Here is a 72,089-nt window from a genome sequence, read left to right as displayed (position 1 = left end):
TGTTGCTCAAATTGCTCTCCTCTTAATGGACTTATTAAAAACAAAAGGGAAAGGACTGCAAGGGGAAAAGCCCAGTGCCAGATTGAACTGGACTTGAGAATGCCAGGAGGCTTTTGAAAACCTTAAAAAGCCGTTTATTTCTGAACCAGTTCTCCAGCACCCTGATGAGAACAAAAAAATTGTGGTCCAAGTTGATGCTAGCGACACCGCCGTGGGGGGGGCGGGGGGGCGGTGCTCTTAAAACTCTATCAGGGGGAATTGCACCCCTGTGCATACATTTCTAAAAAGTTCTCTGAAACTGAATGCAATTGGAGCGTTATGGGGAAAAGAATCTTTTAGTGAAATTAGCACTTACCACCTGACGACATTGGCTAGAAGGGGCTAAGGTGCCTTTTGAAGTATGGACTGATCACAAAAACTTAGAGGCACTACTCATCCTCCGTAGACTGAATGCTAAACAGTTAAGGTGGGCGGAATTCTTCTCTAAATTCAACTTCACGTTGAAGTACCTCCCAGGCCGATCAAATTTCCTGGCAGATGCCCTTTCACGCATGCCCCAACACGACAGCCAGAAGGAGGAGGTAATCGATGCAGTCTTCTCACCAGCCCAATTAGGAGGAGCAGTCACGACACGCAGCCAAACTGCAAAAACACAAGGCAGCACGAAACCTGATCTCTCGGAATGGGGAGAGGGGGTAAAAGCAGAAACCGAAAAGGAGGGGGGAAATATGCCCAAAGCCGAGCTGAAACAGGAGGAAGATGGCCACTGGTACAGGAGGAACAAACTCTACATCCCAATCAGTTTAAGAAAAGAAATCTTACAACGTCATGATTCAAAACTGGCCAGTCATTTTGGGTATCTGAAGACTCTTCATTTAGTGCAAAGGCAATTTTGGTGGCCAAATTTTAGAAAGGATATCTCTCAATATGTATCTTCCTGTCCAGTATGTATAATGGGGAAAACTTGGAGGGGGAAACCCCCTGGACTATTGCAACCTTTAGAAACCCCTCCTAGACCATGGGCTGTAATCTCAATGGATTTTATCACTGACCTTCTCTCCTCAAAAGGATATACAGTCATTTTAGTGGTTGCGGACCTATTTTCTAAGCAAGCCCATTTCGTTCCATGTATTACTATCCCCACAGCTAAAAAATTAGCCAGCCTGTTCAAGAAATGTGGTCAGATTGCATTCATTTCCTACCAAGGCGATCTTGGATCGAGGAGTACAGTTCGTTGCCAACTTCTGGTAGGAGCTTCTCAAAGTTGCTGGGATTGAACAAGGTTTAAGCTCCACCCATCATCCTCAGACTGATGGACAAACTGAATGCACAAATCAGGTGTTAGAACAATTTTTAAGATGCTACATTAACTATCAACAAGATAACTGGATTAATTTCATTTATTTTGCCAAATATGCATACAACAATTCGATCCACAGCTCTACAGGAGTTTCTCCTTTCAAGATAGCCCAAGGATATGAGGGGAACGTTGTGCCTTTTGCTACAACCCCTGGTTCCCAAAAATCTGGAGATTTGGGAGAATGGTGGACCAACTTAATTTCCCAATGGGAAGTGATACAAGAGACTTTAAAGAAAGCTAAAGATGACTATAAAAATTTTGCTGATAGGAAATGTTCTCAGCAATGGAAACTGCAACCAGGAGATTTTGTGTACATCTCCACAAAAAACATTAAGGGAGAACAGCCCAGTAAGAAACTAGGATTAAAATACCTAGGACCTTTTCTTGTAAAAAGAGTAATAAATGATGTGACTCTAGAAATAGAACTGCCAAGAACTTAAAACAAATTCACTCAACATTTCACTTCAGCCTTTTGAAAAAAGCTCCTCCACCGGATGCATGGCATCCAGGAAAAGGAGCTCCTCATCCAACACTGGTGGATGGTCAGATCCACTACGAAGTGGAAGAGATTCTAGACTCTAAAATCAAACACAATGAACTTTTTTACCTAATCATGTGGAAAGACTTTGATGAATCTTTCAGAGAATCGGTAGAGCAACCTCATGTAAATGCTCGAAGACTCATTTCAATGTTTCATAAGCATTATCCTGACAAACCTGGCCCCTGAAGAGGAAGGAAATTTTTAGAGAGGCAGAAATGTCATGTTTGTACCCCTACATCCATGCCATTGTTCTATGTGTTCTAGGTGTTGAACCATTGCTAAGACTGTATCTTGATTTCATTTTGCAAATGCTCTAATCATCACTTTCATTTCTCCCTCTAGCAGCCTTGGAATGCAGCTGTCTTATCTGTTCTTTCTTTGAAGCTCATGGAAGTGACCTTGCACTGTCTGAAATGGTACACTTTACTCTCATGCATCCCCAGACCCTTTCCCACGCAAACCTGTGGTCTAGCTGGGAGGGGGGAAATGAGTGGGTATTTAGAGTTGTACTTTCCTCAAGTCTTTTTTTTTTAAGAATTTTTATTGGATGGGTCAAAATACCCCAATCATAATACATAACTTCAATATCCATCACATTATAATAATCCCACCCATTCCCCCCTTTTCAGTTGACTTCCAACAGTTTTCCATTCCCCTTATATATACTACTTCCCTATCTCCTATTTTATTAACACCTATTTCTACATTGTAATATATGGTATACATCTACATCTACTAATTTTGAAATACATCTCTTATTTAGATTTCCACATTACTATAAAATATACTATATCACTCTTAACTATACAATATCATAATTCAATCTCTAACTAATATCAAGTAAAGATCTATCTTCCCCTCTTAACAGCTATCCAAAGACCACATTAAGTTTCTCCCAACTCAAAGCATATTCCAATGTATCTTGTTCTTTCAATTTCCTCGTTAGCTTGTCCATTTCTGCCATGTTCAATATTTTCAAAATCCAATCTTCCACTGATGGTATCTCTTGAGTCTTCCATAGTTGAGCATAACACATTCTAGCCGCAGTAATCATATAAAACACCATTACTTTATCCATTTTGTCAAACACTTCTAGGTTCATACATAATAACAACAATTCTGGGGTTCTAATCACATTTTTCTGTAAAACATCTGACATAAGCTCTATAATTTCCCCCCAGAACTGTTTAGCTTTTTCACATATCCACCACATATGATAAAATGAACCTTCATGTTTCTTGCATTTCCAACATTTATCTGACATTTGGCTATTACCGTTGGCTAATTTCTTTGGCATTAGATACCATCTATACATCATTTTATATACATTCTCTCTCACAGTGGTACATGCTGAAATCTTAATTGTATTTTTCCACAACTTTTCCCAAGCTTCCATCTGTATATCTCTATTACAATTTATTGCCCATTTAACCATTTGAACTTTCACAACTTCCTCTTCTGTGAACCATTTCAACAAAATCTTATATACTTTAGAAATCATCTTTTCCCCCCCTTGGAGTAAACATTCTTCTAATTCTGAGTTTACCATCCTAAAACCTACTTTTCTACGATCCACGTCATACAAGTCTTTTGTCTATTTTGGAACCAACTATATTGAAATGGCAATTAGTCATTCTTTTTAAGAGCATACACATTCTGACTAATTTCAAGAATTTCTTTATACATCAGCCACTCTTCCCCCTCATATTCCGTTTTTGGATTCACGACTTCTGCAGGTATAATCCACATTGGGGTTTTCTCCTCCAAATATTTCTTATATTTTGTCCATACCGCAAATAAGCTTCTTCTTACAAAATGATGTAAAAACATACCATCTGCTTTCACCTTATCATACCATAAGTATGCAAGCCATCCAAAGAGTTTATTATATCCTTCTAAAGCCAAGAGTTTATGATTTTTCAACACCATCCATTCCCTCAACCAGACCAAACATATAGCTTCATGGTATAGTTTTCAGTTCGGTAACTGCAGTCCACCTCTTTCTCTAGCATCGTACATTACCTTCATTTTCACTCTAGGTTTTTTCCCAGCTATTTTTCAAATTGCTTGTTGTCTTTAACAATTGGTATTGTTTGTAGTAGAAACATTATCCTTGGAAGTACGTTCATCTTAATCACGGCAATACGCCCCAACCATGACAGATTCATCTTATTCCATTTCACCATATCCTTGTATATTTGTTGCCATAATTTATCATAGTTATTCTTTAGCAAATCAGTATTTTTAGCTGTCATCTCTATACCTAAATATTTAACTTTATGAACTACTTCACATTCTATACAATCCACCAATTCTTGCTGCTGTTGTCTGGTCATATTTTTACATAATATTTTGGATTTTTCTTTATTTATATAAAATCCTGCTAGGACTCCAAACTCTTTTATTCGTTCCATTAGTCTTGGCATATTCTGAATAGGGTCTTCTACTATAACCATAACATCATCTGCAAAGGCTCGAACTTTATATGAGAACCCTTTCGTCCTCAGACCTTTTATCATTTCATCTTCTCGTATTTGTCTAAGCAGAACTTCCAGTACCATCACAAACAATAGTGGGGATAGTGGACATCCTTGTCTTGTTCCTTTTCTTATTTCCAATTTTTTTGTTGTTTTGTTGTTGTTAACCATTATATTAGCAGTTTGGTTTTTATAGATTGCTTTTATTGCTTGTATAAATTTCTCTCCCATCTTCATTTTTTCCATCATTGCAAACATAAAATCCCAATTCAAATTATCAAATGCTTTTTCCGCATGCACAAATAAAAAGCCAACTTGTTCCACTGGATTTTTATCATAATATTCAATAGCATTCACTACTACTCTCAAATTGTCTTTAATTTGTCGATCAGGCAAGAACCCAGCTTGTTCCTCTGCTATAAATTCCACCAACCATAATTTAAGTCTTTCCGCCAATATCTTTGCAAAAATCTTGTAATCATTATTAGTTAATGATATCGGTCTGTAATTTTTAAAATTACTTAAATCCAAAGTTTCTTTTGGTATCAATGTAATATTAGCATCATTCCATGTATCTGGTATCTCTTGTCCTTCCAGTATTGCATTCATTACTTTCTGCATCAACTGCTTTAAGTCTTCAGCCATTACCTTATAAAATTTTGCTGTAAGTCCATCCGGTCCTGGTGCCTTGCCCACTTTAGTAGCTTGTATTGCTTCCAAAATTTCCATTGTTGTAATTTCAGCATTCAATTTCTCTTTCAATTTCAAAGACACATTTGGTATATTCAATTTATCAAAATACTCCTTTATTTTTTTACAATCCACTGGCTTTTTCTGATATAGTTTCGCATAATATTTATAAAATGCTCTTTCAATTAAACTTTGGTCATATAACTCTTTTCCATCCTCATTTATTTTGCGTATTGTTCTTTTCTCTCTTTTCTTTTTCTTTTTTCTTTAAAAATTTTTTTTATTGGATTAGAAATCAATCTATATTATACTCATTACAATCAATTTCCTTTAGATATTCCAATTCTAACCCCCTCCCTTTCCCCCCCTTTTGTTGACTTCCAACAGTTTTCCAACCCCTTATCCATTTTCCCCCCTACTCCTTTCAAACTTATATTATTCTATTAAACATATACATTCACTCTCTTCTAAGCTTATCTATTATAACACAGTGCTATCTCTGTTCCCTTTCCCACTTAACTTATCTACTAAATATTACATTCCTGGCATATATCCTTTAATAGTAATAATCATTTATCTAATTTTTGTACTCTATACTCTATCTTACACATTCTAATCTCATCAATATGGGACAAACAATTTGTCTCTCATTCTACATAACTTTAAGTACTTCTATAATCATTATATATATTCAATATAAGTCAATCAATTTAACTCATACGCTATATGTTACTATTTACTTCCTTCTACATGTCTTATATTCATTCTATTTTAATTATATAATTTCTCCATTATACAGTTGTCTGCCTATAATAATCAATCAATTTAACCCATACTCTGCATATTTCTAAGTACTTCTATAAACACGATATACATTCGGCATAAGTCAAACAATTTAACTTATATTCTATATGTTACTATACATTTCTTTCCCAATTATCTGCCAGAAATAAAACTAGTTAATCTCTATCCTTATAGTCCTTATAATAACACCTCTATTACTTAATACTATATGTAATAGTCAAATAAAATAATTGCTTAGAATTTCTCCTTTAACTTTCCTCCCCCCGGTAAAGTCACTTCCCTCTTCTTTTGTTATGTTTCAGTAATTTTCAAACTCTCTCTTTTCTTTTTCAATTGCCATGCTAAATATTTTCCTGGTTTATTAGCTCCTTCAAGTGACTTTTGTTTCAATCTTTTCAATTCCCATTCTACCTCTTTATTTTCCATTATTTTTATCTGTTCCTGTAATATTTTGATCTCATATAGCAATTTCTTTTTACCTGGTCTTTTCTTCAATTGCTGTTCTATTTGCAGTATTTTCCCCTTGAATTTCTTTAAATTTCATCTCTTTATTTTTCTTGTCTCTCCCATTTAAATCCATCAAAACTCCTCGAATTACTGCTTTATACGCATCCCAGACTTTATATATCGAGACTCCTTTATCCGCATTATCTTGTATAAAACCTTTCGTCTCTCTTTTAAGTATATCAACATTTTTTAAATCTCCCAAAAGATCTTCATTAATTCTCCACCTCCATTTTTTTACTTTTCATTCCAAATCTCCACATCATAGGATTATGGTCTGAACTAATTCTTGGCAAAATTTCTATTTCCTTTGTACATACCAACAGTTCTTTAGATGCCCAGACCATATTAATTCTTGAAAACGATTGGTGGCTTGCTGAGAAAAAAGGTATACTGTTTAGTTTGGGGGTTATATTTCTTCCAAACAGCTTCCAGATTTTCTTGCTTTTGTATTTCAAAAAAAGACTTTGGCAATTTTCCCATTTTAGTTTTAGTCATAACCGTTCTTTTGTCCATTTGTAAATCCACAACGCCATTCAAGTCCCCTGTTAGAATTATTTGTTTGTAAGTCCATTGTTCCATTTGACACATTAAATCCTTAAAAAATTGCTCTTTTGATCCATTTGGTGCATAAATTCCCAGTATCATCGCCCTCTTAGCATTACACTGAAATCCTACCGCCAGGTATCTACCTTCTTGATCACAGGCTATAACTTAGGTTGCAATTCTTCTTTAATGTAAATCACAATTCCCCTCTTTTTTTGCTTTGTTGCTGAAATAAACTGTTTTCCCAATTTCTTATTAAATTAATATTTCGCATCCTGATCTCTTATTTGGGTTTCTTGTAAACAAATCAAATTACATTTTTGTTTGGCCAACCAATGATGTATTGCTTTTCGTTTAGAGGGAGAATTAAGTCCATTAACATTCCACGATAATAATTTGTACTCCATATTTAAGATTTACTTGTACTGGGAAAGTCCTTTTCATTGTCCTTCAAAAACACATCCATTGCATATTTTGTCTTGATCACGTGTCTCGCAGATTGAAATTCAAAACTCAAACCTTCAGGTAGCTCCAATCTATACCTAATATCTGCTGTCTTCAATTTCTGCATCAAATCTCTATATTTTTTCCGCTCCTGTAACACTTTCCTCGGTACTTCTTTCATTATCCGGATCCGTGTCCCATCAATCTCCAGTGGGGACTCAAAATGCTTTCTAATAATTTCTTCTTTCATTCTCTTTGTAGTTAACTGGACAATTATATCCCTCGGCAAATCCTTTTGCTGCGCATACTTTGAATTAACTGTATACACTATATCCAAATGCACCAACACCTCTTCTTCCTTTTGGTCCAGGAATTCTGCTATTATTTCTGTAATTTGCTTCAGGGCTGATCCACCCATTTTCTCCTGAATGCCCCTAAAACGCAGTTGTTTTTCCATTGCTTTACATTCCATCATCACCATTTTATCACAAACGCCCGTCATATCTGTTTTTAGTCCCTCTGTCTTCTTTTCTACATCTTGCACCTTGTGTTGTGTAACTTGTTGCTCCATTCTTAACTCATCCATTTCTTTCCTCATCTCCGCCACTTCTGCTTTAATAGCTTCTCTAATTTCCTTCATTAAATTCTGTTGTAATTGCTTAACCATTTCTTGAGTCTCTTTATTGCCTTCTGTTACTTTTTTATCAAGATTCTCAATGGCAATTTGCCAGTCCTTATCCTTATCTTTTTTCGAAGTCATTGGGATTACCTTTGCACCCCACGAGTCTGCTCTCTTTCTTAACTCTGTTTTCACTTTGTTACTCTTAGCTCACTTATTTAGCTTAAGTCCAATCGGTTCCAAAAGGTACAAATGAAATAAAAAAGTTTTTTCCCTTTTCCAAAATGTCGGGCGTCTTTTCTTTATAGTATAGTCAATGAGTCTGCTCCCATTCAAAATGGCGACTTACGCTTCTTTCTAGCTTCAAAATGTCAGGCGATCTTTCTCTATGGTAGTGACATCATATCTTCTCCTCTCTATGATCTAAATGGCGGGCTTTCCACTTTCTCTTCTCCACATTGTTTTCCTTCTGCCTCTTCCTGACCTGCCTCTTGCCGCTCTATCTGTTCCTCACTGTTATTGTAGACAGATCTCTTCTCGCGAGCTTTCCACTGCTTCCCACGATCCTCCCCTTCGCATTGCTATCTCCCCGACCACAGGTATGCAAAACAAATCTTCCTTCTCACTCTTTTTAGCTCTTTCCCAATTTAAAAGCCACACTTTAACACTCCACTTTGTTGTAACCACTCTCCGCTTTAGGTCTTTGTCTTTTAAACTCTTAAATTTCCGGCCTTTGCATAACAATTGAGTCTGTTAGGGGAGATAGTAATCTCTACTTCTCAAACTCCTCTTGGGTTGTACTCACTGTTTTCTTTGTTCAGCTCTACTTAAGTCCGTTGCTAGAACTTGAGGCACAGCGATCCTATGCCAATTAAATGGCTCCAAAAGCTGCTGCAGAGATATTAGCCACCCTTCAACGAGGAGATCTCAAGGCTGGGGGGAGAGTCCTTAATTCAGAACCCCCCACCCACCGAGATCAATCCCTCTTAGGGCCACAAGCGTTCCTGCCTGATTTCCGACTGAAATCAGGGGGCTGTGGGTGGTTGAGGCACCTCACCAGCCAAAAAACAGCACCTCGGATGATCCAGCTCCCTGAGTCATGTCAGACCGCCATAATCCCCAAGCGGAAGTCGTACTTTCCTCAAGTCTTTATTCCTATCAAGGAAGCGTGTACTACTGAGATGCTTTTTTGCCTCTGAGTAACTCTATGGAAATATATATGGAAAAGATTGGATTTCTGAATAAAACCATTTAACCAAGAGCTTGGACTTTTTTGTTGCAATGTTAGAGGGACCTGTCTACCATATCCTGTCATCCATAGCCTGACACATATGTTTCAACACAGCTCAGTCATGTAGGCGTTTAAAAGCCAACATCTTCAACCTGGAATTTAATCTGGAAAGAGATTGAGATCAAGTGCAACTCTCTCAGCACTGGCATAATGTGACCCACATAGCTACCACAAGTTAGTAGCCATGCAGCCACATTTGGGATGAATCAGTTTCTGTGCTGTGTTCAAGAGCAGTTCCACATAGACTGCATTGCAATAATCTAATCAGTATATTTCTCAAGAGTATAAAATAGATCAAGCTGTACTGTTGCTGACTTTGAGAAGGAGAAACATATAATTATAAAAGAAATCAACCACACCTTTTCTTTCAAGGTCTCTCACCTCCTGAAATCAGTAATAAATGTGCAATTGCCATCTTATTCTGTAATATGTTTTTCTGATTGAAAATTGAGCAAACAATATCAGTTACATTGGAATATGCCTCTCACATAAACTCCCACATATTCAGAGGAAGCCATACATTAAATGGTAGCACCCTCTGCAATTGGCAGAAGACAAGGCCAGGCTTACCAGTTTCCAGTGGTGGGGTGGCAGGACAACCCTGCCCGTGGCTCCAGTTTTCCACCACTGATCCTGAGGCCAGTGAGAGAAAACTAATATTAAAAAATTGCTGTTGGATGAAGGTGTGACATCAGTTCTGGGGAAAATCCAGAAGTGACATGAGTCCCCTTTAGGAATTTCCAGTGATTCTTAGAGGGGTGTGATATTACTTCTGGGTTTTCCCTGAAAGTGACATCACACCATCATCCAACAGCGTTGTCCCCCTCCCCATGTCCCTGCCCTCCCAGATTCCTGCCAGTTGCCAGCAACCCCAGTGAAGGCGATGCTCCTTAGAAATACTCTATGACACCTCTCTAAATCCTCAGCTTCCTTCTTTAAAAAGCTACGTTTCTAGCTTTTTTTTCATTACAGATACATAAAGGCAAATGTGCAAGCAGTTTCCACTGTACTGCCTAGAAAAGAATAAGGGGAGAGAAAGTTGAAAAATGGATTGAAAGCTGAGTCTGTTCCAAACATTTTCCTCTCTGTACTCTTTGCTTCATTTCTGTATCTCTACTCTTTAATGTCAGGAGTGACGAAACAACATCGGGCAGAAAATGTGAGTGATGTATATACCATTTGGGGCTGCTGACTCTGTTTACAGTGGACAATTTGTCTGAGGTTTGGGAGGGGAGTAAACAAATGACCACTTTCAAGATGCCTGTTACCTGCTTTTAATTATTAGTTGCAATTGCAAGCCACTTTGATGCAGCTGTTCTGCTTGACAGAATTATGCCTCTGAGGATATGCAGAATGCCTGTTACTCCCTGTTAAAGTAACTTTATTGAAGAGACATATCAGTATCAAGGTACTCAGACAGGAGCATTGGCAGAAGTGACGCAAGGTGGGTGAACGGTGTTAATTATAGGGGAATGTTCCCGCCCCTGGGAATGGGAGACCATTAGGGTTTGGGCACGAAAGGTCTAGGCCTGGGGGAGATGGGAATGGGGAGGAATTAGTTCACCACAGTTCTCAGGGAGGACTGGATCTGGCAGGCGCTCCAAGGCCACATTCTCAAGCCAGCTGGGAAACTGAAAGCAAAACACCTTCAAGATAAGTAGCTAACAGCCAAGTAGCAATTAAGTTCCCTTTACACATTCTCAGAGGATCATAGCATTATGCATAGAAACAAACATGGCAGATATACTGGGGTGTATCAGACAAGGTGTCCACGAGGATCTTGATGAATCTGAACCAAGTGTAATCTTTGATCTGAATGTCAAGATTACAAACACTGCATGTGCCCACAGTACTCTCTTCAGGTCTTACTACATGGTAACACATGCTTTTTCTCTCTGAAATTAGCATTTAATTGCAAAGTTAGATTTAATTTAATTTATTATATTTATATTCCGCCCTCCCCGCTTTCGCAGGCTCAGGGTGGATAACAAATACAAACATCATTAAAAACATTTTAAAACATTAAATAATACATTTAAAAACATTAAATATTACAATTCATGCTGCATAGTGGTTCATACATAGTGATAGTGTTTTAGCAATCTCCCATTATAGTAATTGAAATACTGATAGCCATCGCCATACTCCTCCCCTGCCTTTTCCAAGAATCCACCCTTATAGAGTTGTGCATCATCAGTTGAGAGAGACAAATAGGCACACAAATTAAATGATCAAATGGCTCATAGTATAATTATCAGCAAATAATTTCCCTGGAAAGCTGATGGTATACAATACAATAAATATAACATATAGGGCTTTTTTGTGGTGGTACTCACCATTATTGAGTGCTGGCACCTTTGGGGGGGGAGCTCTCCCAAATCCTGTTGTTTTGCCCCCCCCCCTCCAGTGCAGACCTCTGCTTCCCAGCTCTGGGTCAGCCTGTGCGGACTCTCTACTTTGGATTGGGCGGGAGGGGTCATAAATTCTAAACAAAAATGTCTATTCGGAGCATGGCTGTCCTGTATCAGGGATTTCTTTTTTAAAACCAAGAACAATGAGTTATAATATTATAACATCATGATGTTATAATGTTATTACACTTCGGCTGCTTCCATCATCCTAAATGGGATGGCCTGCCAATGGAACTCTGGCAGGTTATCTCACGCATTACACACGTCATCGTTTCCCATGCCCAAGTGGGTCATGATGATCCCGGTTTTTAAGCATTTTTTGTGAGACCTGTTTTGGTCCATGTTTATTTTTTATGCAGGTTTTCCACATGATTATCCTACCATATCAATGCATGCAGAGGCTTTTTTGCTCTTTAGAAGAACCCTCCCACAAATCTCCAACCCCTCCTCTCACCATTACCCCTCCTTTAAACATCTCACATGCATCTGGTTCGCATGCACAATTGTATATCCCCCCCCCTTTTAAAACTTTTTTGAAAGGTCCTTGCACTATTACGATATCTACGTATACAAAGGGAATCATATTGCAGTGCTTGCTACATTGGATCACTCAGCAATCAGACTATCAGTCTAGGAACAACACTGAGAACGGAATGCCATTTCTAATTTTATTTTAAATATGGAATCATGCAATTGCACTACTGTTCGAATATTTATTAAACTCTTTTGGAACAACACTGAGAACGGAATGCCATTTCTAATTTTATTTTAAATATGGAATCGTGCAATCGCACTACTGTTCGAATATTTATTAAACTCTTTTGCATTTAAAACTTTGAGCAGGAAATCAACAGTAGAGAATGGCATACTACACATGTGCAGTTTCTACAGAAGCTGAAAGACAGGAAAATGATATAGCGCAATCCTGCATGCACTCAAAAAAAAAAAAGGAAAGTCAGGCAGGAATGTGCCAACATTTGTGACGAGACGCAGATAAAGAACGTGTTTTCAGTTTTGGGACTTTTTTTCCCATGACAAACACCCACAAAACATTCATGAGGACGATGTATGTGAAAGGTGAGTTCTCAAAACGGATTGGAAAGATGTGGCTTTAGGACAGGGAAAACCCCGAAAAAATGAAACCTATGGAAGTGACCTTGGTTTAAAAGAAAAATCCCCAATATGCAACAGCCATGCTCTGAGTAGACATTTTTGTTTAGGATTTATGACTCCCCCCCCCGCCTCCCCGGTTGTCCAAATTGGAGAGCCCCACACAGGCTGATCCAGAGCTAAAGAAGCAGAGGCTGGCACCAGGGGGCAAACCAACACAATGAGATGACGACATAATGATGTTATAACATCATAAAGTTTTTTTCATAAAAAGGTAGTACCTCATTTTAATTAATTTGTGTTGTGGTTATGTGGCTCTCTTTTAGATTTTTATGCTTTTTGATTTAAAAATTCTGTGTTTGGGGTGACTGTGTCAACACTGCAGGCACACCATGTTGGGTTTCTTTTCGCTTTCATTTCTCTTTTGTTATTTTTTCTTACTACTAACACCTTAGTGCTAGGTGCATTTGGTCATCATAATGTCATGCCATCATAAAGTAATAATGCAATTGAACATATACAAAAATGTTAAGAGGGAGTGGTGGTGATGTGATGGCACCAGTAATGCCAACAGTGACGCCAGTGATGATGTTCACATCTTACCACATAAACCTCTTTATTTCATGGTGATGTCAACCAAAGAAGATGGCACCCACATCAGGATTAAAAGTAGTGTGCGGAAAGGTTGTTTGCCAAAATGAATCTGATCCTTAAGGAGTGAATACTCAAAAAGAGAGTAAATCACCAAAGCAGAAAAGGTCTGTTTTACTCACTTCTTTTATAGTCTGTCTTTCTTGCTGCGACTCAAGGTTGATTGCATCTAAAATAATGCTGTGAGAACTGTATAATACATACAGCCAACAAAATTAGAGAACAAACTGAAAACACAATAAGGACTGGAGGACAAAGACCTCAGCCTTCCCAATCAGCTTCATCTCTGTCTTGTCAGGATCCAGTTTCAAAATGGCAACATGGTGAGATTAGATGCGTCAGGGCAGGAAGCCAACTTCTGGCTAAATACAGATGGCAGCAACATTTTTTGCAGATGAATTGCTTCTCCAGCAACAATACTGAGTATAACCGCCAGACTCTTAACCGAGACAGCAGGATCAGTTGAACCCCATCAAATACAATATCTCCCAAGGCCTCTGCCTACAGCAGCACCAGCCAGTGTAGACAAAGAATTACAGAGCTGGGTGTTGTCAACGTACTGAAGACACCCAGTGTTATCTTAGTTTTAAAAAACAGGTGTGAAAAGGAAAAGAAAGGTGGAAAGTGCCAGTACTCATATATAAAGTTGCGTTAATTTCCACCAGTTCCTCCCCTCTTCCTCTGCAGATCCCCACTAGGCTGTTTTTGAGGGTCCACTAACCCACAGAAACAATATTTTGGAGGACTCAGTAGGCAGCAGCAGAAGAGGGGGATCACTGCTGCCTTAGCTTAAGAAAAAGGTCCTTAATTTTTCAAATTGGCATGGTTGGATACAGGCCATTATCTAGTAATTCTTGCAACAACCTTGTAAAGTAGATCACCATTAATATCTGCAGAGCAAACTGCCCTTAAAGATGAAGGAGCAGGGGCTGGTTGAACAGTTAGCAGCCCTATTTGTGAAAAGTTCTTGAGAAGGAGCTCAAAACAGAGTTGCCATCTCTAGGTGATGGCTGGAGATCTCGTAGAATTACAATTTGCCTTCAAATGACAGAGATTAGTTCCTCTGGAGAAAATGGCTCTTTTAGAGGGTGGACTCTAAACCTGGATGAGGTTCCTTTTCTCCTAAATCCCACCCTCCCTAGGCTCCACCCTCAAAATCTCCAGGAGTTTCACAACGTGGAGCTGAAAGCCCTAGCTCAAAAATTTAACTTCATCATTAATCTTTTACATTAGGAGCAAATAATCTCATTTCTCCTTTCCCACAAGTAGGGAAGTGAGGGAGGGAGAGAGAGCAGGAGACCAGCTGCCATCTTTGCCTGCCCCCAGCCTCTTCTCCTGCCAGCACCTTCTTCAGGCACTGTGCCTGTTAAATTGTGGGTTCAGACTCCACGTAGTTCAACAGCTCTTTATTCAGCAGGAACAACAGACAACTTTTAGGCAGCAACACACCCATATATATCCACAACTTCAAACTCCAACCACTCCCCAATATCTCAACACCCAATAGGAATGTACAGAATAGGAACCCTTCATTTGCATTTAACTATGTACATTATAACTTATTTACAGCTCAGTGATTGGTCTTTATCTTGCCACCCTGATTGGCTGCTATTCGCAATTAGCAGCCAATGATAGTGTAGGCTTCAGTTCCCTTGCTTAAGTTAGAGTTCGACCAATACACTACAGTGCCCACACAGTTTGTGGAGCAACAGTGTCTCCTTGCCTGCCTGGGACTGCAGTACCTCACCTTGTGGCCTGGACCACTTCCCCCTGCTCCTCCTCTTTGCCTTCCTGCCCTTTTCCTTCCATGCCTCCACAAGAGAGGGAGAAAGATCAGGAGAACATCAGCTACTTCTCTGTTGCTGACACCTCCTCATCTGGCCTTCACTACTGCTGTGTTCCATGCTCACTCAGCTCATGGGGCAATTGTAGTTCCTTGATTGCCTGCCCCCCCCCCGGCAACTCACCCCCTTGCCTGGCCTCCCATCATCCTGCCATAAAGGAAGAAAGAAGAAAGCAGGCACCCAGGAACTACAATGCCAAGACCATGGCAGTACAGCCCGGAAAACCCACAACAACCATCGTTCTCCAGCCATGAAAGCCTTCGACAATACATTGTATGTTATTTAGTTCTTGTTAAATTTGCTAAACCTGTCATTCACACCCAGGTCCATGTCTACCACCTGCAGCTGCTCAACTAGTTGGCACCTCCAGGTCTGTATGCTTAATATAGTAAGACCCCCAAGTCTATCTTACTATATTATCATATCCCATATAATGATAAGGCCTGACCTGGATAGCCCAGGCATGCCCAATCTTGTCAGATCTTGGAAGCTAAGCAAGGTTGGCTGTGGTTAGTAATTGGATGGGTGACCTCCAACAAAGTCCAGGGTTGCAGAGGCAGGCAATGGCAAATCACCTGTCGGTCTCTTGCCATGAAAACCCCAGCTGGGGTAACCATAAGTCAGCTATGACATGATAACACTCTCCACCACCATATAATGACAAAGGGGTATAATTATCTTTTGTCCATCTGTATTGAAGTATGTCTTTTAAAAAATCTACATTAACTTTTTTAAAAGTAGAACACGATTGTGGCCATGATGGTGAATAATGAAGTATGTTATTTTCCTCATGGAAATTTTCCTGTTTATGGAGGATATTCAAGCAAATGATAAGTATATGAAGCAAGCAGTACAGAAAAACACATCCAATAAATAAGAAATATATATTTAAATCTACCACTAGAGGTCACTTTTCTTTCTACTTTTTGCATTAAATAACGGCAGTTAAAGAGATGTTCTGCATATAGGTTGAATTTAGATGAAGGTGGAATGAAAATTGGTGGAACACTAACAATTTGAGATATGTAGCTAATTCCACATTATTGACAGAAAATAGCGAAGACTTGAAATAACTAAGGGTAAAGGAGAAAATGCACAGGCAGGATTATAGCTGAACTTTTAAAAAGGCACAAGTAAAAACTACCAAGGACTTACACAATTTTAAGGCTGACAATGAAGAAAGTGAATTTGTTAAATATTTTCTATTAATTGGCTCAATCATCAACCAAAACGGAAACTGCAACCAAAAAATCAGAAAGAAATTGAGACGTGGAAGGGCAGCCATGAAGGAACTAGTAAAGTTCCTTAAGAATAAGGATAAGGGACAGAGGGAACCAGGCAGGGACAAGGGGTAGGCGGCGGAGGAGGAGGAGGACGAGGAGGAGGAAAAGGAGGAGAGGGAGGAAATGGGAAGAGAGCCATGCCAGGACAGACTCACCCAAATGGCCCCACTTGATCTCTGGGCCTCATCAGTGGGCTGTGTGGTTGGCCGCAGCACAGTGGGTGTCTCTCTCATAGTGGAGAATTCAGCAGGGGCTATAGTGCAAGAACACCTTGTGGAGCCCACCGAGCCCCCCCCCCCCATTCCAACCCGTTGGGAGTATTGGGTGAGTAAATCTTCCGTATCACCAGACCTGTCCATTGTAGCAACCAACATCCTGTTCTGCCCTCCCACCAGCGTGCAGAGCGAGCAGGTGTTCTCCCACCTGGGAGACCTCCTCCATCTCCACCGCACACGTCTGCACCCGGTCCTGGTGGACATGTTGACCTTCGTCAAGGTCAACCTCAACCTACTTAGGTATCCCTCTGTGGACCTGGACCTACCTAGGCTCTGAGCCACCCCAAGTCTACTGTGGTTCTAGGCCAAGCTCCTCTGCAGTGGGTTCTAGCCCCCCTCAGTCCTCAGGGCTGCTTCCATGGCTGGTAACCCTTTGTCCTCCTCTCCCAGACAAGTTCCCATTCCCTCTTTCAACCTCTCCCTCTCTGGATGGCACCAATATGAGCCCTCCCCACAACTTGTCCTGCACATCGCATCCTCTCCCTGACAAATTCCCAGTCCCTCTTTCAACCTCTCCCTCTCTGGATGGCACCAATATGAGCCCTCCCCACAACTTGTCCTGCACATCGCATCCTCTCCCTGACAAATTCCCAGTCCCTCTTTCAACCATGCCCCCTCTTGATGGAACTACTATGACCCTTCCCAATGACCTCTCCTGTCCTGCCCAACCAGTTCTTTCCGTGAAGGCAGGAAGGTGGGCGATGTCAGCTGCCGCCGCTTTTGAACACAAGGGACTACCAAGGCACTGCCGCCGCTTTGGGGGCTTCCCGGTCCAGCTCTGCAATGTGGCTGGTAACAACCCTTTGTCCTCCTCTCCCTGACAAGGTCCTGGACATTCCCTCTTTCAACCTCTCCCTCTCTGGATAGAACCAATACGACCCTTCCCAATGACCTCTCCTGTCCTGCCCATCCCGTCCTTTCCGCAAAGGCAGGAAGGTGGGTGCTGTCAGCTGCCGCCGCTTTTGGCCACAAGGGACAGCTCAGCTGCTGTTGCGCATGTGGTTGTATGGTACCACATGGTGCCTTCTATACATGGTGCCTTCTGTCCCCTCTGAGCAGGGGGTAATGGGTCCCACACCACGACTCACATCCTTTCCGTGAAGGCAGGATGGTGGGTCATGTTGTCTGCCGCTGATATCCTGTGAATCAGTGGGTTTCTTGGCTCATGGCTCGCATATGAAGGTCCCTTCCCAGTCCTGCTCCGCGATGCAGCTGGAAACCCTTTGTCCCCGTCTCCCTGACAAGTTCCCTGATGGCCCCTCTTTCAACCTCTCCCTCTCCGGAACCATTCAGATGCTTCCCAACCTCTCCTGTCCTGCCCATCCCATCCTTTCTGCAAAGGCAGGAAGCTGGGTCATGTCAGCTGCTGCCACCGCCCCGCAACTCAGTGGGTTTCTCGGCTCATGGCTCACCAATGAAGGGGTCTTCCCAGTCCTGCTCCTTGATGCAGCTGGTAACCCTTTGTCCCCCTCTCCCTGACAAGGTCCCAGTCCCTCTTTCAACCTCTCCCTCTCTGGATGGTGCCCAAATGACCCCCACAACTTGTCCTGCCCATCGGATCCTCTCCCTGACAAGTTCCCGGATGGTCCCTCTTTCAACCTCACCCTCTGTGGATGGAACCAATACGACCCTTCCCAAAGACCTCTCCCATCCTGCCCTTCCCATCCTTTCTGCAAAGGCAGGAAGGAGGGTTGTCAGCTGCCGCCACTGCCCCACAACTCAGTGGGTTTCTTGGCTCATGGCTCACCAATGAAGGGGTCTTCCCAGTCCTGCTCCTTGATGCAGCCGGTAACCCTTTGTCCCCCTCTCCTTGACAAAGGCCCAGTCCCTCTTTCAACCTCTCCCTCTCTGGATGGTGCCCAAATGACCCCCACAACTTGTCCTGCCCATCGGATCCTCTCCCTGACAAGTTCCCGGATGGTCCCTCTTTCAACCTCACCCTCTGTGGATGGAACCAATACGACCCTTCCCAAAGACCTCTCCTGCCCTGCCCATCCCATCCTTTCTGCAAAGGCAGGAAGGAGGGTCATGTCAGCTGCCGCCACTGTCCCACAACTCAGTGGGTATCTCGGCTCACAGTTCGCAAATGAAGGTGCCTTCCTGGTCCTGCTCCTTGATGCAGCTGGTAAACCCTTTGTCCTCTTCTCCCTGACAAGTTCCTGGATGGTCCCTCTTTCAACCTCTCCCTCTCTGGATGGTGCCCAAATGACCCTTCCCCATGACTTGTCCTGCCCATCACATCCTCTCCCTGACAAGTTCCCGGTCCCTCTTTCAACCTTGCCCTCTCTGGATGGAACCACTACAACCCTTCCCCACAACTTCTCCTGCCCATCCCGCCCTTTCCACGAAGGTTGCAAGGTGGGTTATGTCAGCTACCACCGCTTTTGAAAACGAGGGGCAGCTCAGGAGCTGTTGCATATATGGTTGCACAGCACGGTGCCCCCTATCCATGGCATCTGCTTTCCCCTCTGAGCAGGGGGGAATGGGTCCCGCAACTCCCATCCTTTCCGCGAAGGCAGGAAGGTGATGCTGGCAGCAGCCTGCCTGTACTGCCTGCACAGGTAAGCTGTCTCTGAGTGGTGTGGATTCTGTGGAACTTCCATCTTCTGAATAGACTACCATGTCTGTGACAGCAGGCCGGTGGGTGATGCAGGGGGGCAGCCCACAGCTCCCCACGTGGGCACCTACATGTCTGCCCACAATCCCCTTTCCTAGGGGAACCGATGCCTCCCCCATGATGGGGAGAAAGGCATCCTCCACCACCTCGACGGCCAGCACGTGAGCCTCCGCTTCTACAAGTTAGGGGCGGGCCTCACCTCCCAGCCTTGGTTCTTTCCTTTCAACTTTCTAATGACAGGATAACGCAGATATTTGTGCAATCCACATGTCTCCCCAAGATCCCTGTACACGGTATCTGTCTCTCCTGTCAATCCAATACAGGTATTCAATGTATCCATGCATTGCTCTATCCTATACACCTATCCCATACAGCTATGCACCTGTCTATCGAGAAACCTATCTATCTCATGTACCTAAACGTCCAAAGCTCCATGTCCAGCCAGTGTGTTTGGGTGGCAACAGCCTCTGCACCACGCAAGGTGTGGAGAACAGCATTGGTCCCAATGCCATGATGTCCCCATCTGGTGTACATATGTTGGTGTCTCTAACCCACCAGAGTGTGTGTGTGTGCAAGGCCTCTGCGTACGCCATCATGTCTTGCTGGAGGATTTTCTTTGCAGACTGTTGCTGGATCATTTGGTTATGCAGCAGCCGCCAACATGACCCACCTTCCAGCCTTGGCGGAAAGTAGCCTTTGGGAGGCCTGGCAGGCAGGCACATAGGGGGTGCTGCCGGCGAGCAGCCATACACCCCGCCCCTAGAGTGGAGGCGGCCTGCCACCGCCTCCCTCAGCCCACCAGGTCCGGCAGCCACCGACCTGACCCACCTTCCGGCCTTGGCGGAAAGTAGCCTCTGAGAGGCCTGGTGGGTGGCCACATGGGGGTCCTGCTGGTAAGTGGCCACACACCCTGCCCCATAGAGGGGAGGAGGCCTGCCTCCACCTTCCCCATCCCGCCAGGCCTAGCAGCCGCCAATATATTCCACATTAATGCCTTGGTGGAGAGTAGCCTCTGGGAGGCCTCTGGGATGAAAGTAGCCTCTGGGAGGCACATGGGGGGTGCCACCGGTGAGCTGCCAACCCCCCCCCACCCCCTATAGGGAAGGTGGCCTGCCTTCAAGTCCACCACTTGTACACAGGGCCAAAGTCAACTGGTGGCTCCAATTGTATCAAATGGGAATTTCCTGGTGGTGTCAGATTTGGGAATGTATAACTCCAAGATCCATATTGCAATCTTGACCAAACTTGGCTGATGGCTGGAGGAGAGCCTGCTGAACACTCCCTGTGAATATGGGCTCTCTAAGTCCACCGGGGGCTGTTCTGGCACCCACAAACTATGAACAACGAAGCTGTTCGTTAACGGGACATGTTTGTTACTGTTCGTCTGTTCGTGTTCATCAATGGCAACGAACAGTGTGTTCAGGGTTTTTTTCCCATTTGTGCCCATGTCTAATCTCTAGTAACCAAAATCAAGATAATTCATGCTATGGTATGTATTCCCCATTATTATGTATGGGTGTGAAAAGTGGTCAATGAAGAAAGCTGATAGAAAGAAAGTTGATTTATTTGAAATACGCTGCTGGAGGAGAGTTGTACTGATACCATGGGTTTCCAAAAAGAGAAATAAGTGGGCTCATGATCTAATCAAGCATTAATTCTCCCTTGAAGCTCAAATGACAAAACTGAAGTGTGACAGACAGGACTAGTTCCAGCTCCAAGTCTTCCAGGGAACAGCCAATTCAAACTAGATGATTGCTAAGGCTGGGAACAGATGGAATCCATTAAGGCAGTAAGTAAGAAGGGGAGAAGGATTTTGGGGTTGCTGGAGGTTCACAGCAAAGACAATAGCTGACTGCTGACACCTGTTAATTTATATTATAATCATTCCATGTTGAATGAAGGATATAGGTGCATCTCTTAACAAGATATCTATTTGTTTAATTCACTCCTGTGTTATACATCTTGGCTGGCTTGAAGTTGTTGGCTGAGGGGAAATAACACGTGTTACATGAGCATTCTGTCCAGGGTCAGATATCACCTATCCTCTGCTCACCTATGTAAGCACTTTATGATTGATTTTAAGTTGTATTTTAATCAATGTTGTACCTCGCCCTAAGCCCGCTTGCAGGGAGGGTGGGTTAAAAATAAATAAATAAATAAATTTTCTCTTATGCCTATATTAGCAAACATTTTCCTGATTTCCACATGAAGTTTAAGCTATTTCTCCTTTGCAATATTCATCTGGAAATCGCTTTCACAATTATCTTTAACATCCTTTTCTCTAAATTGGACAATATTGCATAAGTAGAAACTATCAATTGTTTCTGGTCACTTGGTTTATGTTGCACTCAAATTGATGCAAGGGATTGAAAATATCTATCTGGGATTGTATATTTTGTAAGAAATTTTTAATCTTGAAACATTTCTGACCCTTTTTTCCACCACACAAACTGAAATGATTTGTTATTAAGAAATACAGTTTCCTGAGAAAAAATGCCCCTTCCTATCCCTTTAATAGAAGTTTTATGGAATGTTATTTACCTGGTTGCAATTTGACCTCCATGCCATGAAAAGCTTCAGCAGTCCATTTCCATATATTAGATCTCTATTAAAGGGATGAGACATTTTTCTCCAGGCCCATTTGCAAGCCTACTGAGAAAATGTGGTGTTATGTATGATCATTGATAGGTCTATCGCCATTTATGGCAGGGAATTATAGGACTGCATTTACTGAGTAAGAGCTTTTTGCATAAGCCCAGTGGCTTACGTTTTTGAAAGTTCAATTCCCAGAGTGCTTTGCCATGATGCTTTTCATTTAAACAAAAGTGTGAAGTCCCCTTACAGCCCGGGAAATCTACAACAACTAACTCCCCTTGGGTGGATGGAATTCGCTTCTTGCACTGAACTTCTGCACTTGTCTGAGATAAGAGATAAACAGAACCATGAAAATGGTCCTATGAACTATCGAAATGGCCCAATAGCAAGTGTGGAAAGATTGCTGTGCCTTAGACAGAACAAAGTCCTTAAACCTAATCTCACATAATTGTGGAAATCCAGCCTGTGAAGTAGGTGAAAGTGCAAAAATGTTGAAAAGGTAACTTTGAAACTGTCTGATCAGCCATTCTTTGGGGATGCATTCCTTCAGGCAGAAGTAGGCATTAGAAGTAGAACAAAGAATTCCTCAATCTGTAGTTTCTTAATAATGCAGGGGAATACTTCCAGGGGAGAATCACCTGGCAGAAGTGGTGCTTGACCTCTGCAATGGCTGCAAACTACACACAGCAAATGCCTCTTTCTCTTTTTTTAAAAACAAGGGCTTTTGATTTATTCATTTTCTTAGTAGTCAATCCCCAAGCATTGGAATCAACTTGGGTACAGTTCTTTACACATCTGCCCTCTCTTTGCATTTTTACAATTGTGAGGTTGATTTATTTCATTCTGTGTGCCTTAAATAATCAGAATTTTCAAGTGAGGTTGCTGTCATCATCAGTGGCATCACCAGTGATGTCACAGCACTCCCCCTTCTTATATTTTACATATGCTTATATCAATATATCAATATAAGGGGTAATTTTTTAAAAAAAAGATTGAGAATGAACACATGGGGAAGACTGTGCATGGGGAAGCCTAAAAGAGGAGCAGCTCCACCATCCATACCTAAGTTTCCCCGCATCCAAACCAGAGATCCCTGTCTGGGCTGAGAGCCTGGAGGCAGAGGCAACACCAACAGGACAAACCAACCTCTGTTGTGAAAGAGCTCAGAGAAGCAGCTGCTGCTTTTTTGGCCCCAGAAGTAGTCTCCCCTTCCCCCAGGCCACCAAGGCTTTTGGGCCTGGGAGCCCTGCAGCATATTTCATATCAATAAGATTGACCTAACATTGAAATAAAAGGAATAGCTTTCCCAGCTTTCTTAAAAAAAAAAAAGCAACACTCTAGAAACATCCCTTGAGGAGATATAAGGGGAAAGGTATAACTTTACAAGGGAAGGGGCTAGAGACTTCCTTTTTAAAAAAATGAAAACATGGAATTCAAATAACCTGCAGCATTTATCATTACAATGGTAGGATAATCTATAAATAATGGAACTGATGGTTTTAAAAAGATCAAGACAAAACCAGGAAGGGGGAAAGGAAGGCAGGTGGAGGAGTGGTTTAACAGTCAGTCCACAAAAACTGAGTTGGAGGTGGGTGTAAATGGGTGGAACAGACAAAACCAAAACAAACATTATGCACAATGAAGAGACTGGCTCAAAATCAGCTTCCAGAAAAAGATCGAGGTAAAAGTGGTCTACAAAGAACTGGGGGGGAAATGAGGGGAAACCAAAAAACATATGGCAAAAACTAATGGCAAAAGAATGCATGTGGAACTCAGGGAATAAATCAAAGCAGTATGAGACCAAAACCAACAGAAAAAACTCATGCAGATGTCCGGGGACGGGCCTCCCCCCCACCCGGAGGAAGCCCCCCGGACTCCATGACGTGACCCCCAGCCGCCAACGCCAACACCAGCACTCACCTGGGAAAGGGGCCTCTGCCCGCCAGTACAACGGAAGGGGGAGAAGAAGCAGCCGCAGCCCAGGCGGCCAAGCGGCCCGACACGCCAGTGGGGAAGGCCTGAAGACACCAAGGCAAGGTTCGGGCAGACAAGCGGCCCACCGTGCTGGCGGAGGAGGCCCGGTGGTGGCACAGCAGGAGAGACCAGCCCTGCTGCCCCAGAGAAGCAGCGCGCTGCGGAGCCAGCCCAGGGCCGCCCTGCCGCCCACCGCACAGCCTCCGGGCCAGCGGAGGGCAGCCGAAGCCGGCGCCTGGTAGAGCAGCATGCTGCGGCTCACCCGAGCTGGGGGAGAGGGCAGAGCCGGGCAGAGCCGCGACAGCCCAGAGCAGCCAAGGCGGGGCCACCCGCGGGACACGGGGAGGGATAGGCCGGGAGGTCTGCCCAACATGCTCGCCCCTGCCTGCACCTCTACTGGGAATGGGGGGAGGGGGCAGGGAGGGCTCACACCTGGGTGCAGGTGGAGTCGACTGCTGGCCCTCGCCCTAGCCCAGGTGATCGGCCTTGCACTGGGGGCTGGGTGAGGGGGCAGGGAGGAGCTAATGGGGGGAGAGGGTATAAAAGGAAGGTGTGGCTCCTGGCCGAGGAGGAAGGAACATGCTGGTCACCCTGCTGCTAAGGGGGACCACCTGCTGGGGGAAATAGCTGTCCCAAGGTGAAGCAACCTGGGTGGCTCATCCCCTTCTGAGGCCTAGCCAAACAGGAGCCCATAGCCCGGGGGGTCAGCGTCCACGGGAGCCCGCCCACCGGCAGCCAGCACCACACCTGCCAGCCGCCCGGTCGGGCCCGTAGCACGGTGGACCCGTAAGGGACCGGCCCACCACACGGGCCACTTCACAGCAGAAAACCCTAGAATTTTAATAGTTTAACCAGTTAGGCTCTGAAACCACAAGTAAGCTCAGTTGGAGGAAATACACTGGGGACGAAATTGAAGAGTGGGCAGAGCCCCGCAAATTCATCAACAAGAACCTGAAGAGGGGCTTCATTCAACCTGCTAGCTCCCCCACGCTGCCCCAGTATTCTTTTGCAAAAAGAAAGACCGAGGCTTACAGCTGTGCACTGATTATAGAGGAATTAATGCAGTTTCCATGTCAAATGCTTACCACTCCCCCTCACTAGAGACTTACTTGGAGTGGTAGCCAAGGGGAATATCTTTACCGAACTTGATCTAAGGGATGCTTACTTTCGAGTGAGCATCAGGGAGGAGTATGAGTGGAAAACAGCCTTCAACACCAACTTGGGACAGTTTGAGTACCTAGTCATGCTGTTCAGACCGCAAGGCACACCTGGAGTCTTCATGAATCTGATTAATGAGGTTTTATACAAATACTTATACAAAGGAATGGTTGTTTATCTGGATGATGTGCTACTGTATTCTGATTATTATGACACTCGCGTGAAATTAGTAAGAGAGGTATTGAGTACTCTATACAAGAACAAGCTGTACAACAAATTATCTAAGTGTGAGTTCCAAAAGGAGGAGTTAGACTCCCTTGGCTACTGAGTCTCTAGGCAAGGACTTGTAACAGACCCCATCAGAGTCCAAGACATACTGGGGTGGGAGGTCCCTAGAATGAGTTACAGTCATTTCTGGGCTTTGCAAACTTTTACAGACCACTCATTAAGAAATTTGCCCAGGTGACCCATTTGTTTGCAAAACAACCTCACTTTGTACCCTGTTCTAAACTCCCTACAGCAAAAAAGCTAGCTACCTTGTTCATGCAGAATGTGGTGCGTTTACAGTCTTTTCCCAGCAAGGTGATCTCTGAGCAGGGAAGCCAGTTCGTTGCCAAATTCTGGCGGGAGCTAATGAAAGTAGCAGGAAATGAGCAGGGGCTTAGCTCACCGCATCACCCCAAAACTGATGGACAAATGGAATAGACTAATCAAATACTAGTACAGTTTCTGAGGTGTTATATTAATTATCAACAAGATGATTGGGTTGATTTCCTGCCCTATGCAGAATACTGCTACAACAACAGTGTACATAGCTCCATTGGAGCTTCCCCCTTTCAAGTTACCCAGGGGATCGAAAGGAAGCCGATACCCTTGCAGGAAATCGATGTAAAGGGACATGGGGGAGACCTCCTGGTAGAGTAAAATAACCCAGTGGAACCTGGTAAAGCAAACTTGATTACAAAACACAGGCGGATAAAAAATGCTCCCTACCCCAATAGGACTTAAAGCCAGGAGATGCAATGTGTGTGCGCAGCCAAGCAAAAAACTAGGCTGGAAGTACTTGGGACTCTTCAAAGTGACTCGTTTAATTAATGAAGTGACAGTTGAACTTGAGTTGCCCAAAAATCTGAGACATGTGCACCATGTCCATTTTAGCCTCCTCAAAAAAGACCCTGGACCAGACAGATGGCATCCAGAGCCAGCAGCACCACCTCCTATAATGATAGACAAGCAGCCACACCAGGAGGTTGAATAAATCTTGGACTTGTGGAAGAGCGGGGTGTTGTAATACTTGGTCCAATGGAAACATTTTTCAAAGGGCCAAGCTGAATGGGTTAAAGCAACTGATGTTAGAGCTAATAAATTGGTGCAGGCCGTTCATTAAAAATATCCAGAAAAGCTGGGGGTGAATTGAGCTTGAGAGGGGGCAGAATGTCAGGTGTTCACCTACCATACTCAACAAAAGTAATGTTTGTTTGTGCTCTGATGCTATGGGTATAACCAGGGGTTTTTTTCTGGAAAAAGACATGGCAGAATCTCAAGAGGGAAATGAGGAAGAAATACACGGTATTCTTTGAAATAATATTATTTTCAAGCACTATTACCAAGTATTTTCAAGAAATTCCGGAACCCCATTCCACCGTGTTCCCCCTGAAAAAAAGCCTGGGTATAACTAAAGGCTGAAGCTATTGCTTGACTGTGATGTGAAAGTGCGCAAAGGAGGGGCTGACTCAAACGGAAGCCAATGCCCTACACTCCTCTTGCCTGAGCCTGGGAAGAAGTGCTGGCATGGACACTCACGACCTTGAGACTTTTGCTACACTGACTCAGCTCTTTCCAACCTAGAGGCTTCCTCTTAGCTGACCATTACCTAAAGGAGGTGGGGATTTGGGAATTTGCCCACACTTAGTAACCTGCATATGCTTTGTGCTTGTAGAGAAACTCCATTCCTGTCAAGGATGGAGTAAGCACTGAACTGGTAGCTTATCAATAAAGTTCTTTAACTCAAGCAGTGAAGTCTTTTTAAGAGTTACCTGGCAAACCTTTACACTAGACGTGGGCATGAACCGAGGGGAAAACAAACCACGTGATTCGTGGTTCGTCGCATTCCACAAAACAGAAACCACAAACTTCCACGACCTTTTCCCAGGTCATGAATCGGTTTGTGGTTCGTGGAATTTCAAATGCCTGGCACGGCTGCTGAAGCTGGCATTGGGTGTTTGAAGCAGACAGCCCCCTTCTCCTGCTGCTCGCGGCAGCAGGAGAACGGGGCTGTCACTATCACTATCACTTGCAATAAGCAATCCTAAAACTAAGATCATATTTGTGTTTAATGATTATCATCCCTTTTATTGTCATTGTTATTGAAAATATTGAAATTAAAAAAGGCATATAGAGAGGCCTGTTTAAAAGTGAACAGCTCACTCTACGGTCAGTGTCTCCATCAAAGTCAGTATTGCTGGCAGTGGCTATCCGGGATCTCATCAAACATCTTTCACATCACCTATTCCCTGAGCCTTTTAACTGGAAATGCTGGGGATTGGACCTGGGACCTTCTGCATACCAAGCAGATGCTCCTCTACTGAGCCGTGATGACCCTTCCACTTTACTAACTCGAGTGGCAGGACACAGGCCGCCAATACAAAGATATGTCTGACATCAAAGACAAAGATACAGAAGTGATTCTCAAAAATGATCATACAGGAGATAACAGTTAATTACACCCCCTCGGAAAATTCTTCAATACTATCTGCATAATTCACATATAGTCAGTGCCCTTTCTCAGACTAAAGTACATACAGCACATTCATAAAGTACATACAGCACCATCAACATCATGGTCAACACTGTTAACAGTTTTACAATAGGCACATAGCATACATTTTACTATACTAGGCCGTAAGAGGGAAACTGTCCTAATCCTTAGATTAGGCTACAAAAAAAGTGAGTGGACCTTAACTATGTTGTACTTTGACCAGATGCACGGCATATAAGCAATTACAATGTGGAGTTGCATAATGCATTTATGAAAAAAAAGTGAGAATGATTCTGCACAGTTTGAAAGTGATTTGTACAGGCAAAGAAACAATGGATGCAGATTTGATGATCATTCAAACTCTGTTCATTCTGAACCTGGCTGTATTTACTGCACCTTTGGGGTGGGGAAGGTTCTCCCCACCACTGCACCTTGTTAATTTGTTTTATTATTTGTATATTGATTTTAGTTTTTGTTTTTATCGATTTTAACTGTTCACCGCCCAGAGCCCCTGGGGATGGGCGGTATATAAATTGAATAAATAAATAAATAAGATATAAAATACAGTATCCAAGAAGCCTACTAGCAGTATCTACTGAAAGAGGGGGATTGTCTGAAGGGTGCTCATAAGCAATGTCTACAAATACTTTAGTTACATGATATATTCATGCACTCAAATAATATTTTTACCTATAAGCACCACTATGAATGCACAATACCACTATATCTGGCGGAGATGCAGAGTATAGCACTGTCAAGTTAAGTACTTGCCATGTTTTCTTGAGATAATTGGTTGGTAACAAAAACATTGCACTGGCAGATTATACTCTGGGACATGTTAAGCAAAGCATGCGAGTAAGAAGTGGTCTAATAGGTCTTTCAAGATTGCCTCACCCTGACTGCATCTGTTCTGGTATTCTAGCTGAACACTAAAGGAATGTCAGGCACTGTTTGCACAAAGAAGTATGGAAATCATGAAGTTCCTAAGGCCTTTTTACATACCAGAAAGGCCACCCTCCAAAGCAGCCATTTTCTCCAGGGGAACTGATCTCTGTTGTTGAAGATCAGTTTTAATGATGGGAAATCTCCAGGCTCCAACTTGATACTGGCAACCTTAAGCTTAAAAAAAAAGATTTTGAATTATTTGTGCAGCTACTGTTGATTGCAAACTATAGACCAAGAGCCTATTTGAAGAATGCTTTTGGTAATTATGAGTTTGTTGTGGTTCCATGCGCTCTCTTCACAGCTGTTATGCTTACCTACAAAAAGAGTGACCTTCTTTCCAGACAGAAATGTTAGATGGGCCAGAGCTTGTGATGGCATACTTGATCATCTCTCCTCCATGTTTAAGCTTCACTCTATGACTAACAGAAAATCAACAATGTTTTTAGAAGTGGGATAAAAAAATGTAGCTTTTACTGGTATAATCAGCCTTTATTATTACAACTCATTTAGAGCTGTTATACTGCTTTTCTCAAAAACAGCGACCTAAAGTAGAGTACAAGAAATTGTGTCATCCATTTAAACAAATAAAATACAATGTACACAAAGCAAAATAGAAGATACACCAAACATCCAGGTCTAAGATCCACCGCAGCATTCTATCAAGACCACAAACTGCAAGCCATCTGCTTCTGGCCACACTCAGGCTTTAAGTACCCATGTGGGAGACAAAGGCCAAATCCACACCCACTCACCATCTGCTTATCTTGCGCAGTCATGGCAGTTGGGTTCATTATGCTACCATGCTGTGCATCATCACATTCACCCTCCCAGTGTGTCTTCGTGGCACAATCAGTTCTCCACATGCCATTGAGTACAGCATTATAGTGGGCGGTTCCCTCCTCCGTCGTCAGCGATGACAGCGCACATCACTTCCCTTTTTAAAAAAAAAAAAAAGTTAATTTTGCACTATACCAATATTCTGACTCTTATGTAGGCGGAGCCAGGGAAAAGCCAGAGTATTTATAGGGGGGAACCAGGTTCCATTCAAAGCCGAGAGCAGAAAGTAACTGATGGTAAGATAAAGGACCATCAGGAGCCAGTTTGGTGTAGTGGTTAAGAGCACGGGACTCTAATCTGGAGAGCCGGGTTTGATTCCCCACTCCTCCACAAAGCCAGCTGGGTGACCTTGGGCGAGTCACAGTTCTCTTGAGCTCTCTTAGCCCCACCCACCTCACAGGATGATTGTTGTGGGGTAATAATAACACTTTGTAAACCGCTCTGAGTGGGCATTAAGTTGTCCTGAAGGGCGGTATATAAATCGAATGTTATTATTATTATTATTATTATCTGTTTCTTTTCCCGCGCAAACTGCTGCTCACTAAAGTAGGTTTTGCGGTATACCGACCTTTCTTTATTGTGTAAATGTGCTATGAAAGCCCTTTAAAAAAGGGGGGGGCGGTCAAAAACAGATTTCCGCCATTATCACGTGGTACGGAAAGGAGGTGCAATTGTGGCGCGGTGATGGCACGGAACACACGGAATGGGAAAGCATATGAGTATCTGCTTGAACAGCGCCGTGGTTGCGAAAAAGGCGCGGAAACAAAAAGGAAGTGTGGATTCGGACAAAAGCTCAGCCTGGCTCTTAATACAAGGGGCAGTCATCTTGCCACAATTCCCCCTTCCCTCAGTTGAAATCAAGGTATTTATACTTGATTTAGCTCAGACAAGTTTTAACGAAAATAAATTTCCCACACAAATTTCACTTCTAAATCGCACGCTATGGAAATTCCTATACAGAGTAAATTGTATTGTTTTTTAAAAGCCATATTTTCTTCCTTTATGTATCTTCACATAATTTCATAACATCTAATCTATAAATGCAGGGAAGAGAATCATATGGTTGCTTGAAAATGATAGATAATAAGGCAGAATTAAACTGAAACTTTTAGAAATGGTGCCCAGGGTCCAGGCCAATTTGAATTTTCTCTTAAGTTTTGATTCAAATGGTTTGCTATAGTTCAACATCAATTTTTACTGGGAAGTAAACAAATCTTTTGAAATAGAAAGGTCTATGAAAATTTTCCTGAAAAAAAAACACACTGATGGACATTTGTTAATATTCTTGGGGTCTGGAAAGGTGTCAACTGACTTGTGATGTGTGCACTGTGCATCAAGTCTCTCCTATCACACAGGGGGAAACTAAGCGGGCTTTTTAGCACTGCAGCTTGTCAGTTGACAGAATCATGTGTTTAGTTGCATAAGGTGAAAGAAAGGAACCTAGAGAAGACACACTTTTGTGGTTGTTTGTAGTGGAGGAGGGAGTAGAAGAGGGGGAGTAGAAGAGATGTTCTGGTAAAGAACTATCTGCTTGGAGCAATGAAAGAAGGCAGGAACAGTAACATTTGACTTCAGACCCTAAGGACCAAGTTAAATGAGACATTGAGAATTAGCTTGTTCAAGCCCGGAAGATTTCGCAGCATGCCTGAGTAAGAGAGACGGGGTGTGGTCAAAATCATTCCCACCGCCCGTGATTTCTCTCCAGAGTGTCTGCTTCTAAAGAAGGCACCTTAAAGTAACAACAACTCTGTACTTTGGGTTTATTGGATATCGTGTTTTCACACTGGAGGCTAGGGCAACACTGAAAACTTACCGGGCAAGGCCAGTTCGTCGCCCCGCAGAAAGTCAGAAGAAATCGCAGAGGATTCACACCGGGAGGTAACAGTGACTTCACAGATCTGTCACTCTGAGTTCAGGTCCCAACTAAGAAGGCGTGCGTTGGGTTGCCAGACCCGAGTTGGAAAATTCCTGGAGATTTGAGGTGGAGCGCGGGGAGGGACCCCAGCAGGGTGTAATGCCATACAGCCCATCCTCTAAAGCAGCCGTTTTCTCCAGGGGAACTGATTCTTGTCGTCTGGAGATCAGTTGTAAGTCTAGACCTGCAAGCCCCACCTCGAGATTGGCAACCGTAGGAGTGCACCTGTCTCGCCTTTGCGCCACTGCCGCTATCCGCAAGACGAGCAGCAAAGCGGCCATATCCATGCTCCAGATTAGCTGGCGGTTCAAGAGCTCTGCTCGACTTGCCCGCCCTCGTCCAGGCGGGCCATGCGCTCTCAGGAACTCCTCGTTACTAGCGCGCAGCGTCTCTTGGTGCTGGCGCACGCACAGGAAGCAGAGGCCAGTGCGGGGGTAGCGCCTTCTTGGCAACGTCCTCCGAGGAGCCTCTTCTTTCCGCGCTGAGGCGGGAATCGTGCCTTTGCTGAGCTTCGGGAGCCTGCCAGTGTCGAGGACCGGTGAGTGCGGGGAGCGGGCCGGTGTTAACTGTTTCGGGTGGAAGGGCGGGTGTTGGAGAGCCGCGGTGACCTTTCCGAAGGGGCCGGCTCCTGGTGAGTTAACGTGGCTCTGTCTCCAGCCTGAAAGCGCCTGTTGTGACTACAGTAAGTTCCTGTCTGCTGAGCGTGCCCTCTCAAGCTTTTGATGGCGAAGAATGAGAAGCTGCCGTTCCGTGTTTGTATTGTAGTTTGTATTATGTGTGTTTTAAACGGAATTGTGAGCCGCCTTGGAGGCTAATCCTAGTAGAAGAATGGCAGAGGATTCTGAAAGAAGGAAAAGATTCTGAAAGAAGGAAAAGAGGCAATAGTGGAGAGATCGGTTCGGAAGAATTGGGCTGGAATCCAAAATAATGGACATTGTGCCGATTGAAATGGCTTCTGAATGGTAACGTGCGCACCTTTCGAAGCAGCTATTCTGGTCGAGCCACCAGTGGATTCCAAGGGATTTTTAAAAATTAAGATGCAAAGTTAGTTGGACATAGATGTCCAATAAATTTTCTTTTTATTTGCTTAATTTTTAAAACTTATTTATACCCTGTTTTTGCCTCCTATGGGTACTCCTGGCAGTTTATAACATTGTTTGTTTTCCTCTCCCCTATATTTTTTCGTGGCAACAATCTTGTAAAGTAAATTAGGCTGAGATTATTTGACTGGCGACAGGGTGACCTTGGGTCTTCCATGGTGGAGTGGGGATTCAAACTTGGGTCTCTCCCATATCCAAGTATGATACTCTAACTACTATGCTGTACAATTACAGTCTAATCACTTCACAGTGTCATTGCGCTTTTAGTAAAATGAATTTGTGGACTAGATCAGTTCATCTTAGTTGGAGCCATATGCCTCCTCAGGAGGATCTATAAATGGGGGGCATTCAGGGGGGAAATGGAGGACGTGGGATTTTAAACAACCTCTTTTCCCCATGTATGTTTGTTTAGAGAAATTTTATATGCTGCCTTTCCAGAGACAGTGGCAGCACAGGAGAGTAACTTTATACTACTTAATCTGCCCGAAGGTAAAATCCCAGATCCCTACCCCCCATCTTAAAAAGTGCACAGGGCAAAGAAATCAAACTAACATTGATACAGCTCACTGCCCTCTCTTTGAATGAATGTCCAGAATCTGGCCCTTGGATGTATGCACCACAAATATAAATTTGCCTTTATGTCTTCATTTTTTACTTGTGGCTTGGGGGGCATTGGGTGACAATACTGAGTATTTCTAAGTATTTATGGACTAGATCTATGCAGTCCATTAGAAATCACTTTGAATACATAGCTTCTCTGCTAATGTATATCCAGCCAGGTCTGGAGAGCTAAAGCAATTTATGTGCTTATTAAGTTTAATTGGATTAAATTGGAAAGAACTAAACAGTATAACAATGATCCTTGACATGTTCCTACTAAAATTAAGAACTGTTTTAGTGTCAGTGACTAATGCAGAAGCATCATACCGGCATCATGTAATTGCATGGCAGTAATATCAGTGAGACTTAAGCTGCCACATTGTTTTTAGGTAACTGTTAATGATTTTAATGTAAAATGTTCCTGTTGATAGCCGCCCTGAACCCGTTCACGGGGAGGGTGGGGTATAAATATGATAAATAAAATAAATAAAAACGTTGACTGAGTGGAACCACTTAGGCTGTTCCCTTAATGTGCTTGTCTAGCTGCAGAATATCCGTTCTTTTAAAATGAGAACTGACATAAAGGCAAAACAGTCTTTATGGTCTCTTCCAGTTCCACAGCAATTAATATTGAGTGCTAAGTAGGCAGTCTAAAAAATAATCAGACATACCAAGGAGTATATTCTGAAGAGAAAGTGAACTGTCACTGGAAGATTATTTATCTAGGCATAGGGATCAATCAGTTTATCAATCGCTGATAATATTTCACAGCAATGCAAGAAATAAAAAAAATTGAGTCAAGACAGATCCTGAAACAATGCATGCGGTAATCTACTTGGTACTACATGTAATTATAAGAGCCCCTGCAGAGTGGTAAGTGGCAGTACTGCAGCCCAAGCTCTGCTCACAACCTGAGTTCGATCCTGGCGGAAGCTGGGTTCAGGTAGCCGGCTCAAGGTTGACTCAGCCTTCCATCCTTCCGAGGATGGTAAAATGAATACCCAGTTTCCTGGGGGTAAAGTGTAGATGACTGGGGAGGGCAATGGCAAACCATCCCATAATAAAAGGCTGCCAAGAAAATGTCATGATGCAACATGAGTCAGTAATGACTCGGTGCTTGCCTTTACTTTTTACTACATGTAAATTAGTAAGTTAGGAAACATTATGGATGTGAAGTTGAGTGATGCTGATGAAATAAAATTAACTGCCCAGGTGTATGTTATATACTGTACTAAAGTCAATTAACTAAGTTGTATTAAATAATATCATACTGTCATATCAAAAATACTAATTTTAGTAACATAAAAATGAATACATTTCCATAGTGACCTGACATATTCAGTGCTTCCCAGTGGTGCCAGAGTTCCTGCAAATGCAATTCTATAGTCAATACTTCGCCATTTTCACAGGGGCTTCCCACTGCTGTTCAGTAACCAGAAAATGTACTTTACATTTCTGATGGTAAAGTGAATTTAAAAAGTAGCTGAGGTGATAGAGCCAGCATGATGAAGTGATTAAAAACTCAGACCCAGGTTTGAATCCACACAAGTTGGTTCTGAAGATACATTTGAGGAGAAGAGAATGATGTTGTAAGCCAGATGGTATCACCACTGGGGAGAAAGATGGGGTATAAATATCTAACTAAATCAATAAGATGTAGCTGAGCTTCAGTTAGGAAAAAGCGTTTAATAAGGCCGTGCTGGATATGATGCCAGGAGGCCTGTGAATGGATCTTCTGTGTTATTTTCAGACTGAATATGATGGTTCAAGGAGGAAGTCCAGTTCAGAGCCAAGTGGAGAAAGAACAGCGTCCCCTTCCATGCAGTTCTCCTGACCTGAAATGTGCACACACATTCCTGCTGTTTTCCTAACAGGAAGGTTACAGGCACCTTATGTGGCATGTTAAAGGAGGGTGGGGAGCACTGAGTTAAAAAAAATACCTGGCATAATCTATCCATAAATATGCATTTCTAAATCTCAACATAGAGAGACTGATTCTTAGGTAGCTTCTGTAGGTGTGGTGTTCCTCACATGGATGTCTAATTACTGAGCCCTGTTATGCTATTAAACAGTTATAGTGAGTAAGGAAACCTGAGCCTCTGTTTTGGCCAGGCTGAGATACAGACTATAATTCTAAAAACACTTTCCTGTGAGCAGATTCAGATCAATTTAAAATCACAATTTAAATCTTGATTTAAATCACTACTCATGAAGACTCAGTTTAATCATGGCTTTCTACATTAAGGCTCATTCCTGCTGGTTCTTATAATCCTAATATTTACACCCCCAGGTGAAGGTTTCATTTTTAGACCATAACTTCTCAGGTTAGTTTTAAAGTTATACCAGAAAACTAACGGTTGTTGGTTATTTACCGTTTGAAAGAGATAATTATGAAATCATTGTGAGGTGAACGATCTCCAGTTTAGTAGCCTACTCATTCATATTTGGACAACCTTTCTGCTGTACTTTGTTGGAAGGAGAAAAATAATCATGAACAATAACTATTAAATTGTTTTATTTAACTGATACAATAACATTATATAGCATATGCATTCTTGATTTTGCTTAAACATCCATGTTCGTTAACGTTGTTAAACAAAAATATTCTCGAACTGGGCCTCTTTTATGGCCTGCTGCCATTACAGGGTTTCTCTTCAAAAGAGAGACTAATAAGAAATCTCAGGCTACACTCACAAAGATCTCAAAATGTCTGTAGTATTCTGATCAAAAAGTTTCATTTTCATTAGTACTGCTTGCCCCTCCTTTCTCACGCTTAATTCTTAACATCTCCTCCTCATCCATATCTATTCCATCCCAAACAATCTTCTATTCATTAGGCTTTTTGAAACTTAGCATTAAGAGATAAGGAGTTGAGTCTGTGTACATAGATTTGTAGAAGAACAATAGGATTCATGTTTCTTTCTCAACTCTGCATGTTTATTTAAAAACATTTTTGAAGTTAAGAAGAGGCATGTTATCTAAAATGGGATTTACTTCAAAGCAGACCTGATTAGGATTGCTCCCATAGCATTTAATTTCTCAACTAACTCTAATTCACCAAGTCCGTTTCTCTGCCATTAGAGGGACTAAAGATCCAGCCTTGGTTATTCTATATCCTGAGGTTCCTTATTTTGCACTTCTTATGTTCATGGAATTGCTTCTAAGTAAATGTATTAAGCATTGAAGAACTTGAGAGGAACAAACCGGTAGTACAAATGCATACAGGTGCACTCAGCTGATTTTAGGGAAAGATTTTTTGACATTTTGGCAGAGTTCTCTGAGGGATGGTGTAAAAGCCAGAACGGACATTAAACAAATAGTGGTACCGCAAAAAAAAAACAGTGAGATGCATTAAAGACACTGAAGAACAAGATTTTAGAAATAAAAACACTGAACTGGAACACTTTTATTAACCCTTCACCTGCCAAAATGCTCCTGGAACACCATGGAACAGGCCAGAACAGGCACTAAATAAATGCTAGAACTGCAAAAACAATTGGATGTATTAAAGACAATAAAGAACAACATTTTAGAATTGAAAACACTGAAATATCATTAGTTTATTAACCCTTTCCCTGCCTAAAAGCTCCTAGAATACTATGCAACAGGCATCAAATAAATACTTGGCTGTGAAGGGTTTAAGAAAAGCATGATATTTGCATGTTTTCATTTCTGAAATACAGTTCTCCTGTGCCTATGCTTCCCACTGTTGTTTGTTGTACTAGCATTTGTTTAGTCCCTGTTCTGGCCTGTTCTGTTGTGTTTGGGGAACATTTTGATTCATGTTTAATAAAAACATGATATTTCCATGTTTTCATTTCTAAAATATTATTCTCCAGTGTCTTTAATGGATGCCACTGTTTTTTGCAGTACCACTATTTGTTTAATGCCCATTCTGGCCTGTTCCAGCTTTTACCCTGTCTTGGTTTTTGGGCTGGGTTGTCTTAGTGGTATGCTTACCACTTTGATTAAATCAAAAGAGGAGCTGAAATAAAAAAATAGGATAAAGGAAAACTGGTAAGGTTGGGTGTGAAGCAGTTGTATGGCTAAGGAACTGCAGTGGGAATAAACTGCAGCTCATATAGAATTAGAATTTATTTATTTATTTAGAATTCTAATTTAGAATTAGAATTAATTAGACAAATTCTTAAATTTTAAATGTGTGTACCTTAAGTGGTGTGTACCTTGAGTGGGTGCGTACCTCCTCCTGGGGCTCAGCTTGCTCCCAGAATATCTGGCTGAATGTCTCCCCACTTAGTCCCCACCTTTTTACTAGCACACACCAATATCTTCATAGGTAGACTGCTGCAATTTATTTATTTATTGGCACTTGGGCGCAAAGAGGTTATCCATTCCTCATATAGAATACAGACCTTCCCAAACATCAGTTGGGTCAAAACTGCAGCCAACGCATCTTTAGCATATTTTATTCTAGATTCCAAAATGATATGAGTTGCTTATTTAATACTGGGTTTTGTTAGCTGACACTGTGTGTGATTTGTATTTTATTTAGCCTGGCTGCTAGCATGCCTGGAGTGCTGGACGACAAGCTTCATGTTCATTGTTGCTAATTGAGTCTCTCTTTGTTACTCCTTTGAACAGCTGTTTGGAAAAATCCTCTGTAAGATGAACTTCTTTCTGGAAACACTTATTTTCCTTGGGAAGTTACTGTATCTGATGCTGGAGTCTTTCCTTTTATTATTTATCCCTGTGCGGAAAAAAAGTGTTGCTGGTGAAATAGTGCTTATAACTGGATCTGGAAGTGGAATTGGAAGGCTTATGGCTTTAAAATTTGCCAAGCTTGGAGCCACTTTGGTTCTATGGGATATTAATCAAGAAGGGAACAAAGAGACAGCCAGATTGGCGCGAGAAAACGGAGGTGTGAGAGTGCATGACTACACATGTGACTGTAGCAAGAAGCAGGAAATCTATCGAGTGGCAGATCAGGTAATTCTTGATTACAAGTTATCTTTCACATTGCTCATCTGTTTTGCCTAGTTACTATCACTTTCAGGTATGTTCCTGCACCATTTTAATAGCTCTGGAGGTAATAACTACAATTTCCTACAATGTTTTACTTTGCTGCAGATGTAAGAAGCCATCAGGTCAGTTCAATGCTGTCGGCTCTTTACTGTGTCAAACATGAAAAAATGTCTCTTGTATCTGAGGTCTTTTATGTGGCATGACATTACTTGAATTGCACAATACTTCCTATCACTTCTGGTTTGCTGTCATTTGTTTTTGGCAACATGTGGTTGCCTCCCTAAAATTCACCAGACATGTGTCAATACTGGAAGTGAAGACATTATAAAATACAAGTGCAACTACAGCTTCCTTCTGGGTTGTGTTCAGTAGGCTTTTGAGATAGGGAATGGGCTTGTCCATCTGATATCAGTGTTTTGAATGGAATGTTTTTAGCCATCTGTGTGATGATGATCTTTTTCAAATAAAAACTCACACCATAAGCCCTCCCTAATCCCCATTATGAACTGTATGGAACTGTTTGTCATGGTGCTTGTTGGCAACATCAGGTCAGGAATTTCTATCTCCTTGTCAGAAACATGAATTGGGCATGTTGAGAAACATAGTGAAATGGTATTTACAGGTCAGGAATGGGGTCACATGTTGCAGGAGGTTGTTCTGGGCAGTGTCCCTGTATCAAGCATAACCAGTTTTGGCTTTATTTACTCACATTGTTTGTCACTCTTGTCACATGTAGTTTTCCATTAAGCGCCTTATTTCTGAACCTATTCAATATGGACAATATGGTAACAGCTAAGGAGCATACCAAACATACTGTAAAATGAAATTATTCAATAAAACTCAATAGAATATCCTTTCTTTGCCCTTTATGAGGTAGTAATTCAGATGTTGTGACCCGCAGTTTGTGCAAATCTGTGTATTAAAAAGGGCTAATTTGAAGAAATGTGAAAATCTTATTATTTGCAAAGTCCAGTTATGGAGATAACTGCTGCACTTCTTAACTGTAGAATTGTGGTAAGCAAGCACACGTGTCATAGCTCAGAATATACTAACCGCTGCTTGTTTTTGTTACAGGTTAAAAAGGAAGTTGGTGATGTTAGTATCCTAATTAACAATGCTGGAATTGTAACTGGGAAGAAATTCCTTGACTGTCCAGACTCACTGATAGAGAAAACTATGGAAGTTAACACAATGGCAAACATTTGGGTAACAAACTTATGATAATATTTGAGTCTAGGTTGGTTTTTCAGTAGTAGAGAACAGCCTCAGAGAAGGTTAATTTCATATTTATTTACTTGTTTTAGTATTTTGTGTGTGCCATTTCACAATCAGTTCAAAGGTCTTCCAGGAGAGAAATGTCTTTTACTTTGTAAGATTTATAGAGACAGCATACAAGGGGAGGGAATTCCACAATCTAGGGGCAACCATGGATCCCCAAGATCAGACAATTTGAATCTAGGAATGCTTGAACACCTACTGGTTCACCTCACAATCTGTTTGCCGCTTTTGATCAGTCAGCCAATTGATTAATCGAATTCATGTTCACAACCTGTTCATGCTGTTTAGCACCAACAGTCTAGCTACAGACTCTCAGCTGATTCCTCCATTATCTAGGATCCATTATCTGGGATTCAGGTTTTGAACTTCTGCTGGGGAAACACTGCTGAGTCCAGGGTTCATTTCGAGGGGGAACGCACTGGAACACCATTCCAGTAGTTCCCCCAAGTCAAGTGGCTTTGCCCACCTGACTTTAAAACATTTTGGCCTGTCTAGGCCTCAATTGGGGCCAAAACGGCCACAAACGGCCGTTTCGGCCCTGATCTGGGGCACAACGGGCATAAAACAGCCATTTTTGGCCCATTTTGGCCAGGATCAGGTCGATGCCAGGCGGGGGATGCAGATCCAGTGGTTTCAGCCCCGATCCGGGACCAAAAATGGCGATTGTCGGTCATTTGGGGCCGTTTTGGCTTCGATTGGGGCCAAAACGTCCTGGATTGGGATCAAAACAGGCTCGATCAGGTCAGTGCTGGGTGGGAGGAGCCTCCCTGCCCAGGACCAACCCAGTACCGGCCATTTCGGCTCTGATCCTGGCCGAAACGGTCCCCAAATGGCCATTTGGGGCCCGTTTCAGCCAGGATCGAGGCTGGAATGGCCACAATCAGTCCGTTTTTGACCATTTGGGGCCCATTTCAGCCAGGATTGGGCCCAAAACAGCACCAACGCTGTCCCAGCCATTTCAGCCTTGATCCTGGCCGAAATGGGCCCAAAATTGCCATTTTGGGCCCGGATCTGGGCTGAAAGAGCCTGGACCAGGTCAGTGTTGGGCAGGGGAGGGTTTCCCCACTCAGCTCTGACCAGATCCAGTCCTTTTTGGCCCCAATCCTGGTCCAAAATGGCCACTTTTGGCCATTTGGGCCATTTTCTGCTGGGATCAGGGCCAGAACTGCCGGGATCTGGTTGGTGACAGGTGGAGGAACCCTCCCCTGCCGAGCACTGATCTGGTCCAGGCTGTTTCAGCCATGATCCTGGCCCAAATGAGGCCCAAATGGCCATTTGTGGCCCTTTTTGGCCAGGATCAGGACCAAAACTGTCAGGATTGGGTCAGTGCCTGGCAGGGGACCTCTCCTTCAACAAATCATTACAGCTACTGTATATGTGGTATCAGTGGAGTCTCGGAGAAAGTGATTTGCTTGTTGCCTGGTGCAGTCATAGCTGAGATGTGATTTCATAGGGGACTTTATTTATCTATTAATTCATTTATACCATGCTTTTATATCCAGTGGGGATTCTAACAAGCTTACATCATTCTTCTTTCCTCCATTTATCCTCACAACAACCCTGTGAGGTAGGTTAGGCTGAGAGAATATGACTGCCCCAAATTATCCAGTGAGCTTCCATGGCAGAGTAGGGATTTGAACCTGGGTCTTCGAGATCCAGTACTTTAAACTACTACACCACACTGACTTTCATATCACCTTGACCATTGCAGTAGTGTGCACCCCTCACATGTTTATTTGCAATAGTGTTCATGTATGTTTTGTGTTTTCTTTATAGACTTGCAAAGCGTTTCTTCCAGCGATGATGGCCGCTAATCATGGGCACTTAGTAACTATTGCGAGCTCAGCTGGTTTGATTGGAGTCACTGGACTGATGGGTTAGTACACAGAAGATATTGTTCTGGGTTGCTTGCAACCAGAACAAATCAAGTCCTTTAAATTATTTTAACAATGTTTTATGTAATCTTTGGTTCAGAAAGGGTATATTGGGGCCCTTTGGACAGGAGCTCACCAGATAGCAGATCTCTGGCTCTTACATGAAGTGTCAAAAGTCCTTTTTTAAACTACCACAGTCACCGAGGGGCAAAAACTTGCATCTGATTGTAAGGAGACCAAATAAACTCTTCTGTGAGATGATTCTTCCCATTCTATAGCTCTGAATGTAGATTTTTCACAGAATTTTTGGCCTTTCAGGCTGATTTTGAAGAGGATTTCTGGGACAAAATAAAGGAATACATGTACCTCTAACTTTGTTTTGTTGGGGATAGACTTTTGGGATTAAGCTGAAGACTGTGGGGAAATGTGGTTTTTTGAGGAGATATTTGAAGGAGGTGGTGCCAATAGGGGCTTTGGGGAAATATTTTTTACAGCAGTAACATCAGTGGTACCCACTCAAGTACAGAGAGCTCTGCAAAGGTTGTAGTCTACATGATGCAGGTAGGATCCTTCTCATTACCTGCATAGCTTCCAGAGAGGGTAATAGCATTACATCATACAGGAGCAGCATTTGTAAAAGCTTTGGATGTTCTCATATATACATGGTGTACTCAGGAGTATGCCAGGTGTTGAAATTGTTTTTACTAAGATGTTGCAGGAGCATTCTGAACCTTTATACTGGCAAGGTTTGCTCCTGAGGTTCTGAACCTTTATCCTTGCACTACTAAGATGGGTTTCCTTTCCCATGCACTACAATGGAGTCTGCAGGTCAGCAGGGAAGATCCAATCCAAGCAATGTAAATTGCATCAGGTAAAGATGCCTCTAAACCTTGGTGCGAACCTTTGATGATATTTGTCTTCACCAGGGCCTAGATACCTCTGAAAACATCTCGCAGTGCTGGAAATTCTGTTAAACATTTCTTATTTGAAGTTAATACTTAATAACCCACTTCATAGTTTATCTTCAGAATTCCATAACAAGATTTGCTTACTGAAAATCCTTATTTTACCATCACAAACTATTTCTCTTGTGCTTCCCACAAGAAGATTTTCAGTAAGTTGAAAAGGAGAACAAAATAGAACTTTGTTACCAGGATTGTATTCTGCTGCATTTGATAGTCCTATATATAATATGTACAACCATCAGATATATGGTGCAATAATAACTTCCTAGTTTTATGTACCGTAGGGAATCCTATGTGGTTATAATAATAATCTGTTAAATAAATTTCTGAAGGCATGTTTAGATGCTGCTCAAGAACTAAATGTTTCCTTCAGCTTTATAGAAGTATGCAATATAACTAGGAAAAACATAACAAATTAATCTAGTAGCTACATTTTAAGTGGACAGAGTGAAATGGAGAGTATCCAGGTATTGGTGCAAATGGTTTCACTATATTAACATGACTAACTAGTATGCTACATGCACACACTGAACAAGGCATTTGAAGGCTGCTCTTGATTCAGTGTTGTACTCTGGTGTTTTGATTTGGCAAAAATAGAAAATGGGAGAAGGATAGGTTTAATCTGGGAAAGACTACAGAAGACATGTAGGCTGTGAGGCAAAATCCAATTGACAAGATGGAATAAAACAGGTTTGTTTGTAGAATAACAGAAATTTGCTCTTTTGTTTTAGAGAAAATAAACTATGAAGTTGGTTAAAATGGCTTGAACACAGAGCTGTCTTTTAGAAGGAAGTCTGCACCTGTTTTAAATAAAACAGGTAGTCCAGTTTAAAGTCTACTTTTCTTCTATTTAGCAAGCAGTAAAACAAAGTCTAGAGCTTAGACCAAGAAGACCTTGGGCCCGGCCTGTATTGAGTCACAAACTTTATTGCGTGATCTTGGGTCAAGTAACGCTCTGTCTTACTTTCCAGTCTGTAAAAAGCTCTGATCGCACAGCTCCATTGAAAAGATTAAACAAACAAGGATTGTTAAGGCACTGTGTGAATGCAGAGTCCTTATAAGCAAACAACAATGAACTTGACATCCAGTCTCTAATATCCTGCTTTATGGGAGTATTCTACTGCTAAGATGCTTCCTTCTCATTTTACAGATTACTGTGCAAGTAAATTCGCAGCTGTTGGCTTTCTTGAGTCTTTAGAAGCAGAAATGAGGGGCTTGAGGAAGACTGGCATCAGGACCACAGTTGTCTGCCCGTTTTTCATTAACACAGGGATGTTTGAGGGCTGTAAAACAAAGTGAGTTAACTATTTGCATGCATGTATGTATATGACGTTAAAATGTTTGTATATATGTATAAGTATATATTTTTGAAGTCATGACATTCTCAGTGGTTAATCAGAATAACTGAGTGCTGGTATAAATCTAGTTAATCTGAAAAAAAAACTACCACAAAAGTCCAGAACTTGCATTTTTCTTGTTTCTAGTGCCCTGTAGTGCATGGTTATTAAAAAGCATTTACTAATTAATGAGCAGAATCAAGGAAGCTATTAAGAGTTTCCTTTTTAAAAGTGCAAGGCTTTCCAAAATGAAGAAAACAGAAGGACCATTGTGGCAAGTCATGTACCAGTCTGTATCACTGAAATTTGAATGTGCAGAGCCTTATAAACATCCATTGGGTGGGAGAGAAAGTTAGAATGCTGAGCAGGGGGGTTGGAATTGAGGGTCACCTGAAAACTCCAGTGGTTGTTCTGGGGAGAAAGAATCCGACCATTGAGGGGATCAGTGACTAGAAGTATGGCCCAGATAGACTCAGTCTGGATTGAGATCACTTTTCCTCATTATTATTAATCAAATAACCAGCCTGCTCTGTCTTCTGAGGGAAGTAGACTGCGTAAACGTGTAGTGCTGCAACAGTAGCATCAGGCCAATTAAACCATTTCTAAACTCAGAGCTATCATACGTTAGTTAACTGAAACAGTTGTCAGTCAGGCTTGAAAGTACATTTCAGTTCTGAAGGCAATTTGTATTTAAGCCCCCTTATAACTAGTTCTCTGAAAAAGAAAAGGGTTGCCTCAGCAGAAAGCAGCAAGACTACACTGTTGCTGTAACATCCAAACAGCCAATACCGTAAAACATGCTGTGACGGAATTGGCATGAAAATGTCACGATTGCCGAATATTACAGTCAGCAAGAGGCCGGTAAAGGCTTGAAACAGCAGCAAGAAGGGTGAATGATTGACAGTTCCCTTCTCCCTTTTAGGCTAGCCTAAAAGAGAATGGCAATTGGTGTTAGAATGGTGAGCTGACAGTTGGTGCTAACAGAAAGAGGGGTTGACTGTTGGAGTTAACTGAAGAGATAGAGAGTTGGAGCCTGGCATCTGACAAGAGAAGGGCAGCTAGAGAGTCCTCTGTGTGAGGAAGAAAGGGAAAAGTGTACCCTTAGAGAGAACTAAAGTTTATGAAGAACTTTTAGTCCTTGTACTAAAGTGGGACAGACAGCACTAAACTTTACTGAGAAACAAGAAATCTGGGAACTTGCAGTGGGCCAAGGAAGTGAGCAGAAAGGAATCTCCACTTCGGCCAAAGGAGAAGGGTTATAGCTTTGGTATAACTATAACTCCTGCCCAGTATCTGGAGAGGGTTTTAACTCAGTGGAGTACACTGGGATCTGCAGTAAAAGGCAAGGTGTGCTGTGTATGTGCATAAATCGGAGCACCTAACCTGTGAATGGGTGTCCAACAAAGAAATAACTTTACTTTAAGGAGTTCAAGTCTGATAACACCAACCTCTCTCTCTCATCTAAGTCAGCAACCTAAAAAACTGAACCATTCCAAGTGGAGCCTCACTCCAGAGAAGTAATCTGTGCAAAAACCTCCTACTTGCTTCACCTTTTAAGTACCTGCCTACATTCCTACCTATCCAACCTACTTGTAAATAAACCTTCTGTTTCCTTTTAAAACTCCATAAGCCTTGTGTGCCAGTTTCATTTCTAAGCAAAACACAAACCCCTGATCTTCCCTCTATGTAAACTTGGCTGGGTAACTGCTCTACCTATACGTTCCTTAAAGGTGGCACAATAAAGAAAGTTGAAGCTACAAACACAACCATTCTACTCAAAGCTTCCCAGCCCAGTAAATAGCTTCATACACTTTGGGAGCAAATTATTACCTCAGTAGGGGAAAGTCATCCCAAGTTTGAGTGAGCCAAGAGTCTGTGACACATGCTAAGGAAGTCAATAAACCCATTTGTTATTTTGTATTCCTGTGCCTCAGTCAGATTTACAAATAATTCATCATTTCTCACAATAGCAATATCCCATTAATATAGCCATTAAAATCAAGACTGGGGCATTTTCATTTAAAACACATTGAGTGGGATTTCTGTCGCAAATAACCCCAGTTAATGAAATCACTGCACACTTAGTAAAATAAGACAAGTGTTTGGGTCCAAGTCTCCTGTCCCGCATTCACTGGAAGGCCAGAGGGTCTTGTCAAGATGGCTGAAAATACCCAAAGAGAATGGAGTTGACCCCCTGGAGGGCCGGGGACCGCATCAGCTGGCCATGCCTGCAAGGAGGCAGCAGGAGAGCAAGCAGCCTCTCCCAGAGGCTCAGCTGCCTGCAGAGGAGGCAAGGGCAAGCCAGCAGCAACAATGCCACCACTGCACCCGAAAGAAGGCAACGAGCAGCAGTAAACAGGAATCCTGGGAGGTTTGTGGCCTGTCTTCCTAGGGCTAGCTAGAGAGGAGACATTGCCAGGGGGCAAGGCCACAGGAGGCAGAGGCAGCAGTGGAGGGTAACAAGCCACAACTCTGCCGCAAGATCTGTAAGGAAGGCCTGTTGAGTGGCACAGAAGGTGGGGTGAACAGGACACCCCAAATTGTCTCCTGGCCCTGTCTCTTCCCTAGAGGCCACCCTAGGAGGATGTAGGCAGAGTCCAGGGAGGACCTCCCCCTGGGGAATTCTTCAAAAGACTAGGCAGGGAAGGCCAGGGAGGGAGGATGAGACCATTCCCTTAACATCAAAGGGAGGGTGCAGTGCTGGCGAAAGTGAGGAACAAGGGTGCTGCAGACCTCTCCATTTCTGAGGTCCATTCTTCACCCAAAGCTGGAGAAGTCACCCAGAGCTGGAGGGGGCCATAGCAGCAGACTCCAACTCCAGTCTGAAGGAGTCTGACAACAAGCAGAAAAGAATTTGAGGATCATATTGCTAAAACATTTAGAGATGATAAAAATGTCTTTAAATCCATTAGTATCCTGAAACCAGTCAAGGAAGCATTGATGATTTAGGAAATAGTGCAAGGAGGGTAATGCAGATCTATTTGCTTGTATCTTTTCTGGCATATCTAACAAGTCCCTTGCAGTTGTGCTTTTCTTGGAAGAGAAGGGGTTCGTCCTTCCAATTTCTACTTATTGTGGCTTTATTCTTATTTTTTCTAGGTGGCCACACTTGTTGCCAATACTAGAGCAAGAATATGCAGCTCAGAGAATTGTGACTGGTGTTCTGCGGGAGGAACTCTCTGTGATCATGCCACGAGTCCTATATTTTGCAGTTGCATTGAAAAAGTAGGAGTAACTTTCTCTGCTTTACATCCATCTCCTGTGCTGCTGTGTTGCTTCAAGCCTAAGCTCTAAAAGTCCTAATGGCACAAGCAACCTGAGCAATATGTTTAGAGATACCTATGTTGCAGAATATAATCAAGATATGAACCCTAAGATTTTCTGTGACATTGCAAGGGTTCCTGGCGTGCATCTGTTGCTGCAAACAGTTGCATAATATCGTGCAGCAAAGTGATTTGGATGGGACCTGATAAATTGTTGACATTTTACTTTACATAAAACTTTGTCTGCAAGATAATGTTTGGTACCTTCAGAGTACCAAACATTACATTATTCTTATCCCTCCCTCTAAGGAGCTCTGTTGACAGTCACACCAGCCTTCCCTTTCCCATTTTTCTTCAGAACAGTTTTATGAAGTAGAATGAACTGAAAGAGAATGACTGGCCCAAAATTACTGAATGAGTTTTTTGGCTCCCAGGGATTTTGATCTGGATCTTCTCAGTTTTCATTTGATATTCTAACGCTACACTATGCTGATTTTAAAGTTCGAAGGAAACCTGTGTACCATTCTAAGGAGAAACCAGTTCATAAATCTGAATTCTTGTCTTATTTTATGTGATGGCAGTTAAGTCCTTAAAAACTTGGTATGATCATCTTCCTTGCATGGCTCTGCCCACAGATCCCAGAGAACATAGGAGCTGCAACTTAATATGCAAAAAACAGCTGATAGGATGTCAAGATTATATTGAATCAGCAGCAGACAAGAAAGTGGCCAAAACAGTGCAAAGACAAAATGTGTAGCAGTACAACTTTTGGAAATCCTAGGTTGTGTGCCTACCTTTATAGATGTTAATCTATGATCTCTCTTTTTTTCCTTTCCTCCCTCTAGTGTGCTGCCTACAAAGATCTTTTTTCTCATCGCAGACTATGTTGGAGTTTTCACTTTTATGGATACTTTTATAGGTCGGGGAAAGAAGAAATGAATCCCAAAAATTTCTGAAATCTACAACAAAAAATCCAAGTGTTTCTTCAAGAATATTTATCTATGTTTAAGTACCTGTATGGAACTCCACATTGCCAGACTTATTCCTTAATGCACCTGTAAGCATAACAAAATGAGAGGTGAAAATGGATTATGTTCAGTCTTACTAGTCAGGTTTGGTAATGAATTACACTGGTGGAGGTATATGACTGACCTTACTTACAACTGTCTTCAGAATATCATGACTTTTAGCTTGTATACATTGTATATACATATATTGTATACATAGACACTTCATTGCACTAAAATCATTGACTTCTTGGGAACAAATGTCTCTTGGATGTTTGTAGACGTTGCTAGCTGTAACTTTTACATATAATTTAAACAATTACAATAAATGAATGGGTTTTTTCCTTAAAAATGCATATGACTTCAGGCAGAAGGCTAACTCACAACATAGTTGATAGTGTTGACCAGTGCCACTATGGAAGACTGCCCTTTCCACACCACCACCCACCTTAAACCTCTCTTTACAGGTTTGGGATTTTTTTGAGCCGTGGAGGTTACCACATACCACCTGTCTAAAACCTCTATTATCAAGCAGAGATCCCAGACCCAAAATCTTCACAAGGTCACCTCTTTCCTATTCCCAGAGGTTCGACTAGACAGGCAGCCTGTTCCCCTATATTTACTTCCCTTTACTCAGCTACTGCCCAGAGCTATTGAGGAAAGCGAACTTAAAGTTTACTTTCCCTATAAACGCTGCAACCATTTGGCTCATTTAATGTGAACAGAATGTTTGAGGTCTCTATGTGTGATATTTTCTGTCAGTCAACAACTCCAAGCCAGCCAATGTTAAAATAGAAACAAAACAGAACTTTTATTTACAAAATAGAACATAGGAGCAAATGTTTTTAAAACTCATAAATATACTGAGGTTAAACAGGAATGTTTCAATGTAGCAGAACAGATTTGTAATCAGCCAGCTATCTTTCTGCTGCCTCCTTTAGCAGCATCCAAAAGCCTTTCCTCTAACTCTCTCCAGAGGATTCCAACTGTCATCCTCCCACTCTCATTGGTGGTTTCTCAGGAGAGGCAGAGCTGGAGCCAGTCCTGTCCATCACTGCCACGTAAAAGATTTCATGGCAGAACGAGATTTTGTCCATCCACATTCAAACCAGCTCTCTGGCCCTTGCTGTTTAAGCAGTGGATGGAATATGTGTAATATCTGAATAAACAATGCAAAACAGTGAACCCACAACTTGTTGAGCTTAGTTATGAAATTTTGAGAACTGGAAGCAGGGGTGGGGCATGGCTTTGGCATCAGAGAAGATGGATGCTTGAGAACTGAGCTTCTTCCCACCCTGCTCCAAAAACCTCCAAAACCCTCAAATTATTAAATTAAAAATCAATCCTAGATATGGGAAAACATGATGCAAACTCTAAGAAACAAACTGTCAAAGTAGCAAAACAGTTGCAAGATTTTTTTCCCTGCAACCCAAGCCTCGACACCAGAGATAGAAGCAGCAAATGACGCAAACATAATGGTGATGAGAATGCAGTAGGAGTTCCTTTGAATACCCCTCCAGACCCAGTGCTTGCAACCTTACTTGCAATTATGGAACTTAATATCCTAGACAAAATAGCAAACCTTATAAAACCACTCTCTGACCAATTTGCAGCTCTCCAAATCACCTTAAATGACATACAAAATCTAGAGATACCTAGATATCTCTATTGCTTTCAAAATTAGATCTGTATTCTACAAGAGAATGAGGCATGAAAGAATCCTGAATCTGGAACTAACAACACATCAACAGAACCTAAAATTTAGGGGGTTTGACAAACAATCAACAGTAAAACAAGATCTCTATATTTCTAGCCAACTGGCTTGCCAAATCTTTACATTTAGAAAAAGACATTGCTCCAGTAATCTGTAAAGCCTACAGAGTTGGTCCCCTAAACTCAGCTAGAAAAGTCTCAAGAGACATCATTGCCACTTTCCCAGATTGGAGAACAAGGGAAAGAATTCTGGAAGCTGCTAGAAAACAAAAAACGCTCCATCATAATGACTCCTAGATTCTAGTCTTTGCTGACTTACCTAAATAAATATTAAACAGAAGAAGAGAACTTAAATCAACCACTGAAGCACTTCGTGAAGCAAAAATTGAATACCTGTGGATCAAGCACTCCAAACTACACATCCAACTTAAAGACAAACAACTTTATGCAACGGACCAAGAATCAGGACTAGCCCTTCTGCAAAAAGTGGACATTTCTACTCCCATGAATTCAGAAAAACCATCACAAAAGAGAAAACTAAATCAACCACCTCCCCCTTACAAAGGTAGCAAAATCCCAGTTTGAAATGACTGAAAAGAAGTCTATTCTCATTTAGACATCAGAACATATGCCTAGTAATCACAAATCTGATAGTTCTTCTTGGGGGAGGGGCAGGATAAAAATAATAATACATTTTTTAAAGAAAGCAATACATGAGTGGGGAAAATGTAAAAGGTGGGGGGGGGGTGAAAATCAAGGCTTAAGAACCATGCTAATATGGAGGATTTATGGGGGGGAGCTAGTTTCTTGTTTTGCTCCCCTTAATGACAGCCCTTTGATACTGTATATTTGTACAATAAACCGAAGAAGGCCTTTCCTTGGAGGGTTATTGAGGGCTGCACAATTATTGAGTCTTGACAGTATTTTGTTTGTGAATCTCTTAAAGTTAATAATTGAAGTATTACTCTCTACTTCTCTAGAAAGAAAAGGAAAAAATTCTTCTCTCATTGATCCATCTTATAAAAAAATATAAAACATTTATATATTCCTCAAATTTTTAGAGAGAAAACCTTTCCTGACAGCTCTCAATGTGGAAATCTAAGTCATTTCATTGAAGTATAACTCAAATGAGTTGTAACATTCTGCGATCAGTAGAAAAGAGCAAGAGTCCAATAGCACCTATCAAACTAACAAAATTTGTCGTAGGATATGAGCTTTCGTGAGCCACAGCTCACTTCTTCTGAGATCAGTTAGCAAATACGCTTTTTAAGGAAGGTCAGACAAGTTTTCTTTGCTTAACATGTTGGAACCCATGAGCCATCAACAGAAAGCTCAAATGGCCACAGGTCTTCCCAGGTTCTCCCGACCACACACACAGGCAGCTGTGGGAGTGGGGGAGGTAGAGATCTATTGATGGGAAATGGAAGAAGGCAGTGGTCTTTCCCCCTTGCCCCTCTCTACTGGCTGTAGTCCCATGTGGGTCTTGTGACCCCAGAAATAAACTTTCCCAGGATTCAAAATAGCAGAGGGGGGGAGGCAAAGTAAGTGTTCCTTGCACAGGTCTTGCAATGTCCTTGTGCTGGATTGAATCCAATATCTAATAGAAAAAAATGATACTTACCTAATAATGTGATTAGGGTATGAATTTAGATTCTCAGTTTCTACTTTACCACTGAGACAACTTGGCCAACATACAGGGTATTAGCAAGTTTCAAGTGAGTATCTGTGTTGCTCTGCAGTAGAAGAGCAAGATTTCAGCCTAGTAGTACCACAAAGACCAACTAGGATGTGAGCTTTTGAGAGTCAAAACTCCCTTCTTTAGATACATTTAGAAATTGAAGCATGTAGGATTTTAACCAGCCAGAAGGTGGGAGTGGTGTCTAAAGAGTGTAAGATATAATAATACAGTTATTAGCTTAATAGGGTTGGGGTGTAAAAAACAGAAAATCAGCATCCCTATTGAAGTAAAATCAAAAAGAGTCCAGTAGCACCTTTAAGACTAACCAATTTTATTGTAGCATAAGCTTTCGAGAATCACAGTTCTCTTCATCAGATGCTTGGAGGGCAAAAAGAAACTGGTCAGATATAGAGGAGGAGAGGGGAGGGCGGAGTAGATGCAAACAGCTCCTGATACGGAGATGCAAACAGCTCCTTCTGATATGGAGATCAGTTTGCTTCTGTAAAGGAAATCAGTTACTTTTGATAATGAGATAACCATTCATAGTCCCTATTCAGTCCCAGCTTGACAGAGTCAAATTTACATATGAATTCCAATTCAGCAGCTTCCCGTTGGATTTTGTCCAGGACAAACCCAAAGGAACTAACAACAGAACACCACTGGTTGTCACCTATAGTTCCCAGCTCAAATCCATCCAAGGTATCATCAGTGAGCTACAACCCATCCTGGAAAATGATACCTCTCTCTAAGAAGCCCTGGGTGAAAGACCTCTCCTTGCCTACAGACAGCCCCCCAACCTTAAACAACTTCTCACAATCATGAATCGGCTAGCAGAGTCACCAGCACAGGTACCAGGCCCTGCAACAGACCCAGATGCCAGCTCTGCCCTTAGATCTACCCAGGGAATACTACACTGTCTCTGGCTCTTACAGCTGCTCATCCTCCAATGTGATATATGCCCTCATGTGCCAAAAATGTCCATTTGCTCTGTACATTGGACAAACCAGCCAACCTCTACGCAAAAGAATAAATGGACACAAATCTGACATTAGAAATGGCAATGTCCAGAAACCAGTGGGAGAACACTTCAATCTACCAGGACATTCCATCAAAGACTTAAAGGTCACTGTAGTTCAACAGAAACCTTTCAAAAATTCAAAATCCAAAATCCAGTTTCTTTTTGCCCTCCATGCATCTGATGAAGAGAACTGTGATTCTCGAAAGCTTATGCTACAATAAAATTGGTTAGTCTTAAAGGTGCTACTGGACTCTTTTTGATTTTGCTGCTACAGACTAACACGGCTAACTCCTCTGGATCTATTAAAGGAAGTGAAGACTTCCATTCAAGCCAAGTGACAAAGGGTTATATCTTCTTAGGTGAAGAAGAATAATTCTTGCCCGATGTCTAAAGCGAATTTGGCTTTGAGGAGGACCCCAGGTCTATTGTAAAGGGGAAACAGTTTTGAACTAACAGAAAACCTGAGTTGTAAAAGGGAACTCTGTGAAGAAACATTATTTAAACAAAAACACCTCTCACTATTAAGGATTAAGATAATAAAAACTAAGCTCCAAGAAAAACTATTTTGCTTGTGATTTAAAGAATATTCCATGCTACCCATAAATTTTACCTCAGCTCTTTCATTCCCTGACTTACGTTATTCCATCCCTGCCTGTTCAATAAAGTTGTCGTTTATTTTGAACGTTACACAGTCTCCATTGCCATTTCCCACACAGAAGAAGAGGGTTCCTGTGTTTCCACCATCAAGTTTCTGAACTCGACTAAAACCCCAAAAATCCCAAAATATAACTGCTTATCAGAGTAGGACACAAACGAATTTTAAAACTACAAATGGAAACATGCTACTTGGGGTTACTCAGCCAAAGCAGACAAACTAGGATTTTGTCAGGAAAATCTGCCTCAGAGCGGGGGAGTGAAGGGGGGGGGTCCATCATACCAGGCTTAACCTACCAACTCTAGGGTGTTGCTTCTCTAAGATCACCAGAAACATAATACTTATTTACCTCTATAGAGCTCCCAGAAGTGCAAAACCATCACTACAGCTTGTTCAGTTTTCAGTTTGAGAGCCACTATGATATAATGGTTTGAATATCTGTTTGAGAGACCCATGTTGTAATTCCCACTTCTATGTGGCTCATGGGGTGACCTTGTGCCACTCTCTTTTAGCCTAGTTTGCCTCACAGGGCTGCTATGGGGGCAAAGCAGGCATGAACAATCATGTCTACCACCCTAGAGTCCTTGGAGGAAGAGTGAAGGAAGACACAATTTGACCAGCTGGATGTGATTTTCCAGCCTCCAGAGCAAGAGTACAGAATCCATCCCTCCTCCAATAAACTTGTTCATAATTATAAAAATTAATTCACCACCAAGGAGAAGAAATGAAACAAACTATGAGCTGCTGTAATGCTGTGGTTGTCTTCACAGTCCACCCAATATGACCAGTGCGAACATAGGTAGGAGAGATTCACGCTATAACTGTGACAAAGTAGAGCCCTCTACAGGCTTGGTATAGAACATGTTCAAATATACATGTTCCAAAGGTGAAAATAGATGATGCTTTTTATAAGAAGAGTTGCAATAGTTTAACACCAAACTTTAGAAGGAAACACTGAAAGCAACTCAGGTTCATGTGCTCCTGAACTTAGTAACATCCAAAGTTGGGAGTGAGAGACATAGTATAGTGAGATGATGCTACGGCAAGTGAGCCTGTCAGTGATGCTGTGCCTGAAACTACCATTCTGCTGGCTAACTGGAAACTTGGCCAACTCTCAGTTCAGCCCAATGCTGCTAGGTTATTTATAATGTAGCCAAGATAGGTGTGCTTGCTGTTTCCCATACTACTGGGTGCCTCAGAGATGTTTCAGACCCATTCAATTAGATAATTCTTTTAAAAGCAGTTTAATAATATGATATACAGCTCTCTGCTAGATAAGCAATAGCTTTTTGTATCCATTTAGGCCTGTATTAGGAGGAGGAGACCCGAGGCTTAATAGGATCTCCTGGTAACAGTGGATAATAATAACAACATTTGATTTATATACCACCCTTAAGGACAACTTAACACCCACTCAGAGCGGTTTACAAAGTATGTCATTATTATCTACACAACAGCAATCACCCTGTGAGGTGGGTGGGGCTGAAAGAGGTCCTAGAAGCTGTGACTGACCCAAGGTCACCTAGCTGGCTTCAGGCAAAGAAGTGGGGAATCAAACCTGGTTCTCCAGATTAGAGTCCCGCCACTCTTAACCACTTCCCCAAACTGGTTTGGCTCATGCATGGAGCCATCCTTGTGGACGGCCTCTTCAAACAACTATGATGGCTGCTATGTGTGGCAAGCAATTGTGTGAAGATCCAGTATTTTTCAACAAATCACACACAAAACAGACTTTGTGAGATGAGAAATTCTGCGACTACATGGGAAACGGCTTCACCCAACTTCCCCAGTGCATGGATCAAATCCAATGCAGTGATATTTCAAGCACCCATCCATGTGCCTAACATTGGATGATGAGATGCTTATTTCTAAATCCTGCCAAAGCTGAGGTACTCAGCAGCTGTCATTCTCATTACTTTTTGTGCTCTGCTGTCCACTGTTTCAGTCTCATTCTTAGAACACCAGGATTTGGGTCCAGTGGCACCTTGGAGATGAACAAAGATTTTCAGGGTATGAGCTTTCCAGAGTCAGAGCTCCCTTCTTCAGATTTGCTTCATCATACCTGAAGAAGGGAGCTCTGACTCTTGGAAGTTTACACGTTGAAAATCTTGTTCATTTTTAAGGTGCCACTGGACTCAAATCCTGGTGTTGTACCAACACCAACATGGCTGCCCACCTAAAACTGTTCTTAGAACTACTTTTCTGCCTCTTATTGCTATACTTAAAGGGTTTTGTAGTTCAGTCCTAAATTGATACTTCATCTCATAGCTAATTGCTATCCTGTACTTGCTCAGAAGAGAAACATGGGTGAGAAAAGACTTCAAGGAGCTGAGAACATAGCAACTGCACTGGAGTCCATACCAGCACTGGCCACACAAATTATGTAGTGGTAACCCAAAAATCCCATAACATCACCCTGACCCAGCCAACAAAAAAAGCACTACAAAGGAAGGCAACACAGGAAATTTAACATCTTTTGCTGTGGGGAAGATAAAGGCCCACGGTGAATATAAGTCTCCTAGGAGTTTGGCCCATCGTTCAAATCCCCTCCTGCAAACACGTTTCTTTTTGAAAGGTGGAAGCATGGCCAATCTCAGTAACCAAGAAGGTTGAAAAAAAGAAAAACTTTGAATCATGGCCAATCTAACCATATCACCTAAGAAAAGCCATGCCTCTTCCACTCAGGGGTTCAGGTGGGGGTGGGGGGGAGAGAATGAGCAGCTTTTTGACATGGAAACAGCAATAAAAAAGTACACAACTGTACATTCATAGGAGCCATTCTTGTTACATCACCAATTATTTATTGAGAAAAATCAGTCATAAGCAACTGGAGGGGGCCTGAATCCCACTAAACGGAAAGCTGGGAATAAGGCAATACTCACCTTTTGGCCAGTAAAAAGCTGAGCAGCAGCAAAATAGAAATATAAGGCAGGACTAGCGCACACACTTGATGTTGTAGGGCATTCCCAGCTACACACCTGAACATATTCATCATGAGACATTTGCAATCTTCCATTGGCCTTGGTGTTCAAACAAGTCCTACATAAACAGGCAGGAAAGGCTGAAGGAAATGGCATTGTGCTTAGGATTCATGAGACCCCCAGCTAAAGCCCTGGGTATCAGACAACTATCAGACAACCCTTGAAGAAGTTCCGGGTACAGCTGAGATTTTGCACCATCAGCCACAAATTTTGCACTATCAGACTTGGGTTGGGTTGCTCAAGCTGACTGGCTGCCCCAGAATCCAATCATTTTGTTTAACATCTTCCCCAGTAGCCATCCTTTCACTTCATTCGGAGGTTCATTATCACACTTGCTGCTATTCATCACAGGAACCCGTGTTCTCTGTCTCTGCCTTCAACTGCGTAGCCTGCACGGTTATCACACACAAGCAGTGCTTTGGGATTGTGAACTTGGAGGAGTCTGCCCCTCCTCCTTGCATGTGTTGGAAGATCCTCTTAGCATCCTCCGATATTTAAGATCGCTGAGGCTAGTAATAACAGTATTTTTTGTATGTAAATAAGTTTTTGTATTTTATTTCTGCTGGTTGTGGGGTTTTAAAAAAATATTTGTTACTGTGGTTTGAAATACAGGCCTCTGAGGTGAGAAAGAGGGGGCTGGATGGGTGAATGGTGCGTGCTGTGACTGGATGGTAGCTGTGCCCTAGAGGTGGAGTGAACTAGAGTTTTTAGTCAGAGTGCTGAGAAAAAGTGTTTATTTTGTCACGTTCAGTGAATCTGGGTGGAGGGCTGAGATATTCTGCCTAAGTCAGGCAAACTGTATGAGCCTGAGTCAGTCTGTGAAGTTATTCTAACAAGGTCAGGCAAGTTGTATGGAAATGCCTGAATGAATCTATGTATGTGTGGGCTAAAGGAGTGTTTATTCTGTTAGTGAAGATTTGTGTGGAAAATTAGTCTTTGTGACTGGGTATTTGAATATTTCTTTAAGAATATGTAACTATTTTGAAACCACCAAGCTTATGAATGTATTCTGAAATCAATACAGTTATCAACATTCTACAACCATCATGTTTATATACTTACGTACTTTTGATTAAGCAAAAAAGAATTCCATTTTTACTTCACAGCGACCCCCCACGCACTGATCATTCTATCATACTACCAAAGCCTTTCAGTAATGCAGGACTAAAAGACTAGGACTAAGGCAAAATACTTTGGTGTCAGCAAAACCTTTTTGGAAATTCTGAACAAGTCAGAGAGGGAGCATTATATAGGTCACACAAAAGGGGCAAAATGCCACAGGGGATTCAAACCTCAAAGAGAAGGTGTTCTCAAGGTATAAGCCTGGATCAAGTAGAAAACACCTGACACTCTGCATATGTAAACAAAGCTGTAGCAAGGAGGACATTACAAATATGGCAACTGCACTGTATGCCCTATGTCTTTGAATGGTACAGATATTATGCTAAATAATGGTAGCTTGCATATCTCTTTAAAAGCATTTTCAACATGTAAAACTTCGGGTGTGGTCTATTTAATTATTTGTAATTGTGATATGTTATATGTTGGTAACACCAGTCATCCCTTAAGAGTTCGGATTTTGGAGCATATGTCAAGAATTCGCAACAAAGTTATGGAGGCTCCTTTAACAGAAGACTTTTGCCAACACCACTTGAAAGAGATGGAATTTACTTTCTCAGTTTCATGTGTGTCACAACAGAAGGACCCAGCAAAGATGCAGAAAGAACTTGCACGCAAGGAGTCCTTCTGGATCCATCGCTTGAAGACAAACCTCTGGGGTTAAATGCAGAACTGTCATTCACTTGTTTCTTGTAATTTTATTGCTTGTAACTCCATAATAATTGTGTAATTTGGTTATTGTCATTGATGATGTTTCACATTTCAGTCTTCTGCCTACAGAATTTTTAATATATTACCAACAGGTTTTTTTAAATGTTTAGGGTGGAATGTGCCTTTAAGATTGGTAGTTAAATTAGGTGTGCTCAAGGGCATTTTTTGTCAGCAGCTGTCTTCCTGCTATATGAGATGTACCACCAGAGAGTTTCACTAGAATTTATGAGTGAGTGGTCATGGGTGTGAAGTACTACTAATGATATGCCCTAGTTTACTTGATGACAGTTATTAATAACAGGAGATAACTGCTTATATTTATATCTTTATTTCCAGCCTGGGTGTTTCTGTTGAGCAACTCCTGAGGAAGGGTCACGAAACAAGTCATTAGCTGGCTCCTTGTCAAGTCACTAATCGTGGGTCTTTGCAACCCTTTAACAGCACCTGCAAAAGAAAAAACGAAGACGACTATACTAATAAGATTACTTTTGGTTCACTCCCAGATTGTGGATATTTACCTTATCTTTATTGCTGCATATGCTGGAACGCTGATGCCGCTTTCCTCTTTTTTCTTTTTGTAATTGACACAGCGAGGTCTAAGCTTGGTGAAAACTTAATGAATAATTGTTGTTAACTTAAAGAATACCTGCTGTTACATTGTTCATTTGTTGAGTGATTTATTTTGGATTGTTTCTACTATTGACATTTTGAGATACATATTGTACATGAGGTTGTTCATAAAGTTGTGTAGCACTTTCTTAATATACTTTTTGTAAGACATTTGCATAGTTTCTTTATTGGTTTTGACCAAAGCCTTCCTGATGTGAAAGTTTAAGGTAACGAAAGAGGAGCTCTAATAAAGGTTCCAATGGCAGGTTTAAAACATAAACATTGCAACCAAATAATACCAAATCTCTACCAAATTCCACTGAAATCAAGACACAGCTGTGAAACAACTTTTGAACAGCATCAGGAATGGACTTCTGAATGCAAGTCAAATGAACAGGACTGTCATTTCTCCTGGTGTAGCAAGGCTCCTATACCTTGAAATTGTATTGACAGATTACAGCATCAGAGGCAAAAATGTCCCTATGACAGCATGCATGTGAAAGATTCAACTATGCTGGTCAAAGAGTCTATTAAGCAGATTGCAAAAGTGTAGGACCACGTCAGAACAAGAGAGTTGGCTACATTAGCAGATTATCCCTCTAAGCAATTCAGGAAAAAAATAAAATACCAGAACATGAAAGGTTAACACAAAAACCCTTCATAAACTGCTCACTTAAAAAAAATGCTACAATTTTTATATATACATGTATAGATCATTTGAAATTGCTAATAAAGTATGGCATGTATACAGACTCTCTGGTTGCTATCTCAAGCATAAATATTAACAAATAAATTAATTTAAATTCCGTAGTTTTAAAAAACACATTCGACCAAAGTCTTTCCAGGGCATCTCCATTCAGAACACCTTGACACTGAGAATTATAAACATACAAGTTCTTTTGTTCAGATTTGAACTTCTGCTTGCATATCTCACCACAAGGAGGAGATAGAACTTCTAGAGCTGCCCAGCTCATTTCAGGCAGGCTTATGGGAGCTTCAGACTAGGCTGAATTTGCTGGCATCTCACCTATCCTGTAGCAAAAGTTTAATCTCTTTAGAAACACAAGGCTTGACTTTCTGTAGCTGACCAAGGTCATACGAACATATGAAGCTGTCTTATACTGAGTCAGGTAATTTATACATCAGTTTCTAGCACAGCTGCCAGGAAGAGAAAGTTCTTTCCCAGCACCTGTTAACCTAAAATCTGTTGCTGTGTGGTCAAGCACGTATGTTCCCTAGACACATGCTCATATGAATATTGCCATATTTTCCTCCAGTTAAACCCACATTCATGAGAATTGCCTTAGCACAACAATATGAATAAACTATGTCTATCCATAAAACTGCTATCTCAGATTCTAACACTGGCACAGTGTCTTAGACATAACACCCTTGAAGATGCCCCAAAATTCAATAAAACATCATCTTTAAAATGCCAAATAAAAGCAATGCTCACATGATCTTTTGACTGAGTGATGAAGCATTCCCACACAGTTTGTAGAGGTAAAGAACTATATTGAGAATCCAAACAGAACAAAAGCAAAGCAAAGAATTGGTAGATAGGTCCTACATAGCATTGAGGTAGAAAAATTAGCAATGTTGGACAAGCTGAGAATATTGGGCACCAAGAAAATGAGGAAATTATTCTACTTAGATGAAAGAGATGCATGGAGGATGCTTCAGAACAGCTCCCAATCCATCAGAGAGGCAAATATACTGTGTCAGAAGGGAACATGAACAAGCTCTCAAGAGACAGGTGTACTCAAGAAAGCAGAGTCAGGTGCAGGATTATTTCCTCAGTCATAGGGCAATCAGGAGTGATGTGGAAAGGTGTTTTTTTCCTGGACTTAAAACCAAAACATTGGTTGGTCCTAGCTGTGAGAAACATTTTCTGAAGAGACATGCAGTAGAAACAGGGAAAGATCTTTTTGTAGGCAAAGGCAAATTGATGTAGTAGTTACCAGAAGTTCTTGATTGTGAACTGGCCTTTTGAGTGAAAAATTGTCTCCTGCTTCCTCATATTTTCCCAGAGATTGCCTTTTCTAGTCAAGTGGGCCTTTGTCTCCTCTCCCACAGGCCCAAGTTTTTCTTCTATCATCTTGATCCAGGTTTAATGCCCACCTCAGCACTAGAACTGGGGCCTTTAAACAGGAGATGCTAGGAATTTAACCTGAGACCATTTGTATGCCATGGGGTTCTGTCACTGGGCTCTGCCATTGGGAGACAGCTTCTTGATCCCACTAGTCCAGCATTCTATTCCTTGCAGTGCCCAGAACACATGAAAATGGTCCTGGCTGCTGGTGCCTGGCCCTGGGAGTGTGAAGCTGTCTTTCTTTTTTTTCTATTTTAAATGAAATATTAAGCTCTTATCTGTAATTATTCAAGACCTTTGCTCTTGAGCCTTAACCCCCGGGCATTTGTTCAGCAGCGAGAAATGAAGTAACATTGGTCAGCCTCTATTAAATATTCTTATGCTCAAGTGGTCAAAGGTCTGCTAGTAAAAAAAAAGAAATAAAAAGAAAGGGTTTTTAATAGGATCACATTTACACCCAGAAACCAGGGCATAAGGTGGTGAGTACCATGTAATTATAATATCATGTACATGATATTACATGGTAATAACAGTATCCTTACAAAAGATCCAAGTTATTGATATATTTCTGGGAGACAGTTTCAGGCTTTAGTAGAAGCCATTTTTACTGGCCCTGTTCCTAGGATGTTAACAGAAGTTTGATACAGAAATTTAATGGTTATGGCAAAGAAAACTCACCAGATAGATATTGGAGTACTTTATTGCTGTTAAAGGCACAGTACTATGAACAGGACAAAGAAAAAATGCATCCTGTGAATCTGGAATTCTCCCAGGAACTTTGGTATCAGAGCTTTCATTTTTCTGATCTTGTTTATAAATTCAGTAAAGATTTCTTTTAGTTTGTTCTCTCTTCATAGAGGTACAAACATACCAATATTTGAGCCTAGTAGCACCTTTAATACCAAGATTTTCAGGATATAAGCTTTCTTGAGTCAAAGCTCTGTTTGTCAGATATCAGATACTGACGAAGGAGGCTTTGATTCTTGAAAGCTTATGCTCTGAAAATATTGTTGGTCTTTTAAGGTTCTACTGGACTTGAATCTTGCTATTCTAGTGCAGACCAACACAGCTATCCACCTGAAAAAGTCATTTTGTAGACAAAACTGGCAAACTGGCAATATCACAAAAGTTATTTGAATGTTGTAACTAAGTAGTGTAACCTCGTAAAACATAAAATTAACTTTCATTTCATCTCAAGGAAGTCAGTCTCTAACAAGACTTACCTCTTCTCAGAAGATTACTTTTTCTAGGACCTTAGACAGAGGGAGTATCTGAACTTTTCAAATACCCCCAATTTACTCAATGCATGCTTCTGCTTTTCAGAGAAAATCAAAGCTGCCTCTTAATGAGAACCATGTGATTGGCAACAAAAGCCAGCATTGTTCCAGCTTCAGTAACCAGGAAATGATGGAAGAACCAGAAGAATGTATATATGTTCAGAAGTCCAATGCTGAACTTTGCATTCCATTGTATCCGCCTCTCACCCCCATAATATATCTTTCTTTTTTCAAGTATGCTAATCATAAGAAACTACTGATACCAGAAAGATGATAGAAAGCTCTCTCAGCTATTTGAGGAAGAATGTTTAACTTTTCACCTTGGTTTCTTACTACAGAATTGTATCTCGATTGTTAGGAAGTCTGAAATATCTAGTATAGATATAAAGCAGGATAGTACTTTAAATTAGAGAAAACTGGAAAAAACATTCAAAGTTTACATAAGACTAATTGAGTTGATAACAGTTTTCAAGGAAAAAGTTTTAATATCTGCTTGTTTGGAGAAAATGTGAACATGTAGAATGAACCCAGGAAGACTGGCCTAATTCTGTGTTCGCTTTGCAATTACAATTTCACATCTAGTAGAAGCTAAAATATGCAGTTCATCTATAATTTTTTTCTGTTTCTGTGGATAGAGCAATCTGTTCTTAAGCTGCACAAAAGACCATATTTAATTTGGCACTTAGACCAATTTTGATCTAGAAATATTAAATTTCAACCATTTGTTTTCAGAATATGAAACTAAAACACTGAACCAACAGCCCTCATGCACTTCAGACACATAGCTGAGCAGAAATATTCTTTGGGTGGTGTGCAAGTTCACCACATGGTCAGCACCCCTCTCCCCTGCTTTTTTTAAAGGAAAAAAATTCAAGGATCAGATATTTGCACAATTGGACTACTTTCATTTTGATAAGAACAGTTGCCCAGCTACATTTGGACCTGAAAATAAAATACAAAGTACATGGCTGCAGGGCACAAATGCTGAACTATTAACAACAGTTTAATAACTGATATAAATAGCTTGTAGTGAAAACAAACAACGACATACATGTATTCCAAACCATCAAAATGCAAAGGTACCACTCCTCAAGAATAACATATCAAGTGTGGAATTTCCACATGTATCTTCCAATGGGAGAGCATCCTAAGGCTGGAACAAATCCAGTTCAGATGGGTTGCAAGCTCCATTCCTGTTTTTGAGTCAATCTTCATCAGAGTTCTTCAACTCAACTGTAAATCTATACAAAGTGTATTCTTAAGAGAAACTGACACTTTTCACTGACTTATGTAAACATTTATAATTACCCATGGACAATTGGGCTTGGCATCAAAATTAGTGAAATTCCAGGGGGGTAAGGCTGCTGGACGCAACATAACAAAGAGTCTTGTGGCACACTAAAAATTTAATTTAAACATAAGTAAGATGTACTTCCTTTAATGCTGTATATATGGCCCATCAATTTCACTAGATGATCAGGAGTTCTGGTATTGAGCGAGAAAAGGTTCTCTAGCTGCTTTGTCTGCATCATATTTTATTAAAACAATTTCACATCTCCTTGCACCATACCTTTGTCATGGTTTTTTTTCTGAGCTAAAAAATAACAACTATCCATGTAGGGAAGATGCTGCTGCTCCTCTATCGTTTTGATTGCCCTTCTTGGCAACTTTGCTACCTCTGTTGTATTTTTGAAAAGCAGTGACCAGAATTATACATAGGGTTGGATCTAGACTCAATTTTCCATTAACCAAGGTAGAGGGGCAATTTGCCAATCCCTCTTTGTTGCTGCAGCCCCCTGATTTGCTCTCATGCTGGAGGGTTCCCTGTGTCACAGGAGTAGCATTTTGGAGCCATCAGTGGGTTGCAAGGGGTGGGGCCAAATCTGTTCCACTGATAGAAATGCCTTCAGTTAATAGGAAACTTAGTCTGGATTGAAATCATAGTATTGCAAATGGGGATGTACCAAATATTTATATAAGGGCATTATGGCAGCGCTTTTTGTTTTGTTTTGTTAATCAGTATCCAAGGAGGCTTAAGAGGCTGTAAAAAGAGTTTAAAGCATCCGACAGATTAAGCTGAAATGTGCTACTTTTTCTCTTTATGGCACAGCGAGCAGGAGAGTGAAGAAAGCAAAAGACAGCTCTGGTATTGCTTCTTTGGGGCTATAGCAACCCCGGTATAACTTGCATGTATAATCTTCTTTTAATTAATGTTTTCCATCCATTTACCTGGAACAGACATCAGGGTAACTTGCCTGTTATCTCTGGATTTCTTTTCAAAATCTGAGTGACAATTGCTACCTTCCCTCCAAGTCTAGGAGTTTGATTTCAATGGCTAGTTTCCTATGTTCATTATGCAATCCACAATTTCATGTATGAGTACTTTAAGAAGTACTTGGGTATATGCCATATGGATCCAGTGACTTCTTAGTTTTTAACTTGCTCTAGAGTTTTTGCTCTTGCTCTTAATTTTTATTTGCTCTAGAATTCATCTCTTGTCACCTCTGACTTAATTTTGCAGATATCCTTCCCCAAAACAATGATCCTGGCAAGGGGTATCTAATCTATTCAACAGCTTCCACAGTGAAGGCCAGCACAAAATATCCATTCAGCTTCTCTGTACTCTCCTTTAGGAAATGCTTGTATCCCATAGCCTTGGCTGGTTTTATGCCAGTAATGTAGTTAAAGAAAAGCTTATTGTAGGAGAGGGAGGAGAGGCTGTAGGCGGTGCAAGAGGAATAGATGGAAGCGCACCCCAATGTGCTCCCATCACAACCCCTTCTCCTTCAGGCATCTCCTTGTGCCCCCCCCACTCCTTGTGCCCCCCCCTGCAGACACACTGTGTCTGCTCCCAAGCTCTTCACAGGAGGTTCCTTTGGTGCTTGAAACTACTAGTCAGCATGTGCCCCTATGTATCCACGGTCTGAAGCACTTTCAGCAGACAGAAGATCCCCATTTCTCACAGTACCAGCTGTGTAGGGCTAGGATCAGTCAAGGGAAAGACCTGGGTCATTTCCTGCTGACAAGGCTCAGGAACCATTTAAAGTACACCACCAGGTATTTCTTCACTGAGAGAAAAGCTGATGTGGTGGCCATGCGGCCATCAGCCAGCCAAGAGGGGAGTTGCGCCGCAACCACCTCTGGTGCTCTGTCATCCAGGTTTCTGTAAGAAAAGAACACCAAGCATCTCTGACAGAGATTTTGATGCAGCTGGTACTAGCATGCCAAGGGGTGGGCAGATATCTGGGCTCCACAGACTGCTCCAAGTCCATTTGTTGCACAGTCCACCTCCTTGACCAGATGGGTTTGGATTCTACAGAGAATCCTGAACTGAATGCTCTGACTTGTGAATTCCAGTGTCCGTCCCAGAACTGCTTGAGTCTCACAAGTCACTTCTCACCTAGTGTGGAGGCTATCTGTCTTCTGCACCAGTAGTAGGTGCTGATGGGCATGCCAGAACTAAGCAGCATCAGCACTCACTGGAAATCCACCTGCACTATGCTTGAGTGCCTGGTGGAACAGAAAAATGCCTTGGACAAGGTGACCTCAGAGGCTGACAGTGTTCAGGGAAAGAGACGGCTCAGCAACGAGGACTGGATGACTCTCTTCTAGAAGGCAGAGAGAAGTGGAGGTCCTTAAGCCAACACGCTCTTTTCTGATATGGCAAGCCTGGTTCTCATCACTCTCTTGATCCAAATGCTTCGGGGAAGATGGACACCTTTCTGGACCCAGATGCAGGACATGCAGAAATTGAGCAGTGCACGCTTTAGTGTAAAGGCTGCAAGAGAGCATTGAATCCTGTCTGGCGCCTCTTGCCAAGCAGAACTACAAGTTGGCACCCATGTATGACCTGAGCTTCAAAGACAATCTCGCTAAGCATGCCATCCAGTTCATTTGCTGGTGAGATGAGCTCTCTTGGCAGGTATGATGTTTGCAGGCCAGAAGGGGCATGCTGTTTCCAGGACAGGAAGAGGAGGAGAAAAACATCTCTGCTGCTCCCCTCACTGCCTGCCCTTTTGGGCAGGCTCATCTTATGGCCACTCCAAAGAAGTCTATGGAGTATGAAGGAGGCCTTTGGGGAGGCAGTTGGTAGCAGTAGGAACATGAGGTGCACAAGCCAGGCTTCAGATGATCTGGCAAAGGTCTACCTCTTTGTTTTTCCCAGACGGACAACATTGTCAGCCTGCACTATTCATGCCTGAGGACTGAGCAATTAGCCTTCCTGAAGGTTGCTGCTCTTCAACGACATCCTCTCAGTTTGTGTTGGGGAGTTGGAGGATGTTGGTAGGCACAGTACCTCTCAACACAGTTTTTTCAGGTACACATGCCTACAAGACATACAGAACAACACCAATTCAGTTCCTCCATTTTCTGCTTGTGTACCAGTACAGTAAAATATATTATTTATCCTCACAACAACCCTGTGAGGTTGTTGGCCACGGTTACCCAGCAAGCTTCCATGACAGAACAGGGCTTCAAATCTGGGTCTCCAAGAACCTAATCTAGCATTCAAACTGCTACACTATACTGGCTCTCTAATTTCTAACTATCTTTCCTGGCATTTTTCTTCATCTTTCTTCTTTTTCATGTGTCTTACTTCTTATTCCTAGACATAAAAGGACCAGAAACCATAGCTGCTGAAGACACTTTACAAAAAAGCTTATAAGATATAAATTTTTATAAATATGTTTTTGAATTTAAGGTGCCAAAGTGCAAAGTGCTAATATATATATATATATATATATATATATATATATATATATACACACACACAGAAATCTCTTTACATATAAGCTTCATACAAAATCTCAATACAAAACACTATTTTCAAGGATGACATTTAAATACCTAAAGGCCAAACAGCCAAACAATATTCCAATGTTAGATTCAAACTGAAATCCTCTTGTATGAAGGTGCTAAGGTGTCAGAGTAGTCCCGAAGGAGTCTCTAGACAAAGACAGGTAAGTATCCACTCGTAATTTTCCAAAGGGTAATAAATACTCATATTATCTTTTTTCTTTTTTGTTTGCAGGTGGACGTAACAAAGCCCCATTTTTTTAAAAAAAGCCTCCTACAAAGCCCCATTTTTTTAAAAAACAAAAAACGTTTGGAGTGCCCATGGCTACAGAACACCCCCTTCCCCCTCCCTCCCCCGGCTGTCTTCTCCCAACTGGTGAGTAAGTTGCTGCTCCATGGTTGGAAGGAAGCCCTGCTGATCAAGGAAAGCTGGGCTTCCATTCGGGTTTCCAGGGCAACAGAAGGAGGGCAAACTCAGCTCAGGCATTCCCCTGGCTCCGTTGCCAGGGGAATAGATTGCTGGCGCCGGAGTGACGGGATCCCCGATCAGATACCGATCGCTCCCGATCAAGCCCTGATCAAGCCCCCCCCCCGACCACTGGATCGGTCGCCGTGGACGGCACTGATCCACCAGGTCCCGATCGCACAAACGCCATTATCATGGGTATTTTTCTATTGTAATGCCGATCGTGCCCATCTCTACTGACAACTGCAAACTCTCATGGATCAGTATGGTGCACCCATTGAACTGGCCGAGCACAGCTTGTTAACTTGAAACCACAGTTTAAAACACGAAAGATGCAAATCCCTTAGCAGTTAAAGATACAGACACAGTATACAGTCATACATACATTTAAAGATACAGAAACAAAGTACAGAGGAAAGTGAATCATATACAAGAGCTATGATCTACAAAAGCTATGATTTACAAAAACAAGATAAATTGAATTCATGATTCAAGCTCACAGGTTTCATAGATTTCAAAGAAAAAAATCCATCGCGTCTCCCTTTGTAATAGGATTTTTGCTGTTCTCAGAGGAGAACCCTTAGCTGCCACAAATAACACAGTGTACTTTAACTCGTCCTCTTTATAATTAAGATTGTAAAAATGCTCAACTAAAGGAGCATCTATTTTTAATCTTCAAAATATGCTCCAAAATGCGCATTTTTACAGGGCAGGTCGTATTGCCCACATGGAGTTTTTTACATGGGCATATAATGAGGTATACAACACCTTCAGTTTGGCAGGTAGAAAAAGACTGAAGGTGTATGGTAACCTGTCCCTCATCAGTGACAATTGTAGAGCCTTGCATCTACCACAGGGGAAGTGACCAACAATATGTGGGGTGAGTTGTCTAAGGTCTCTGTGGTCCAAATGCACCAAAAAATCTTTCAGACTTTTAGTCCTTCTAAAACTCACCGTAGGAGGTCTTTCACAACCTGGGATATCCTGTATGAGATTCCAATATGTAAAGATTTTTTTTGATATCATATGCCATAGGTGTGAAATCCAACTTCCATCTTACCCTCAAGTCCCTACAACTGTCTTTGCTACTAAATAGCTCCTCTCTTTTCACTCCATCATCCCTGTCCAAAGCTTTCTGAAATAAGGGAGCTGGATAACCTCTTTGGAGAAACAACTGTTGCATTATATTAGATTCTCTCCTGTAATCTACTGGGTCAGTAGAATTTTATTTGAGGCACAAAAACTGCCCATAGGGAATATTATCTTTAAGGCATTTAGGATGGAATGAGCCATCTCCAAGGTAAGTATTCAGTAGCTTTCTTAAAGGATCTAACCCCAATCAGGTTGGTAAATGTCCAAAAAATTAATGGAGTGTAAGTTGGATTCCCAGGAATACTATATGTTAGCATCTATTGAACTGAGCCAATGTTCAAAACTATCTACAACGTCAGGTCCCTCTAGGATCACCAGAAGGTCATCTATATAGCGATAATACAAGATGACCTTATCAAAAAAGGGATTGTTAGTGGCATCATAAATATACATCTGTTCTAAGCGTGCCATATATAGATTTGCCACGCTGGGGTCTGCCATGCAGCCCATAGCCACTCCTTTTATTTGCAAAAAAATATTGCGATTGAAACCCAATGTAGTTATATTCAAACATTGTATCTACTAATTGTAATAAAAAAGGAGTGGACGGGGTTTGGCACTGTCAGGCACTAAGAGCTGCTTCCACCGATCTTGCTCCCTCTAAAGATATGGAAGTGATGATACATCTAGTGTGACAAAAATTTGATTCTTTGTATTGTCTGCCCTCAATTCGCTGAATAAGACTCTTAGTATCCTTAATGTAAGAGGACATGGCTGCCACAAAAGGTTGTAAGAATGTATTAATATATCTAGCAAGTGGTTCGAGCACTGAATTACTTCTGGAGATAATGGGTCTTCCCAGTGGTGGGAAGACATTTTTATGAATCTTAGGTAGTGTATAGAACACCGGCAGTCTCGGCATGGGATTAATCAATGCCTTACGTATGCCCTCAGAAATCTCACCTTCTAATAAGACCTCGTCTACCATGATCCTAATGAAAGCTTCTATTTTTTTAGTGGGGTCTTCAGGGATGGGTAGATAGTTATCTCCCAGTTGTCTATTCATTTCACTGAAATATATTTTAGCGTCCATAACAATTTGTGTCTGGCCTGAAGTGCAACTGAGCAGTGTTTATTCACAGCTCTGAATTCTTATGGCTGTAGAAAAAGCTTTCCAAGATTTCAAAGTTTGTTGGAATAGATGGTATCCTTATACTCTATACTTACTTACCATTTACTGAAAGGGGGATTGTTATAGAGCAGTCATATTTCCAGGAGGGGCTTCAAAGAAGTGTATGTGATTTACTAGTAATTAACAGTGATTTTCATAATCCAGTCAAGTGAGCACAGCCTCACAAAAGCTTATGCCACGCAATAAATTCATCGACACATGATGCAGTGATAGCCACTTGCTTAGAAAAAAGAACTGGAAATCAATGGAGAATGTTTATCAATTACTGTAGGCCACGATGGGTAAACAAAACATTCAGTCTCATTCACTGTATGCCTCTGATCACTAACAAGCAACTAGCACTAGCAAGCAACTAGCACTACTATGAAGAAAGGCCTGCTTGTAGGCTTCATGAGAGAGATCTGTTTGGCCATTGTGAAAGAATACAGGATTAAATAGTCGTTATTTTTATATTTGCCAGTAAATAAATATTTCATACCCAACATCATGCATTTATTGTGATAAGCTTTTATCTGAAGGGAGCTTAAACCCTGCAAATCTTATTGATCTCTAAGGTGCCACTAGACTCGAATCCTGCTGTTCTACCGCAGACCAACAAGACTACCTACATAAAGCTAATCTTTTCCTAGCAACTCCATCCCTTTTCCTGTTTGCACTGTGGACTTCTCTAATGAATCTTTCCAGTACAATCATTGGTGTGTTTTTAAAGTAGGAGTTGGAAACCATGGTACAGAAACTGAACAGAATCAAAGAATTGAGCTGAGATATTAATAGGCACAAAAGTAAGATTACACTGAAGCATTCTAGCAGGTAAGCAGACATGGTAGGTGTTTCTTGACGCAACTATTCATCCATAACTCCACAAGATGTTGCAGAGCAATGAAACAAACAGATGAGAGCAATCAAGATGATCAAGGGGATGGACCTCTTTTCCTTGGAGGAAAGGCTGAAGAGTCTGGGACTTTCTAGTTTACAAAAAAAAAAAAAAGGCCAAGTCCAGCTCTCCATAACACAGGTTTATAAAAGTATACATGGGATAGATAAAGTAGGTAAGAGATAGCTTTTCTCTCTCCCCTGTTGTACTAGAATTCAGGGGCACTATATGAAATTGATGGGATATAGGACAGAGCAAAGAAAATATTTCTTTACACGAGAAATTAAATAGTGGAGTTCACTGAGAGTGGATGTAGTAATGAGCATAGATGGCTTTAAAAGTAGGTTGGACAGATTCATGGAAATAGGACATCAATGGTTAATAGCCATTGTTAGTAATGAACCTCTGAATTCTAGTGCTAGGAGGCATTATCAAGGCATGGCCTTGGTCTCTATACCGTTTGATGGCCCTGTCAGCAAACATACCAGTACAAAATTAATTAGGAGGGACCTCCTTAGGAAAGAATCATGGTGAATTGATACAACAGGAAACCTTAGAAGACGTATGGAGAAAAAACTCGAAAAGTAGACAATTTACGTTCTACTCCGCAAGACATTTTACACTATCAAGAATTGATATGATCTGGGCCTCAAAAGACTTAGCGTTATGGACTAAGGAAGTGGAAATAATGCCGATGGTAGGCTCGGATCATAATCCAATTATGTGGAAATTGGGGAGAAGGAGTAAAAGGAAAGGATGGAGAATAAATGAGGATTTACTTCAAGAGGGAGAGAATATGGAGATGCTGAGGAAGAGAGACAAAGTTCTTCATACAATACAACATGAATAAAGAAGTACCAACCAATAAGGTTTGGGACACCTACAAGGCGGTAATTAGGGGCATACTAATGGACTTAAATGGGAGAGCCAGAAAAAAGAAAGAGGAGAAGAGACAGGAGATTATGGAGAAAATAAAAGCCAAAGAAATACAGTTAAAGAAGAGACCAGGGAAAAAGAAAATTTATCAGGATATTAAAATATTACAAGAACAGTTGACAGCAATGAATAATAAAGAATTGGAGTGGAATCTTAAAAGATTGAATCAAAAAGGGTTTGAAGGTGCAAACAAACCTGGGAAATATTTGGCATGGCAACTGAAAAAAAGAAAGGAAAAGAAAATCATAAATAAAATATGTGAAGATGATAAAACGTATATGGAACAGACATCCATTAGTAGAGCCTTCTATAAATTTTATGCTAAATTGTATAATAAGAAAGAGGTGAATAAAGAATCAATAGCGACATATTTGGAGAAAACGAAGCTCCCAGTAATTTCGGAAGCGTGGAGAGACAGACTGAACAATGAAGTAACGGATGAGGAAATAAAAATGGCAATACAATCAACAAATTTGGGAAAGGCGCCAGGGCCAGACGGACTTACAGCCAAATTTTACAAGACAATGGCCAATGAACTGGTACCATTCCTAAGAGAGGTGATCAATGGAGTTTTAAAGGATCAACGGATTCCAGATACCTGGAAGGAAGCTAATATATCATTGATCCCCAAAGAGGGCCAAGATCTGACTAATGTGAAAAATTACAGACCTATATCCTTACTAAATAATGACTATAAAATCTTTGCGAAGATACTGGCAGAGAGAGTGAAGGGATGGCTTTCGGAAGTTATTGAGGAGGAACAAGCAGGTTTTTTACCTGATAGACAAATCAGAGACAATTTAAGGACAGTGATCAATGCTAT

General features: G+C 41.6%; 1 protein-coding gene across 3 annotated transcripts; it reads left to right on the top strand.

Annotated features, from left to right (window-relative positions):
* The first annotated feature begins 31,992 nt into the window (after positions 1 to 31,992).
* On the top strand, positions 31,993 to 50,485 carry LOC129333551 (epidermal retinol dehydrogenase 2-like). Of its 3 annotated transcripts, none has more exons than XM_054985285.1 (7): positions 31,993 to 32,187; positions 37,952 to 38,296; positions 39,407 to 39,538; positions 41,387 to 41,486; positions 43,600 to 43,744; positions 46,886 to 47,011; positions 47,895 to 50,485. In XM_054985285.1, exons 2-7 carry the CDS (start codon positions 37,976 to 37,978, stop codon positions 47,986 to 47,988), a joined length of 918 nt encoding a protein of 305 aa, XP_054841260.1. In that variant the 5' UTR covers positions 31,993 to 32,187; positions 37,952 to 37,975; the 3' UTR covers positions 47,989 to 50,485. The 3 variants fall into 3 exon arrangements, with proteins under 3 accessions (XP_054841260.1, XP_054841261.1, XP_054841259.1); XM_054985286.1 differs by lacking the exon at positions 31,993 to 32,187 and adding an exon at positions 32,311 to 32,331; XM_054985284.1 differs by lacking the exon at positions 31,993 to 32,187 and adding an exon at positions 32,503 to 32,611.
* Positions 50,486 to 72,089: the final 21,604 nt, after the last annotated feature.

Source organism: Eublepharis macularius, chromosome 7, assembly GCF_028583425.1.
Source record: "Eublepharis macularius isolate TG4126 chromosome 7, MPM_Emac_v1.0, whole genome shotgun sequence".
NCBI classification, from domain to species: Eukaryota; Metazoa; Chordata; class Lepidosauria; order Squamata; family Eublepharidae; genus Eublepharis; species Eublepharis macularius.
Note: the sequence above shows the minus strand (reverse complement) of the source record. Positions and strands in the feature narration are given on the sequence as shown.

What these genes read in the sequence shown, in the direction of transcription:
- LOC129333551 (XM_054985284.1), top strand. An exon ending in ACACAATGGCAAACATTTGG is followed by an intron (nt 39,539 to 41,386) that starts GTAACAAACTTA and finishes TTTTCTTTATAG; the next exon opens with ACTTGCAAAGCGTTTCTTCC. An exon ending in TGGAGTCACTGGACTGATGG is followed by an intron (nt 41,487 to 43,599) that starts GTTAGTACACAG and finishes CTCATTTTACAG; the next exon opens with ATTACTGTGCAAGTAAATTC.